We start from the raw sequence: 72,089 nt of genomic DNA, 5'->3' as shown, positions 1-72,089 counted from the left end.
ACTAATGAATTACCAAGAAAGACATAGAAGCTCGTTACAGACTTTCTACTATCTGGAGAACTTCCCCAATCAGCGTCACTAAATGCCTTAAGCTAAAGAAAGGAAGAAAAGGAAAAAGCAAACCCTGACCTGTTCTCCCTTTAAGGTATCTTAGAAGATGATGAACAACATGTAGATGTGGCATTCTTGGCTGAGAAACAAACTGACTCAACTTGTGACAACATAGGTGATGTCGCGCCTGGAAAGAGTCAAACACAACGACCTTCCAACAAGATTTCTATACTGAGAACAGTCCCGAAGTGGTTCTCCATCAGAACTATTAAGAAGCAACTTGAGATCCATTGGAACAGCCACTAGTTTGGAGGCCAGAAAGCTAGTGTCTTCTAATAGCTGTAGTGCATAATGTCTTTGGGATAAAACAATTCCTTTTTGAGCTCGTGCTATTTCCAAGCCCAAAAAATATTTGAGAGGTCCCAAGTCTTTAAGCTTGAAATGTGAGTGAAGGACTAACTTCATGGCTTAAATTAGTTGGGTTGAAGGTCCAGCAAGAATGATATCGTCTACACCAAAATGGCAATGAAATTTGGTCCAGATCCTCTAGTAAATAGATAGTAATCTGATTTGGATTGCCTGAAGCCATTAGAGATGAGAGCTACTGAAAATTTTGAGTACCATTGTCTGGAGGCTTGCCTTAGACCATAAAGAGCATTATGTAGCTTACAAATAGGCTTAGCATAAGTAGGAAAAAGCTCCCCTTGAAATTTATACCCAAGGGGAGGTTCCATATAAACTTCTTCGAACAAATCTCCATTGAGAAATGTATTGTTGACATCAAGTTGATGAAGATACCAATTTTTAGATGAAGCTATAGCCAACAAAGCCTTAACAGTAACCATCTTTGCAACTGGTGAAAAAGTATCAATGAAGTCAATACCTTCTTGTTGGGTATAGCCCTTGGCTACACGCCTGGCCTTATACTTATCCACTGATCCATCAGACTTAAACTTCAGTTTATAGATCCATCTACAACTAATTGCATGTTTTCCTTGAAGAAGAGAAACAACAGACCATGTGTAACGACCTGATATTAAAAATTAAAACAATAGAGTCGCCACCAATTTTATTTACTTTGGAAAAATTGGAAAACCTTTTATTGCAAACTGGTCTTTAAAATTATAGATCAAAGGTTCGAGAGTCTAATTATGCACAGGGAAGGGTGAAAACTTAATCCCACTGCACCCCTGGCACATCCGTTGCAAAACAGTTACCTTAAATTAATTGTGCGAATTATTAATAGCTTTTAAAAATATTTGTTTTACCCGTTAAAAAAAGTATGATTGATTAGGAAGTAGGAAGACTAAATTATTAAAATTTTATTTTAGCTTGACGGAAAGAGTTCCGCTCCGACGTACCCTCCGATGCAGTGAAGAATTCAAAGTTACATCGTTCTTTAAAAATATGTATACTAGTTGGTTTTAATTTTTGAAAATAATTTTAAAGAAATTCATTTTAAAGGCTTCGAATTATCAAGCTGTCGTAGCTAAAATAACCCGAAAAATACTATGAGATTAACAAGCCATCACGGCTAAATTAATCCTTAATTAGGAAAAATAAATAAATTAGTATAAAATAATAATTTAAAACTAGCTTGGGTCATCAAGCTGTCACAACCAAAATGACCCAAAAACTATGAGATTAACGAGCCGTCATGGCCAAATTAATCCTTAATTAAGTTTCTAAATTACATAAAAAAATTCTAATAAAATAAATAAAGAGAATGAAAACATACAAAAGTAATAAACAATTATAAGAAAATTTCTAATAAAACAGATAAGGAGCATAAAAAAAGCATGTAAAAAAATAGACAATTATGAATTAAAAAAAAAAATAAAGAGCATAAAAAATAGACAATTATAAACTAATAAAGCAAATAAAGAGCATGAGAAAGCATACAAAAATAGACAATTATTAACTAAAGGAGATGGTAAGCAGACTTACCTCAAAGACGACAAAACTTGGTGTACGGAGTCAAGTTATGGAGAACTGCCTCAACTCAACAAGCTTGATGCCTCAAAAATGTACTGTGAGGTTAACAAGCTGTCATGACTAAATTAATCCTCATAAATAACTAAGTTAACAAGCCGTCACGGCTAAATTAACAAACCTACCTAATTCTAATCAAAAACAAAAAATTTACTATGCCACTAGCTCGATTTTAATCCCAAGCCCAAGTATCTTTAAAAAATATTACTATGACACAAGCTTTAATATAAAGCCCAAGTGTCTTTTTTTAACTCTTGGAAGAGTCTTTTTAGTGTTTTTTTTATTTGGTTTTCTCCAAGTGTGTGTCTTGGAAGGAAGGGGGATGTGCTCTTTATATAGAGGGAGGGAGGAGGAAGGAATGAGAAGTGGGCAATGTAGGACTTCTTAAGAAATCTATTTTTCTTCAATGTGGATAGTCATTTTTCGACAACAATATCTCACATTAGAGGGCTCAACTTAAAAATCGATTCGAATATGCCGACCAAATTTGAGGATGATCCAACGGTTCAACTAAGATAAATCTCTCTCAGAAAACTGCTACCCAAAACAGTGTGGTGGTCTTAAAAATGAACAGCCCTCTTTCGACATATATATCTCACACCAGAGATATCTGTTCAGAAATTCGTCTGGTCAAATTGTAGTATTACATGAGAGGATCACACTGACAAAATTTGAGGACGATCCAACGGTTCATTTGGGTGAAATAACCCTCACAAAATTGCTGCTCTCTACAGAAACGTCCAAGAAAACTGTTCCGATTTTGAATTTTCTAGGAATGATATAGACATCGAATCAAGAAATCCACCGATCGATATGAAGGACTGAGTCAAGATCTTGCTAACAAAATTTTAGCTCTATTAGATGGTGGACGAAAGAGATATCACGACTGGAACAGGTCCTACTCAAAGCTGTTATTTTTCTGAAATGGACCCCCTTCCCTTTTCCATCTATTTGATTGCTCTCTTCCTTTTTTCCTTATTGAATGACAAAAATATGTGTTCATAACTTTTTTTTTTCTTTTTTTCCTTTTTTTCGTCATTTTTTAAATATTTGGGACAAAATTGGGTGTTCACACCATGTGTTGTTGTTTTCCAAAGCATCTAACTCAGATTTCATAGCCTCACGCCATTGAGGAAATTTTACTGCTTGATGGTAAAAACTGAGGTTCATAGTTCACAGATATGTTGAGAGCTAAACTCTTGTAGGTAGGAGACAATTTGTCATAATAGATCACAGAAGACAATGGATACTAAACTTCATCTTGAGTTTGAAGCTTGAGTTAAAAGATTACAGTGATAATCCTTAAGATAAGTAGGAACCTTAGAAACCCTATTAGACCTTCTTGTTGGGGCTGGTTGAGGTAAATTAGCAATGGCAGTAGATGAACTAACATTGGCAGTAGACTGATCAAGAACATCTGGAATTGGTGTTGCCTGGATAGAAGGTGATGAGTATGTAGGAGAAGAAGAATCATAAGCATGAATGGTGAGGTTTTTGTGAGGCAAAACCAGAGTGGGAAACAGATCAACTTCATAAGGTGAAGTGAGATAATGGTATGGGAAAACATCTTCATGGAACACTGCATATCTGGAGATGAACACTTGCTTGTTGTCCAAGTCAAAAAACTTGTAGGCTTTCATTCCGGGCGGGTGACCCAGAAAATACACCTACGGGCATGAGGCTGGAACTTTGTCCTGTGGCTTGACAAGGTAGAAACAAATGTTAAGCATCCAAAAACTCTAAACAAGGTGTAATCAATATCCCTTTGATATAACAAGGAGTATGGAGATTTGTAGCTCAGAAGTATAGAGGCAGTTCTATTAATAATGAAAACTGCAGTGCAAACACAGTCTAACCAAAAACTGAGTGGAACTCTTGATTCGAAATACAGGGCTCGAGCTACATTTAGGATATGTTGATGCTTGCGTTCCACAACTGAGTTTTGTTGCGGAGTTTCAACACAAGCTAGTTGATGGATGATTCCTTTAGCATAACAAAAATCAGTAAAAGCTAATTCTTTAGCGTTGTCTGATCTAATCATTTTAATATTCTTCCCCGATTGAGTCTGTATCATAGAATAAAACTTGGGAAAAATAGTAATAGCATCATTTTGGCTTTAAGTAGATAAATCCAGGTGAATCTAGTACTATCATCCACCAAAGTCAAAAAATATTTGTGACCAAATAAGATGCAACATGTAAAGGCCCCCAAATATCACAATAAATTACATCAAAGAGTGAATCAGATATATTGTTATGTGACACAAATGGAAGACGCTTCTGTTTGGCAAGAAGACATATAGCACAAGTCATTTTATTGATAGTAGAATCAGAACACTTAAAGACATGTTTCATATATGAAAAACATTTATATGAGAGATGACCTAATCTATTATCATAATAACTTTTCTGCCGATTTACGGTGCAATCATACCGCGGTATTTTACCCGGTAAAAATACTATTCACTGAATTTTCTAAAACTTGCCTATCCACTCAATTTTTCGTTCTGAATCCATTTCCAGGGTTATTTTTATCATCAGAGACCTTCTACTCAATTTTTATCTTCCTAGGGTTGCGTTTGGCTAATTACCATTCTGCTCTTTCTTTGTATTTTGGCCTTATTTTCAAGATTTTCACTAATCCTTCCCTTTAATTCTCATTTAATATTTTAATATTTGATTTAGAATTGCGAGGTGTTATAATCACCCCACATTTTAGAATTTTGTCCGCAAAATTAATTCATACCTTCCCGCTAACTCAGGATACAGCCGGAGAATCTCATCCACCCGTTCCCAAGTAGCCTCCTCAGGTGTACGTCCTTCCCACTAAATCTTTAGCATTGGAATAACTTTTCTTCTAAGCCTCTTTTCACTGCGGTCGAGGACACCAATACGACCTACGAGAGTCTTTAAATTCTTCCGAATTTCAATATCATCCGGCATCACCACATGTGATTCATCCGGAATATAAGCCGCAGCAGCGATACATGAAAAACATCATGCAGAATTGACAACTGTGGGGGCAAGGCAAGCTGATAGGCCACTAATCCTACTCTTTTCATTATCTGATACGGCCCAATAAAACGAGGACTCAGCTTCCTCACGCCCAATGCACGTCCAACACCCGTAACTGGAGATAACGCACAAATACATGATCACCTTCTTCAAATTCCAACGGTCTGTGTCTATTATCATAATAAATTTTCTGCCGATTTACGGAGCAATCATACTGCAGTATTTTACACGTAAAAACACTATTCACTGAATTTTCTGAAACTTGCCTATCCACTCAATTTTTCGTTCTGAATCCATTTCTAGGGTTATTTTTATCATCCGAGACCTTCTACTCAATTTTTAACTTCCTAAGGTTGCGTGTTGGCTAATTATCATTTTACACTTTTTTTTATTTTGGCCTTATTTTCAGGATTTTTACTGATCCTTCCCTTTAATTCTCATTTAATATTTTAATATTTGATTTAGAATTGCGAGGTGTTATAATCACCCCACATTTTAGAATTTTGTCCGCAAAATTAATTCATACCTTCCCGCTAACTCAGGATACAGCCGGAGAATCTCATCCACCCGTTCCCAAGTAGCCTCCTCAGGTGTACGTCCTTTCCACTAAATCTTTAGCATTGGAATAACTTTTCTTCTAAGCCTCTTTTCACTGCGGTCGAGGACACCAATACGACCTACGAGAGTCTTTAAATTCTTCCGAATTTCAATATCATCCGGCATCACCACATGTGATTCATCCGGAATATAAGCCGCAGCTGCGATACATGAAAAACATCATGCAGAATTGACAACTGTGGGGGCAAGGCAAGCTGATAGGCCACTAATCCTACTCTTTTCATTATCTGATACGACCCAATAAAACGAGGACTCAGCTTCCTCACGCCCAATGCACGTCCAACACCCGTAACTGGAGATACCGCACAAATACATGATCACCTTCTTCAAATTCCAACAGTCTGTGTCTATTATCATAATAAATTTTCTGCCGATTTACGGTGCAATCATACTGCGGTATTTTACACGTAAAAACACTATTCACTGAATTTTCTGAAACTTGCCTATCCACTCAATTTTTCGTTCTGAATCCATTTCCAGGGTTATTTTTATCATCCGAGACCTTCTACTCAATTTTTAACTTCCTAAGGTTGCGTGTTGGCTAATTATCATTTTACACTTTTTTTTTATTTTGGCCTTATTTTCAGGACTTTTACTGATCCTTCCCTTTAATTTTCATTTAATATTTTAATATTTGATTTAGAATTGCGAGGTGTTATAATCACCCCACATTTTAGAATTTTGTCCACAAAATTAATTCATACCTTCCCGCTAACTCAGGATACAGCCGGAGAATCTCATCCACCCGTTCCCAAGTAGCCTCCTCAGGTGTACGTCCTTCCCACTAAATCTTTAGCATTGGAATAACTTTTCTTCTAAGCCTCTTTTCACTGCGGTCGAGCACACCAATACGACCTACGAGAGTCTTTAAATTCTTCAGAATTTCAATATCATCCGGCATCACCACATGTGATTCATTCGGAATATAAGCCGCAGCTGCGATACATCAAAAACATCATGCAGAATTGACAACTGTGGGGGCAAGGCAAGCTGATAGGCCACTAATCCTACTCTTTTCATTATCTGGTACGGCCCAATAAAACGAGGACTCAGCTTCCTCACGCCCAATGCACGTCCAACACCCGTAACTGGAGATACCGCACAAATACATGATCACCTTCTTCAAATTCCAACGGTCTGTGTCTATTATCATAATAAATTTTCTGCCGATTTACGGTGCAATCATACTGCGGTATTTTACACGTAAAAACACTATTCACTGAATTTTCTGAAACTTTCCTATCCACTCAATTTTTCGTTCTGAATCCATTTCCAGGGTTATTTTTATCATCAGAGACCTTCTACTCAATTTTTAACTTCCTAAGGTTGCGTGTTGGCTAATTATCATTTTACACTTTTTTTTTTATTTTGGCCTTATTTTCTGGATTTTTACTAATCCTTCCCATTAATTCTCATTTACTATTTTAATATTTGATTTAGAAATGCGAGGTGTTATAATCACCCCACATTTTAGAATTTTGTCCACAAAATTAATTCATACCTTCCCGCTAACTCAGGATACAGCCGGAGAATCTCATCCACCCGTTCCCAAGTAGCCTCCTCAGGTGTACGTCCTTCCCACTAAATCTTTAGCATTGGAATAACTTTTCTTCTAAGCCTCTTTTCACTGCGGTCGAGGACACCAATACGACCTACGAGAGTCTTTAAATTCTTCAGAATTTCAAAATCATCCGGCATCACCACATGTGATTCATCCGGAATATAAGTCGCAGCTGGGATACATGAAAAACATCATGCAGAATTGACAACTGTGGGGGCAAGGCAAGCTGATAGGCCACTAATCCTACTCTTTTCATTATCTGATACGACCCAATAAAACGAGGACTCAGCTTCCTCACGCCCAATGCACGTCCAACACCCGTAACTGGAGATACCGCACAAATACATGATCACCTTCTTCAAATTCCAACGGTCTGTGTCTATTATCATAATAAATTTTCTGCCGATTTACGGTGCAATCATACTGCGGTATTTTACACGTAAAAACACTATTCACTGAATTTTCTGAAACTTGCCTATCCACTCAATTTTTCGTTCTGAATCCATTTCCAGGGTTATTTTTATCATCCGATACCTTCTACTCAATTTTTAACTTCCTAAGGTTGCGTGTTGGCTAATTATCATTTTACACTTTTTTTTTTATTTTGGCCTTATTTTCTGAATTTTTACTAATCCTTCCCTTTAATTCTCATTTAATATTTTAATATTTGATTTAGAATTGCGAGGTGTTATAATCACCCCACATTTTTGAATTTTGTCCGCAAAATTAATTTATACTTTCCTGCTAACTCAGGATACAGCCGGAGAATCTCATCCACCCGTTCCCCTGTAGCATCCTCAGGTGTACGTCCTTCCCACTAAATCTTTAGCATTGGAATAACTTTTCTTCGAAGCCTCTTTTCACTGCGGTCGAGGACTCCAATACGACCTACGAGAGTCTTTAAATTCGTCCGAATTTCAAAATCATCTGGCATCACCACATGTGATTCATCCGGAATATAAGTCGCAGCTGGGATACATGAAAAACATCATGCAGATTTGACAACTGTGGGGGCAAGCAAGCTGATAGGCCACTAATCCTACTCCTTTCATTATCTGATACGACCCAATAAAACGAGGACTCAGCTTCCTCATGCCCAATGCACGTCCAACACCCGTAACTGGAGATACCGCACAAATACATGATCACCTTCTTCAAATTCCAACGGTCTCTGTCTATTATCATAATAAATTTTCTGTCGATTTACGGTGCAATCATACTGCGGTATTTTACACGTAAAAACACTATTCACTAAATTTTCTGAAACTTGCCTATCCACTCAATTTTTCGTTCTGAATCCATTTCCAGGGTTATTTTTATCATCAGAGACCTTCTACTCAATTTTTAACTTCCTAAGGTTGCGTGTTGGCTAATTATCATTTTACACTTTTTTTTTTATTATGGCCTTATTTTCAGGATTTTTACTAATCCTTCCCATTAATTCTCATTTACTATTTTAATATTTGATTTAGAATTGCGAGGTGTTATAATCACCCCACATTTTAGAATTTTGTCCGCAAAATTAATTCATACATTCCCGCTAACTCAGGATACAGCCGGAGAATCTCATCCAGCCGTTCTCAAGTAGCCTCCTCAGGTGTACGTCCTTCCCACTAAATCTTTAGCATTGGAATAACTTTTCTTCTAAGCCTCTTTTCACTGCGGTCGAGGACACCAATACGACCTACGAGAGTCTTTAAATTCTTCCGAATTTCAATATCATCCGGCATCACCATATGTGATTCATCCGGAATATAAGCCGCAGCTGCGATACATGAAAAACATCATGCAGAATTGACAACTGTGGGGGCAAGGCAAGCTGATAGGCCACTAATCCTACTCTTTTCATTATCTGATACGGCCCAATAAAACGAGGACTCAGCTTCCTCACGCCCAATGCACGTCCAACACCCGTAACTGGAGATACCGCACAAATACATGATCACCTTCTTCAAATTCCAACAGTCTGTGTCTATTATCATAATAAATTTTCTGCCGATTTACGGTGCAATCATACTGCGGTATTTTACACGTAAAAACACTATTCGCTGAATTTTATGAAACTTTCCTATCCACTCAATTTTTCGTTCTGAATCCATTTCCAGGGTTATTTTTATCATCAGAGACCTTCTACTCAATTTTTAACTTCCTAAGGTTACGTGTTGGCTAATTATCATTTTACACTTTTTTTTCTTTTGGCCTTATTTTCAGGATTTTTACTAATCCTTCCCTTTAATTCTCATTTAATATTTTAAAATTTGATTTAGAATTGCGAGGTGTTATAATCACCCAACATTTTAGAATTTTGTCCGCAAAATTAATTCATACCTTCCCTCTAACTCAGGATACAGCCGGAGAATCTCATCCACCCGTTCCCAAGTAGCCTCCTCAGGTGTACGTCCTTCCCACTAAATCTTTAGCATTGGAATAACTTTTCTTCTAAGCCTCTTTTCACTGCGGTCGAGGACACCAATACGACCTACGAGAGTCTTTAAATTCTTCTGAATTTCAATATCATCCGGCATCACCACATGTGATTCATCCGGAATATAAGCCGCAGCTGCGATACATGAAAAACATCATGCAGAATTGACAACTGTGGGGGCAAGGCAAGCTGATAGGCCACTAATCCTACTCTTTTCATTATCTGATACGGCCCAATAAAACGAGGACTCAGCTTCCTCACACCCAATGCACGTCCAACACCCGTAACTGGAGATACCGCACAAATACATGATCACCTTCTTCAAATTCCAACGGTCTGTGTCTATTATCATAATAAATTTTCTGCCGATTGACGGTGCAATCATACTGCGGTATTTTACACGTAAAAACACTATTCACTGAATTTTCTGAAACCTTCCTATCCACTCAATTTTTCGTTCTTAATCCATTTCCAGGGTTATTTTTATCATCAGAGACCTTCTACTCAATTTTTAACTTCCTAAGGTTGCGTGTTGGCTAATTATCATTTTATACTTTTTTTTTATTTTGGCCTTATTTTCAGGATTTTTACTAATCCTTCCCTTTAATTCTCATTTAATATTTTAATATTTGATTTAGAATTGCGAGGTGTTATAATCACCCCACATTTTAGAATTTTGTCCGCAAAATTAATTCATACCTTCCTTCTAACTCAGGATACAGCCGGAGAATCTCATCCACCTGTTCCCAAGTAGCCTCCTCAGGTGTACGTCCTTCCCACTAAATCTTTAGCATTGGAATAACTTTTCTTCTAAGCCTCTTTTCACTGCGGTCGAGGACACCAATACGACCTACGAGAGTCTTTAAATTCTTCCGAATTTCAATATCATCCGGCATCACCACATGTGATTCATCCGGAATATAAGTCGCAGCTGCGATACATGAAAAACATCATGCAGAATTGACAACTGTGGGGGCAAGGCAAGCTGATAGGCCACTAATCCTACTCTTTTCATTATCTGATACGGTCTAATAAAACGAGGACTCAGCTTCCTCACGCCCAATGCACGTCCAACACCCATAACTGGAGATACCGCACAAATACATGATTACCTTCTTCAAATTGCAGCGGTCTGTGTCTATTATCATAATAACTTTTCTACCGATTTACGGTGCAATCATACTGCGGTATTTTACCCGGTAAAAACACTATTCATTTGTTTTCTGAAACTTGCCTATCCACTCAATTTTTCACTCTGAAACCATTTCCAGGGTTATTTTTATCATCTGAGACCTTCTACTCAATTTTTATCTTCCTAGTATTGCGTGTTGGCTAATTATCATTTTACACTTTCTTTGTATTTTGGCCATATTTTCAGGATTTTCACTAATCCTTCCCATTAATTCTGATTTAATAATTTAATATTTGATTTAGAATTGCGAGGTGTTATAATCACCCCACATTTTTGAATTTTGTCCGCAAAATTAATTCATACTTGCCTGCTAACTCAGGATACAGCCGGAGAATCTCATCCACCCGATCTCAAGTACCCTCGTCAGGTGTACGTCCTTCCTGCTGAATCCTTAGCATTAGAATAACTTTTCTTCTAAGCCTCTTTTCACTGCGGTTGAGGACACCAATACGACCTACGAGAGTCTTTAAATTCTTCCGAATTTCAAAATCATCCGGGATCACCACATGTGATTCATCCGGAATATAAGCCGCAGCTGGGATACATGAAAAACATCATGCAGATTTGACAACTGTGGGGGCAAGCAAGCTGATAGGCCACTAATCCTACTCCTTTCATTATCTGATACGACCCAATAAAACGAGGACTCAGCTTCCTCACGCCCAATGCACGTCCAACACCCGTAACTCGAGATACCGCACAAATACATGATCACCTTCTTCCAATTCCAGCGGACTGTGTCTATTATCATAATTACTTTTCTACCGATTTACGGTGCAATCATACTGCGGTATTTTACCCGGTAAAAACACTATTCATTGAATTTCCTGAAACTTGCCTATCCACTCAATTTTTCGTTATGAATCCATTTCCAGGGTTATTTTTATCATCTGACACCTTCTACTCAATTTTTATCTTCCTAGAGTTGCGTGTTGGCTAATTACCATTCTGCTCTTTCTTTGTATTTTGGCCTTATTTTCAAGATTTTCACTAATCCTTCCCTTTAATTCTCATTTAATATTTAATATTTGATTTAGAATTGCGAGGTGTTATAACCACCCCACATTTTCGAATTTTGTCCGCAAAATTAATTCATACATGCCCGCTAGCTCAGGATACAGCCGGAGAATCTCATACACTCGTTCCCAAGTAGCCTCCTCAGGTGTACGTTCTTCCCACTGAATCTTTAGCATTGGAATAACTTTTCTTCTAAGCCTCTTTTCACTACGATCGGGGACACCAATACGACCTACGAGAGTCTTTAAGTTCTTCCGAATTTAAATATCATCCGGCATCACCACATGGGATTCATCCGGAATATAAGCCGCAGCTGGGATACATGAAAAACATCATGCAGATTTGACAACTGTGGGGGCAAGGCAAGCTGATAGGCGACTAATCCTACTCTTTTCATTATCTGATACGGCCCAATAAAACGAGGACTCAGCTTCCTCACGCTCAATGCACGTCCAACACCCGTAACTGGAGATACCGCACAAATACATGATCACCTTCTTCAAATTCCAGCGGTCTGTGTCTATTATCATAATAACTTTTCTACCGATTTACGGTGCAATCATACTGCGATATTTTACCCGGTAAAAACACTATTCACTGAATTTTCTGAAACTTGCATATCCACTCAATTTTTCATTCTGAATCAATTTCCAGGGTTATTTTTATCATCTGAGACCTTCTACTCAATTTTTATCTTCCTAGTATTGCGTGTTGGCTAATTATCATTTTACGCTTTCTTTGTATTTTGGCCTTATTTTCAGGATTTTCACTAATCCTTCCCTTTAATTCTCATTTAATAATTTAATATTTGATTTAGAATTGCGAGGTGTTATAATCACCCCACATTTTAGAATTTTGTCCGCAAAATTAATTCATACCTGCCTGCTAACTCAGGATACAGCCGGAGAATCTCATCCACCCGTTCTCAAGTAGCCTCCTCAGGTGTACGTCCTTCCTGCTGAATCTTTAGCATTAGAATAACTCTTCTTCTAAGCCTCTTCTCACTGCGGTCGAGGACACCAATACGACCTACGAGAGTCTTTAAATTCGTCCGAATTTCAAAATCATCCGGCATCACCACATGTGATTCATCCGGAATATAAGTCGCAGCTGGGATACATGAAAAACATCATGCAGATTTGACAACTGTGGGGGCAAGGCAAGCTGATAGGCCACTAATCCTACTCTTTTCATTATCTGATACGACCCAATAAAACGAGGACTCAGCTTCCTCACGCCCAATGCACGTCCAACACCCGTAAGTGGAGATACCGCACAAATACATGATCACCTTCTTCAAATTCCAGCGGTCTGTGTCTATTATCATAATAACTTTTCTGCCGATTTACGGTGCAATAATACTGCGGTGTTTTACCCTGTAACAACATTATTCACTGAATTTTCTGAAACTTGCCTATCCACTCAATTTTTTATTCTGAATCCATTTCCAGGGTTATTTTTATCATCTGAGACCTTCTACTCAATTTTTATCGTCCTTGTATTGCGTGTTGGCTAATTATCATTTTACCCTTTCTTTGTATTTTGGCCTTATTTTCAGGATTTTCACTAATCCTTCCCTATAATTCTCATTTAATATTTTAATATTTGATTTAGAATTGCGAGGTGTTATAATCACCCCACATTTTTGAATTTTGTCCGCAAAATTAATTCATACATGCCCGCTAACTCAGGATACAGCTGGAGAATCTCATCCACCCGTTCCCATGTAGCCTCCTCAGGTGTACGTCCTTCCCACTGAATCTTTAGCATTGTAATAACTTTTCTTCTAAGCCTCTTTTCATTGCGGTCGAGGACACCAATAGGACCTACGAGAGTCTTTAAATTCTTCGGAATTTAATATCATCCGGCATCACCACATGTGATTCATCCGGAATATATGTCGCAGCTGGGATACATGAAAAACATCATGTAGATTTGACAACTGTGGGGGCAAGGCAAGCTGGCAGGCAACTAATCCTACTCTTTTCGTTATCTGATAAGGCCAAATAAAACGAGGACTCAGCTTCCTCACGCCCAATGCACATCCAACACCCGTAACTGGAGATACCGCACAAATACATGATCACCTTCTTCAAATTCCAACGGTCTGTGTTTATTATCATAATAAATTTTCTGCCGATTTACGGTGCAATCATACTGCGGTATTTTGCACGGTAAAAACACTATTCACTGAATTTTCTGAAACTTGCCTATCCACTCAATTTTTCATTCTGAATCCATTTCCAGGGTTATTTTTATCATCAGAGAACTTCTACTCAATTTTTATCTTACTAAGGTTGCGTGTTGGCTAATTATCATTTTACACTTTCTTCTTATTTTGGCCTTATTCTCAGGATTTTCAATAACCCTTCCCTTTAATTCTCATTTAATATTTTAATATTTGATTTACAAATGCGAGGTGTTATAATCACCCCACATTTTAGAATTTTGTCCGCAAAATTAATTCATACCTTCCCGCTAACTCAGGATACAGCCGGAGAATCTCTTCCACTCGTTCCCAAGTAGCCTCCTCAGGTGTACGTCCTTCCCACTGAATCTTTAGCATTGGAATAACTTTTCTTCTAAGCCTCTTTTCACTGCGGTCGAGGACACCAATAGGACCTACGAGAGTCTTTAAATTCTTCCGAATTTCAATATCATCCGGCATCACCACATGTGATTCATCTGGAATATAAGCCGCAGCTGGGATACATGAAAAACATCATGCAGATTTGACAACTGTGGGTGCAAGGCAAGCTGATAGGCCACTAATCCTACTCTTTTCATTATCTGATACGGCCCAATAAAACGAGGACTCAGCTTCCTCACGCCCAATGCACGTCCAACACCCGTAACTGGAGATACTGCACAAATACATGATCACCTTCTTCAAATTCCAGCGGTCTGTGTCTATTATCATAATAACTTTTCTGCCAATTTACGGTGCAATCATACTGCGATATTTTACCCGGTAAAAACTCTATTCACTGAATTTTTTGAAACTTGCTATCCACTCAATTTTTCATTCTGAATCCATTTCCAGGGTTATTTTTATCATCTGAGACCTTCTACTCAATTTTTATCTTCCTAGTATTGCGTGTTGGCTAATTATCATTTTACCCTTTCTTTGTCTTTTGACCTTATTTTCAGGATTTTCACTAATCCTTCCCTTTGATTCTCATTTAATATTTTAATATTTGATTTAGAATTGCGAGGTGTTATAATCACCCCACATTTTAGAATTTTTTCCGCAAAATTAATTCATACCTGCCCGCTAACTCAGGATACAACCGGAGAATCTCAACCACCCGTTCTCAAGTAGCCTCCTGAGGTGTACGTCCTTCCTGCTAAATCTTTAGCATTGGAATAACTTTTCTTCTAAGCCTCTTTTCACTGCGGTCGAGGACATCAATAGGACCTATGGGAGTTTTTAAATTCTTCCGAATTTCAATATCATCCGGTATCACCACATGTGATTCATCCGGAATATAAGCCGCAGCTTGGAAACATGAAAAACGTCATGCAGATTTGACAACTGTGGGGGCAAGCAAGCTGATAGGCCACAAATCCTACTCTTTTCATTATCTGATACGGCCCAATAAAACGAGGACTCAGCTTCCTCACGCCCAATGCACGTCCAACACCCGTAACTGGAGATATCGCACAAATACATGATCACCTTCTTCAAATTCCAGCGGTCTTTGTCTATTATCGTAATAAATTTTCTGCCGATTTACGGTGCAATCATACTGTGGTATTTTACCCGGTAAAAACACTATTCACTGAATTTTCTGAAACTTGCCTATCAGCTCAATTTTTCATTCTGAATCCATTTTCAGGGTTATTTTTATCATCTGAGACCTTCTACTCAATTTTTATCTACCTAGGTTTGCGTGTTGGCTAATTACCATTCTACCCTTTCTTTGTATTTTGGCCTTATTTTCAAGATTTTCACTAATCCTTCCCTTTAATTCTCATTTAATATTTTAATATTTGATTTAGAATTGCGAGGTGTTATAATCACCCCACATTTTAGAATTTTGTCCGCAAAATTAATCATACTTGCTCGCTAACTCAGGATACAGCCGGTGAATCTCATACACCCGTTCCCAAGTAGCCTCATTAGGTGTACGTTCTTCCCACTGAATCTTTAGCATTGGAATAACTTTTCTTCTAAGCCTCTTTTCACTGCGATCGAGGACATCAATAGGACCTATGAGAGTCTTTAAATTCTTCCGAATTTCAATATCATCCGGTATCACCACATATGATTCATCCGGAATATATGCCGCAGCTAGGATACATGAAAAACATCATGCAGATTTGACAACTGTGGGGGCAAGGCAAGCTAATAGGCCACTAATCCTACTCTTTTCATTATCTGATACGGCCCAATAAAACGAGGACTCAGCTTCCTCACGCCCAATGCACGTCCAACACCCGTAACTGGAGATACCGCACAAATACATGATCACTTTCTTCAAATTCCAGCGGTTTGTGTCTATTATCATAATAACTTTTCTGCCGATTCTGTGCCTGTTTAAGTTTCTTTCTCATCATTTCAATCTGTGCTGTAGTTTCTTGCACAAAATCCGGCCCAAATCTCTCTTTATCACATATCTCAGTCCAACAAGTAGAAGTACGACATCTCCGTCCATACAATTCCTCATACGGTTCCATGCCCAGACTGGAGTGAAAACTATTATTATAAGAAAATTCCACCAGTGATAAGTACCTGTCCCAAGCAGTGCCCTGCTCCAATGTGCAAGCTCTCAGCATATCCTCAAGTGTCTGTATGGTCCTCTCAGTCTGACCATCAGTCTGCGGGCGATACGCAGTGCTCAGCCTGAGCTGAGTGCCAAAAGTCTGCTGCAAGGCTCCCCAAAAATGAGAAGTGAATTTCGGGTCCCGATCACTAACAATGCTAACCGGTATCCCGTGGAGCCTTACAATCTCGTTTACATATAACTTTGCTAATTGCTCCGTAGAAAAGTCCACTCGCACTAGCAGAAAATGTGCAGACTTCGTAAGCCTGTCCACTATAACCCAAATTGAATCGTGACGAGCCTGAGTCCGAGGCAAACCAACAACGAAATCCATATAGATGCTCTCCCATTTCCACTCTGGTATATCCAACGGCTGAAGTAAACCAGCAGGTTTCTGATGTTCTATCTTGACTTTCTGACAAATTAAGCACCTTGACACAAACTCAGCAACATCCTTCTTCCTTTAGGGTTTAAGTGAAGTGGACCATGCATAATGTATTAATTAACTATAAAAACCCTAAAATGGACCTAATAAGGGTTTAGAAGCACTAATTATGTAATTAGGAAACCTAATGAACTAAGACCTTATGTGACTATGTGGGAAAGCATAAGTGACCTAATAATAGAAAAATCCTAAAATTAAAGTGACTTAGAATTTTTAACCAAAGATAATTAGGAATTGCTAATTAAACACACTTTGGTTAAATGACCAGTTTTTAGGCTGACTTTGGGAGAGCATATCTTCATACACTGAAGTCCAATAGGGATGTTCCATACATCGTTTTGAAGCTTGAGATGTCAGATATGTTGTGTCAAAATTTGGTACAATTTGTAGAGGTATAGCATTCTGTAGGTCCGATTAAGTAGAGACTGCCCAGGGAGGCCATGTGCATGGGCTATACGTGGTTGCATCTTCCACGAACTGTAGAAAAATCCTAAAATTAAAGTGACTTAGAATTTCTAACCAAAGATAATTAGGAATTGCTAATTAAACACACTTTGGTTAAATGACCAGTTTTTAGGCTAACTTTGGGAGAGCATATCTTCCTACACTGAAGTCCAATAGGGATGTTCCATACATCATTTTGAAGCTTGAGATGTTAGATATGTTGTGTCAAAATTTGGTACAATTTGTAGAGGTATAGCATTCTGTAGGTCCGATTAAGTAGAGACTGCCCAAGGAGGCCATGTGCAGGGGCTGTACGTGGCTGCATCTTCCATGAACTGTTTCTCCCTCATTTGTTATCAAATTAGGCTCATGATATATCAAATTAAATCTGAATGTGTCTAGTTTTCTGTATAAAAATTTGAGAGCAATTGATTTAGTATATTTTCCAGAATCGCATAAATGGTGAGGGATGTTTGGGGCTTTGTTTAGAGTTGGCAGACAATTTTGTTTGTCCAACTTCAAACGATGATAACCGGTGCTAGAGAACTCCAAATGAGGCATGTGATACTTTTTTGGAAATGTAATTGAGTCTAGATTAATATACTAAAAGATGAGAATATTATAACAAGTGAGTTGCGTATAGTGACTAGAAAATAGAAGCATGTACAGTTATAGAAAAACCGTAAAAGTGAAACTTAGGCTAAGTGGGTTTATGGGAACCCTTAGTAACTTATAATAATTAATTTTCAAGGTTATGAATGACATATATTGATGATAAATGTCTTGATTAGTTGTAAGTTAAGTAAAAAATGCCTTAATCTAAGAGAGTTTATTAATGGACTAAGTGTCTAATGACTTATTGTGGACTTAGTGAGCGATTCCTTATGCACTAAAAATATGTAATTAAGTAATAAATAGTCTAGACTTGTAATGGGCATATTATTGGCATATAAGTATGAAAAGTGGAATCATTAAATGATTAAGTCTTGGATATGACTTGATTAATTAATATGTAATTAATGATGTGAATGGTTCCTTCTCTAGGTGTGCCTAGAGAACCTTGCACTTGAGGATTGTGGTGGAGGATACGTATTATATTGGAGTATGGGCTTGTGCTAATCTCATTGAGGTAAGCTCCTAGTTTTGGTTGTTCCTCTCTCTTATGGCCCCACCATGATGGTGGGCATTATGATTGAATTGTATGAAAGTATGTGATATATGGTATATGTGCATTCATATAAATATTATATGATTATTGATATTATGATGATGCACTGATGATGTATGGTATGAGATTCCTGGCTAGTGAATATGTATGTAGGCTGCCTATGGCTTGACCCTAGGAGTTATTTCATACTACAGATGTGTTGACTGTCTATGGCTTGACCTTGGAAGTCACACTAGGCATATTGGACATGTCAGTTAGCTATTCTTGGGGAGAGCCCTTGAATAGTTAATCAGAGGATGATGTATGATGCTATATTTATGTTGTATGTTTTTTATATATGCTTTATATCTAACTTGTCATGGAGGAAGTGGGCTCAGGGGATTAGAGGATCTTCTAAGAACCTTGAGCTTACTGAGATGTTGTTATCTCACCCCTTTTCGGAGACATCATTTCAGGTACCCAGGTTAGCAGTGTGCAGTCTAAGGGCAAGGGCCCATCTACGGATTAATGGATTGTGGCTGCTGTTTATTTTTATGTTGTTATGTTGTTATGTGGCATGTGTAGTGTTTTGACATGCCTAGTCAGCTTATTTTGAGACTATGTTGCTGTATGTAATAATGCTCAGGATTAATTACTGTTTGAACTTTTGGATTATTGATGTATGTATTATGAGTTATGTTAGATGCATGTGATAAGTACACAAAGACATGAAGTATGAATTTATTAATTTGGGCACAAAGCCATTATGTATGTACTGACCCAATTAGGGGATTGCAGTCTGTGTGAGATTGCAAGCTATCTATTATTTAACTGTGTTTATCAGGTGTGATTGTGTGAGATTCTTATCTCCCAGTTGTCCGTTAAATAGTTGTTATGCTGTCCGTGAGACTCTGGCAAGAATGACACTTATTGTCATATCCGATTTGTCAATGGCCACTAATACTGGCTAATGAGATTAATTAGTAATTATATGTTTTAGATTTACGCTTTCGTAATATCTCATGTGAACGTTTTTAGAAATATTTTCAGAATATGTTTTGGAAAAAGTTTATTCGTATTTTTACAAGACGTATCTTTAATAAATCTTCCGTTGTGTACGCTATAATATCATGATGGTAACAACCAGAGTACTACGGGGTGTTACAATGTCCAAACATTAAAACTCTCATTTCTTTTTGCATTTAATTATATGAACTATGTTTTTGACTATTTTTATCATTATTGAACTCATTATATGAACTATGGTAGAAAATTTTGAAAAAAATACATCATCGATCTGCGTGAAATATCACCCCTATGTCATCAATCCACATGAAAAATTTTGACGAAATTCATTTTTTGTCGAAAATTAAAAAAAAAAAAAACACACCTTCAGAACGCCAAAATACTTTTATATATCAATCACCCTAATTTCATTCCTAATCTTAATCCCTAACATTTTTCAGAGTTTCAAATTCCTAATGGCACCCAGGTCAGTAGCAATCTACATCTACAAGAAGAGAGCGGTGCCACCGCCAGCTACAAGAAGAGAGTGGAGACTTGCAAGATCTACATCTTCAAGGTATCTCGATCAAGGCCATGACTTGGAAGACTTGCACAGGAATCTTCTGGACTCTGATATTCTTGGCTAATTGCTATTGTTGTTTGTGGGTGTCACAATAACTAGTTTGCTTATGTATGTGGATGTCAAAATGGAAATATTAGAATTTTGATTTTTTTACCAAATTTTAATAGTGAATTGAAATTTTTTGATGAAATTCATGAAATATATATTATATTAATGATTTATTTTTTCGCGGAAAAGCAAGATTTTTGACGGATAAAAAATTCTGTCACCTTTCGACGAACCGTATTTCGACGAAAAAATTCCATCAAAAATTAATTTTGATGGAATTTTCATTGTTCGCAACGAAAAAATTTTGTCGAAAATATGATCTTTTTTAATAGTGATCCTAAATTCATGTTTGCCACCAAATTGCAATATAACGGTGAAAAAGTGAAAATTAAAAATAATAAAATCATTGCTAATGTTTTTTTAGAAAAATATTGAAAAAACTATTCAAGAAAATTGATCTTTGAAAATAAAAATAAATTTGAAAGTCGATTATAAGTAGGGAATGTGTTAGAGTCAATATTGTCCTTTTTCAAAAATGATTACCTTAAATTAATTGTGTAAAATAATTATAAAATTTTAAAATATTTGTTTTGCTCCCAATGAAATAAATTAAATTAAATTGATTATTTACAAGGGAAACTATTTTGTGAAAATTTAATTTTGTCTTGATGGGAAAGATCTTGTGCAATAGATAATTCAAAAGTACTCCATTCTTTGAAAAATGTTTGTGGATGATGTGATTTGACTTTTAGAAAGACTTTTGAGGTTTTTCAAAATTCATTTGAATAGATTTGAGTCTCTTGGATCATTAGGCTGTCATAGCCAAAATGATTTAAATAAGAGTATAAGGTTAACAAGTCATTAGAACTTAGTTTATCCTTTAAAACAAAACTAACTTTTCAACGCCATTTAAAAAAACAAAGAAAGACAATGATCAACTTTTAAAGAAGAGTTTGAATTATTAAGCTGTCACTACTAAAATGACCCTAAGAAAATCAATTGATCATCAAACCACCGTGATTCAATCAACCCTTAAGAATAAAATAATTTTAAAATTAATAAAAAAATCAAATTTAGATAAATTTGGTCCATCAAGCTATCATAGTTAAAATGACTATAAAACCTATGAGATTAACAAGTTGCCACGACTAAATTATCCTCTATTACTAAAAATAAATTAATTTTAAAATTAATATATAAATTTAAATAAGTTTGGATCATGAAGGTATTATAGCTAAAATGATCCTAAATAAAAATTATGATATTAACGAGTCATCATGGCTAAATTATTCCCTTTTAAATTTGTAAACACATAGAATTATATAAAGAAAAAATAAAGAGTATAAATGCATGCATAAAAAAATAATTATTAACTAAAAATAAAATTTAAGTAAATTTACCTCAAATGTGATAAAACTTACTGTATGGAGTCAAGTTGTGGAGAGCCATCCTAATTCACCTAAAAATATTACTGAAACACAAGCTTTATAATTAGTATTAGTTTAAGTGTCATTTTTAACTATTGAAAGAGTACTTTTTTTTTTATGTAAAAACACATTAGGAGGAGAAAAGGAAGGGCAAGACATCTCTAATGTGGGACTTCAAAAGGAAGAGGTATGACTTGACTGTTACCCATGTGAGACTTCAATGTCCAAATTGATATATTTCTTTCATCCAATTATTTTCCTTAATTTTCTTGCTATCAACTAAAAGACATATGACAAAAATAAGTATTCATAGCCTATATAAAAAAATTACTCAAAACATGTATAAACACTATTTTTTTTATCTTACTCAATGTTTTCTCAAACATATTTGCGAGCTTGAATGTGTGCGTGCTTGTGGGTTGTTTAAATATTATATTATTTTTTTAATGTGTATTTTTTCTTTTCTAAAATACAACTTCATGTTTTAAATATGTACTTTCAATTATTTTAATTAATCCCTTTGTACTTTGAGATGATAATAAATTAACATGTATCAAAATTTGACTAAGGATGTTAACCCCACATTCATAATTTTATTCTTACCAAATTTGCATTCCACATTCTTCTGCAAAGTTTCTTCTCCTTCTGTATCCATATGGGTGATTATGGACAGGTTGACAAAGTCCACACACTTTTTACCAATAAGGGTCGATTTCTCTATTGAGAAGTTAGCTTAGCTATATGTTAGAGAGATAATGAAACTTCATAGGGGATGCTTGAGAACATTGTTAGTGATTGGGACCCGAAGTTCACCTCTCGTTTCTAAGGTACATTGCAGAGAACTTTTGGCACTCAGTTAAGACTGAGTATTGCTTATCATCCGCAGACAGATGGTCAGACTGAAAGGACTATTTAGATGTTGGAGGCTGTCCTGAGAGCTTAAACTCTAGAGTAGAATACTGCACGGGATATATATCTTTCACTGGTGGAGTTCTCTTATAATAGTTTACATGCTAGTTTGGGTATAGCTCCCTACAAGGCTTTGTACGGTCAGAGGTGTAGGACACCTACCTATTGGTCTGATGTTGGAGACAAAGAGCGGTTCAGACCATATTTTGTGCAGGAGACTACAGAACAAATTAAAATGATCAGAAATCGACTGAAAAAGGCACAGAGTTGCCCCAAAAGAGATATTACGATCACAAGCATCGACCTCTTGAGTTTAATGGGGGGGATATATTTTTGTGAGACTATCGCGTGTGATTGGTGTTGGGCGAGCTCTTGGAGTAAGGAGGTTGAGTCTCAGATTCATTGGGCCCTATCAGATTATATATAGGGTAGGACCAGTTTTCTACCATCTTGCCTTACCTCCTCAATTAGTGAATCTGCATGATGTGTTCCATATTTCTCAGCTTCGGAGACATGTGACTGATGCTTATCATGTTGTCCAACTGGATGATATTCAAATCAGAGAAAATTTGAAGAATCTGATTAGACCCTGTAAGATTCTTGACAAAGATGAGAAGAAGCTGAGGAATAAATCTATTCTGATGGTCAAGGTTCAGTGTGAAGGAAAGATGAATGATGAGTCCACTTGGGAGAGGAAAGACGAGTTTCTCTGGCTGTATCATGAGTTCAGGGACAAGTATGTTCCTAATTTTGCGGATAAAATTGCTAAATGGTAGGGTGACTATATAATAACCCTCACTTAAGTTATGAATTTGTGCATGTGATTAATAATTTAATCATGTATAATGAATATTAATTAGCGATGAGGTCTAATTAATTAAAATTAAAGTCACTTTTGGGGCAAAAATTCAATTAGTGAGAATTTTGGGTAAAAAATATACCCGAAATTAATAAATAATATAGTGTGACATTATTAGGTGATATTATATAAGTTTAAAATCACATTAGAGGTACTAAATGAGGTTTTGTGATTTAAATTTAAGAAATGATACAAGGGGTATTATGTGAGATGTTACTTTATTAAAGTTTAAAGTGTAAACTTTGAGATATTTACTCCAAAGTCTTCGTCTTCTTCGTTGGCCAGCTCTAAAGACCGAAACCCCATTGGTGATAGCTTGAAAACTCAACTCCCTTGATACTCCATGAAAGCACTTAAGGTTGGAAGCAATATTGCTTAGAATTTCCAAGGGAACAAAATCTATAATCCACGATTCCTTAGAAAGCCTTGTGTTGAGAGATTTCCTCTCATGAAAATGGCGCCTCATCCTTGTTTGAGAGGCTAGGAGTGTTGCATTGCTTCATTTGATGATTGGAAAACATTCCTTGGATTATTTGGAGTTGATTCATGGTAAGATATTCTAGTTTTCTTCAAGTTTTATGGAAGTTACATTTGTAGGTTGTTTTCAAGGAAAAGTGGGTTGTTGGGACTGTTTTGAGTTTGATTTAGGCTTAACTCATGTTGGAAAAAATATTTATATGGTGATTTTAATGATGAAAATGTGTTGAGAAAATTGCTTAGGTCATCTTCATTAATTTCGAAAATTCATGCCTCAAAATGATAAATTTCTTGCATTCCAAGTAATGTAGGTTAGTTGGTTTTTATTGATTGTATTCATGGTGTTTCTAGGAGTGAAACAAGCGAACAAGATGTAAAAGAACAAGCATTGGTCGAATCCATGGACTTGAGTTGGATACTAGAATTATTTGAAGAATAGGCGAGTTCCTAACATTGTGACTTTGTGGTGGAATTACCTTCTGTAGATAGGAAAGTAGGCATATCCACTTGTTTGCAACTTGATTGTGTTGGGTAGTAAATTCCTAGTTCACATTATTGATAGATGTGTAATATAGCAAAATACTTGGTAGTGGTGTGGATTCCTTCAAGTACATTTAGTGTGAAATTACTTGGTTGTGGAGGAAAGCAAATTGGTCAAGAGCTTTACAGGTAAGCTTTTGGACCTTAGAATTTATCCCTTTATTGTTCCACCAAGCCCTAAAAGGGTAGTGGTTTATGTGGGTTATGTAATTGCAATGAGTGGTGATTTAATACTTTGATATATGTATGAGTATGCTTTGGTGTGCCATAAGATGACGTTTTCTTATGTTTTGTGTGTTGCAAGATGTTGCGTAATGCATACATTTTAGTGTCTCTGGCCATAGGAATATTGATATCCGAGAATTTTGTTAACGACGTGTGTTCCAGAGGGATGCCTCTACGATATTTCACACACTGCATGGATATATATATATATATATATATATATATATATATATATATATATATATATATTATATTTGTATTATTTCTGTTATTTATTACTTTTACACCTGTAGTAAACTTTGGGATAGAGAAATCATCCAATGACCTCTAGTTTACTGAGATGTTTATCTCATCCCACGTTTTGGGGACCCCCTTTCAGGTACTGGCACTGATGGTGCGAGGGCATCTATTGGCAGAAGGCCATTGGAGATTGTCTATTACCGCATATTGCTGCTGTCGATATTTTATTGTTTATGTTGTGAGATTACATTTTGATACATGATGATTTATATGTATTTATGGAACTTACGCTATGATCATGGTTGTTTTGTATACTTCATGTTGTTGAATATTGCAAGAGCTTTGAGCATATGTATTTTGTAATATCTAAGTTTGATTCGATGTAATTGATGACCATTGGTATTGGTGTATTCTGTAATCATTTGTATGCTTGGAATATTGATGTAATAATGGATTATATCATTAGATGTAAATTTGATGGAAGGGCTCTTAATCCTATTTTGTACATGGGAAACATGGAAGGAAATGATATGGTGATGTATGCTAAGTAAGGAAGTGGAAAACTTGGCAATCAAACCACAAATGGATAGATAACTTGAGATATAAAGAAATGGATAATTGTATAATTAATGAAACTTGTAAATGGATATAAGTGCATCTAGGTTTGTTGGAGCTTTCGTTGTCATTTCATATCAATTAGGTACCAAGATTGGATTAGATAACCTTGGGTTGGAAATGCAAAATGATGCTGCCCATTTTTCTATAGGGTCTAGGATTACTTCCATCTTAAGATAATCATAACTCACTCAATTCTCTGCCAAATGGGTCGTGTGAGGTATCAAAATAAAGCTTAGTATGTCTACTCTTATGTCCTAAAATATGAGAATTTTTTGGTTTAGCATTCATCCCTAGTTATCGAGAGGGTGTACCTGCTCAAATTCACAGCAATATGCCAGTTTTTGGTCAGTTCTTAGAATGATCTTATCTCCTTCGTTTCTTATCTCCTTCTTAGTTTAAATTTGAGTATGTTGCCCTATTTTTCGGTAGTCTGATTTTAAGCAGTTGGCTTACGTCTAACTATCTTGAGTTATAAAGATCCAAATGAGGCTTATAATATGCCATTGAAAAACTCAAGATGTCTAGTTTAACATACTAAAAGATATGAATTTATGGCCATATAGATCATTCTCAGTTTAATAAAAGATAAAGACGGTTGGTGTTGAACATGGAAAAATTGTTAATTTACCCTTCTTGGTTTGTGGGGACCATACTCAGCATTTATGTAAAAGCAATGTATGATATGTTTAAGCCAAGTTTGATTATTTCACATGTCGTTGAGTTATAATTTCAGTTTTGAATTGTTTTAAATACGGAAAGAATTTCTAAGCAAAAATATTTTTAAAAATAAAAGAAAAAGTTTAACAGTAATTAATTCAACTGCAGTGATTGTAACTGCGCTTAATATCGTATGTAATGACAACAAATCGGTCATGAACGGGATGTTACATTTTGCGTAATTACATATACATGTACTATTTTTTAAGTGATATGTTATTCTACCTATCTTTTTTTCTGTCTATCTTTTCCTACTACTCTCTAATATCGTTAGATCAGAATCTAAAGAGGAGAGAGAAAGATAAATGTTAATTAAGATTCTAATCTAATGGTCTTTTAAAGTAATAGACAAATGTAGGCAAAAAAAACGATAAGTAGAATAACATATCCCATTTTTTAATATACGATTATAAATAGGTTTTAGAAGAAAAACATATATTTCGATATCCCTTTCAAAGACATGACAGCAATTCAACTATGAATTTGGAGAAAAGACTATCATTATGTATATTACACAAGCAAAATACGGTGCATCATATTCTATATGAAACATTGGTTTGTCGAAGCATATCGTTTTTGTGTACGAGTTTTAGTGTCCAAACTTCCTCACCTCCTTTCTTTATTGATTGATGGAATAATTGAATACGTTAGAAAATTGAATCAAAGCCTACTTTTAGTTTATATGAAAAAGAAAAAACTATTAGAAATTTTTATGTGGACAATATTAATCAATATGTTTTATGTTTTTAAAATTAATTAGGTTAATAAATATTCTAATTTATTTTATGATAAGTCCATTGTGATCATATTGAGTTAGATTTTTGGCATTTATTGGTACTAGGCCTGGTTGGGTAGCAAAATATAAGCATTGATGTCTAATTGGATTTCTATGATGAATATACCCATCAGATCCACTATTGGTTAGGGTTATGTTAGGTCCTCTCTCTAGCCTAACAGTAGGGTTATACCTTGATAGTTGTCATGCTTCCATCACAAGAAATGCTGCCTCGTATGGTATAGGTCATAGATAGAAAGATCTTAACAGGAACAACTATCACTCAAGTTTGTTCAGTAGATCATATGGCCCAATCAATTTAGTTATTCCCCTGGTGTTTATATTAATCATATATGAATCGATAATATGGATGAATTGTTATTGAAATTTTCTTACACAAACAAACACCTCTCTAATTTATTTTTAGTCCGATTGCTTTTGTATTTAGCTCCCGTAATTATTTTTAAATTTTCTTTTTCGGTCCTCATGCATAACACAAGCACAATTAGTGGTAAGTGATAACTATAAGAGAAGAGAAAATATATTCTAAAATATCAATATCCTAACCCAAAAATTGGAAAATAAAAAAAGAAAAGAAAACCTAAACCAGTTCACGAATTGGATACTATAGATAAAGATAAGGGGTAACCAAATTTACCTTGATGACAATCAGTGGCGGATGCAGAAATTTTAATGACGAGGGGAGAAAATAAAAAATATTATATTATAAACAAAAATATTTAAAATATAATACAGACCTAATATAAAAAATTTTAAAAGAAATCTATTACAAAGATTAAGATCACTTCATTTGACTCTTATTTTACGTATTTTCTTATTGTTAAACTCATATATAATTGAATCCGTGTTAAAACTCAAAACAATTTCTTTTTTAATGTATGTAATCAAAGAATCATCAACAAATTGGTCTCTATTTTATTTCGAAGCTTGTTCTTGATTTTATTTTACGCATGCGGATCCTAACTTTTTTCTTTCTTTTTAAATGTCAGAATCCACATGTGTAAATATGTTTACTACAAAAAAATTCATATGCTATTGCTGCAGAAAGACGAACCCATAAATAAATCATGTTATCCATTATCAATAAATTAGTTACCTACAAAGTTATATATGTCCTTTCATTCTTTTTATATCTAAAATTGTTGGAAATTTAAAGAGATTAAGAATAATTTAGAAGAACACACTACAATTTTTTAATCTAATCACGTGTTTGGTAGAAGGTGAAAAAAAATTTTCCTAAGAAAATGGGGTTGGAAAATTATTTGCCTATATTTGATAGGAGGTGAAGTAAAAATATGGCTAGGAAAATTTTTTCCCATCATTTCCTTTTCTATGTCAAATAGTTGGGGAAGATTACCACTGAAGAGTGAAGAGGTACTTGAAGAGTGTTTCAAGATTGAGTCCCACGCCCCCCTCAATGAAAATGCTTGTGTTTTCTTCAGTTATCTTCTCTTGCAATTGCAAGCTGAACAATTTTCAGAAGTTTGATTTGAGCCGTTGAGGTTCTGTGCTTCCTCTTCACGCTCACGCATGTCAGTATTTTACCCACTCACACATATTTTGTAATATTATTAAAATACCATTTATATATATAATTTTTTCCTATCAAATTTTAGGGGAGGGCGGGGGCCCACCCTAGCCCCCCTCTAGGTCCGCCTCTGATGACAATAGTTGAGGGATTTCTAATGAGAGTGGCCAACTTGAGCACTGGGATAAGGGAGACCACAAGAAAATGTAGAAGAGAAAGAGAAGAAACTCTCCATAAGAGCTATGATGCACTGATGCCGACACGGGACACGAGACATGGGACACAACACGACACGACACACCAATACGTTAATTCTAAAAAATGTCATATTTTGACACGTTTTGATATTAAATAAAATTTTTAATACATATAATATAATTTATATTTAATACATATAAGAGTCCATAATAAGTTATATAACCAATCAAATATTTAAATTTCATAACATAAATATAAACAAAAATAATTTTTCATACTATGTTAATTTTTCATGTCAAATTTCATAACAGAAAAAAATTAATTTATAAATTATTTTTTTATATTTAGTTAATAAAATAAAATTAAGTCTAAAAAAAAATGTGCCGGAACGTTGGCCGCGAGTCGAAAAAAATTGACTGTGTGTCGAAAAATGTGCGGAATGTGTCGGAGAGTTGATCGTGTGTCCCAAAATGTTGACCGCGTGTCGGACGCGTATCGGAGCGTATCCGTGTTGAACACGTGTCTGACATGCAAAAATTTTAAAAAAGGCGTGTCCGTGCTTCTGAGCATAAGAGTGTGAAACACAAATTTGGAAAGGAAAATAAAATTATAGATTTCGGATAATATGTTATTCAAAATTTTAACAGATATATTAATTTTTTATCATTACAAAATATAAAATAATTAATTGAAATAATTAAATGTATAAGGTGATAATTTAAAATATGACCGGAGTTCAAACGGTAAGTTATATTTTTGTTTTTGAGAAAGAGAGCGAGCGCTGAAATCTTATGTCTCCATCTAGAATAGCAATTAGAAAGCATCAATATTTTGAGAACATTTATTATTTAGTGGCTTTTTTCGCTGTATTTATTGTTCAGTGGCTTTTTTTTCTCTGCTATAGATTTTTGACTTTCTCAATAGATTTGAAATTTTAAACGGTTAACAGATATAAAACAAAATTAATCCGTATTGATAGAACACGCTACGCAAACTTGATTTCTAATGATGAAATCTCAACATCAATTTCCAAAACTGGCCCTCGATCGATCTAGAATAGGACTAAGAAGGCATCAATCTTTTGAGCAAACATTTATTGTTCAGTAGCTTTCTTTTCTTTTTTTGGTCAAGATAGTAGCTTTCTTTTTTCTTTCCGCTAAAAGATGCGTGATTAATAAAATTTAAACAAATATATATATATATATATATATATATATATATATATAGGGTTAGGATCATTTTACACCAGAGTAAGTTACATTCTTAATATTGTCCACTGATCCCATTTATATCTAAGGGCTCAAATTGTTTAGTAATGTAAGCCATTGGATACAAGTGAATCAATGGTCAAGATTGAGTGTAAGACTTCTAACTCTTACACCAGTGTAAGAATATCCTACCCCATATATATATATATATATATATATATATATATATATATATATGAGTTTGATGTTTGTCATGTAAAATAACATAAGTTATGTCATTTTAAGAGAGAAATAGACACAAAAAGTAAAAATCATGGGAGAGAAAGTGAGTGATTTTTTATTTTAATTTAAATTTTTAATATTTTTGTATCTATCTCTCTCTTAAAATGACATAATTTTATGTCATTTAAAATGACAAACACTTTTCCTTTTATATATATATATATATATATATATATATATATATATAGTTGTGGCGATTTAAAGGGAAAAAAACAAGGATACCAAAAAAAAAAAAAAAGGTAAAAAAAAACAGCTTACCAAAAAAAAAAAAAAGGAAAAAAACAGATATTAAATGAATGCAATGAACTTCTGGCGCTAGAACTGAGCGCATGTGACCATAATCAGAATTGATTTTGAATACATAATATGTTGGTTATCGTACTAATTGAGAATTCGTTTCTAACATATTCTAAAACTTCGTGCATGTTGATGTTGTTACATTTTTATTGGCTTTTTTACCCTTATAACCTTTAATTAATAATTAATTACCAATTTGACCTTCATTTGAAACTAATTCGAAAATTTAACCCCTTCAGAAAACATAACACCAATCTGCCCCTGTTACATGTTAATGAAAACGCAAAAAATTGAAGCACCTTCTGATTACAGAAAACAAAATGAAATTAGTAAAAAATTAATACAACATTACCATGTAATTGTATCCTCTAGTTTCTCTAATCTTCCTCAACATCATTTGGATTCAGCTTCCAGTATAAGAGTCCCAATTCTGCAAAACTCACCATTTTTCTGCAACGTCACAACTAAGTAAAACTATAGATAGATAGAGAGAGAGAGTAATGACCTGCTAATTGGTTGATGGAAACAAATTCATTAGGGCTGCCATGGCGAGGAAGCCTTGGATCTTCGTTGCTATCGTCCATGAACCATGTCTGTCACAGTTTTTTTCATTTATATAAAAACGCTACTCTGGATGTTTACCCGGGTACAACCCTTCTTACCCGGGTAACGAATTCAACCATTTTTTTCAGATTCAAGAACTCTACCCGGGTACACCCCTCTCTACCCGGGTAGATAAAAAATTTCAAAAAATACCAGGGTAGGGAGGGGTGTACCCGGGTAGGCTTCGTGGTCAACGGTCAAACAGGGGCAGATTGGTGTTATGTTTGTTGGGGAGGGTAAATTTTTGAAATAGTTTTGAACGAAGGGCAATTTGATAATTAATTATTAATTAAAGGTCATAAGGGTCAAAAAGCCCATTTTTATTGGATGAAAACATAAAGCTAAATTAAATAGTATTAGTACGACGCGACAAGATTCGTTTACAATTTTTTTTTGCAATTACACTAATGTAAGACCGGTCGGACACTGTGTGATTAATATAGGACCGAACCTACATAATATAGTTTGTAAGAGTTTGTAAATAAAAAAGTTTGTAAATATAACCTGCCTAGACATGCGATGCAAAGTTGAATTCTCATAATGAAATCTCAACTTCAATTTCACAAACTAGCACTCATTCTAGAAAGGACTTATAGATCTAAATCTTGAAAAGTTCATAAGATTTTATCAAAAAGATTTTTTTATTTCCTTTGTCATTTGCTTACTTTCCAAAGGAACAAAATGTTCAGGGAAAAATGTTTTTCAAAAGAAACGTCTGACTTTTAGCTTTGTATGTTCTTTTATTTTAGGGTTTTATACTAGGGAAATCAGTTTCTCATGTTGGGGATTGTTTTCTCATGTTGTGAGACATCAAAATTTGTGCTATTTTCTTTTTATTTTTTATTTTTTATTTTTTTAACAACTGGTGGGACCTATCACTTGTTGTGTCTAAAGCATAAGAAATATTATCTCATAAAAAAACCCTTTATACAATGGCACCCCAAAACTTCGGTGTGGCGTGTGGGGCTAAAATTCAAAGTGAAACACAAAAGATGTGGGGTGGACTGAAATTGTCCTATTATAAAGTTTTGTCAATTTATATCGTAACTCTTAAGATAAAATTCCTATTATAATGGGATGTTTGTTACAAGTGTTTTTTGGTTGAAATGTTGGGAAAGTGGGATGGAGATTTTTTATTATTATTATGTATGAGTAAAAGTAAAAAAAAATTCAGAATAATCTTTTCCCCACCATTCTCATTTTTTAACTACACATGAAAAAAATAATAATCTCGTCTCACTTAAGGTATTATTTTTTTTCCCACCAACTGAAAAATGCATTTTTACATTTTGAGACAAAAATGCCCTTATACAATATATCAGAAGATGTGTAAAAATTAGGGATGTGAATGAGTTAGGCCGACCTACAGGGGCATATGGCTAGCCTATATTAGGCCAGATTTGACCTATTACAAATAGTAAAATAGAACAGATCTCGACTTTTATAAAAACCTATTTAGCAAATAAGTCATAGGCTTTTTTGTACATGTCGGACCTATAAGTCTACAGATCGGCCTATATCATATTATTTATTTTAAAATAAATAAATATAATTATTCTTTTAATAATTTTAAATAATAGAATAATATTATTTTAGTTATTTTTTAATTGTTGAATGTTTAATAGGTTTAAACAGGCTAACGGGCCTAGACCAAGGCTTTTATTCTTTAAATATAGGTCAGACCAGACTTGTAATTTGCGGCCTACACAAGCTAACAAGCCAGGCTACACTCAATGTTTTTTGCACAGGCCGAACCTATTTACACCCTTAGTAAAAATGGATAATTTGTTATTTCGGTTCAGATTTACATCAATATTTTATAATCAACCAACACAGTATCAATAAAATTAATCCAATTTTCCCGAAAAAAAATTTGGTATACAAAACCCTTTTTTGTAACTTACTAGAAAAAAATTTCTCATCATATTCCTAAAAATATTTTTTTCCCTTAAAAAAAAATATTTACTCTACCTAACGTCCCTTAATATAGGTCTGTTAGCCTTGGTCTGACCTATATTTAAAGAATAAAAGCTTTGGTCTAGGCCTGTTAGCCTGTTTAAACTTATTAAACAGGCTAGACTTAATGTTTTTTGCATAGGTTGGGCCTATGCAAAAAATAGATAATTTGTTATTTCGGTTCAGATTCGTATCAATATTTTACAATCAACCAACATAACATCAGTAAAATAAATCCATTTTTTTTGAAAAATTTTTGGTATACGAAATCCCTTTTCATAACTTACCAGAAAAAAATTTCTCATCATATTTCTAAAAATCTTTTTTTCATGTAAAAATATATTTACTCTATCAAACGTCCCTTAATAATGCATCCATACGATAAATATTGTGTTTTTATTTATTATAATAGGAAAAAGATCTGTTTACAAACTTTTTTTTTACAAACTTACAAACTACACTATGTCTGATGGTAATACTCTACTCAAGAGTATATTACCGGTCAGACATAGTGTAATTTGTAAATAAAAAATTTGTAAATATATTCTTCTCTATTATAATAAGTTGGTTTAATAAAAAATAATAATAAATATCCCTTGGCATATGCATTAATATAATTATACACTCCGCCACTTATATGTAAGTCGATCACACCAGCAAATTTTTAAAAAATGTATAGATTTTTAGTATTGATTAAATTTTTAATAATTATATAATTTTGATACTGACTGAATTCTTTGTTATAAATCTTTTAACATTGACCGAATTTTTCTTGTGACTCTGTCATTATATACACACCCGACCAAAACTCAAAAAATATTCAAAAATTAATTTTTGCGTGTACAGGAACAAACCGCACACGTTACGCAACACAGACAGGGTAGACACACATACACGAATCCCGAAGACTACAACACCACCCACTCACGAAGCGCTGTCATATTTTTCCACTGTTATATTATTTATAAAAAAATAATATGTCATTTTAAATGACACACCTTACGTCCTTTCATTTTTACAACAAGGTGGAATTCACATTTTTAAAACTTTTTCTCTCCACTCTCTCACCCATGATTTATTTATTTCTGTCATAAAAAATGACAGAACTTTGTATTCTTTAAAATAATATACATTTTTTTATTTATTTATATACTTAGAAAATTAATATTATATAAGTGAGAAGAGATATTCTCAATATCAAAATTTTCTACTATCAACTTACTACCTATCTAATCACCATTGGATTAGCATTTTCTCTCTCTTCAAAAACTTTTTAACATTCTCTCTTTGATTTAATGATGATTAGATAAATAGTAAGTTAGTAGTAAAAAATTTTGATAGTGAGAATATCCTTCCTATACCCTATGCCCTATGCATATATATATTTCACTTCCAACTTCAGATTTTCATTCTGTCAATGATTCTGTCCTAATTACATTCACACAATAATCATTTCCAATTTGTCTTTATTATTATTACTATTATTGCGACTGCTTCAAACGCTTTCTAGAATCGAATCTCCCGCAGCCGCGCTACTCACCTACCATGGCCGCCGCCGGAGTGTCTCTCTTTCCCGGCACTTCCTCCCCGCTATTCCGCCGCGAGCCGCCGTCGTCGGTCGGGAAGTTGAAGTCCTGCCGGATCCCGAGCATGGCTCCGCGCTTCGCCACGTCCGTCGACCGGGTTCCGGCGACGGCAATCTCGGCGGAGAAAGAAAGTCCGGCAGCGGAGGTGAAGCAAGAGAAAGGAAGTGGTGCGGTGGAGAAAGAGAAGCGGTGGGAGGAAGAGAAGGAGGAGAAGCAGCGGAGGAGCGGTTGGAAGGATTACTTAGAGCAATCGAAGGAGTTGATTGAACCGGACGGTGGACCGCCACGGTGGTTTTCGCCGTTGGAATGCGGTTCGCGGTTGGACAATTCTCCTCTGCTACTCTTCTTACCGGGTCAGTCATTTTCTTTCTCAATTGTTTTATTTATGGGTCAGTACCACCGGTTATATTTTATATAAATTTAAAAAATTATTTTTTTCATTTTACATGTCCCAAATTTTTTTATTTATGAAAAGTATGACTGATCATATTTTGTGTAAATAATCTAAAAAAACATAAGTTTATGTTGTTTAAAATCATACTTCCTTTTCTTTTTAGTTATTTATGGGTTTAACGTTGAGGATATAAATTTATGTTTTATATACACATAAAAATATGTTTAGGCTATCAATTTATAATTTGTATTTTTTTTTTCTTTTCACATAAATTCAGATAGGCATCATATATTTTTATAGAAATAAATTTATTATATAAAAATATAATATGAAAAAATATTATACTCTTTATGTCTAATTTATTTACATATTGTGATTTATTTGTTTATTTACTTTATTATATTATTCTCTTTTAGGAGTGCTCCAATTTTATGTTTATTTTTTGGGATTTACGTTCATCATTTAACATGGCCACAAAAAGTTTCCTACCCACTCAATATTTTGTGGGACTCGTATGTTTTTTGAAAAATAATAATTACGGCACGCAAAATAAATCTCTATAACATAACACAATCATCTTTCTTACAACATAACTCTAATAAAATCCGTCACATTTTAGCATTTTTGGCTATGCCATCACGTGAATTTGTCAATCTTATTACATAGATATTCAATTTTCCGAAACTAAAGTATTTCCCTTTGTAAACCTGAATTTACCCTAGTACGGTTATTGTAATGATTAAATCTAATTCAATCAGTTGAATTAATATGTTAAACTGATTTATCATTAATTGCTTTAACTTAATATTTGTTTAACATTTCATGAATGTTTTTATATATTTCGTATTGCATATACCTTATTGTTTATGATGCTGACTACATGAGTTTAACGTTCTTGAATTGAAAGTTCTGCTGGATTAAATTTTAACGGTATTAAAATAAATTAATTTTTTGAGATTCACTCTTCACGTAAATTTGAATGGTAAAAGTATACCAATTTGGAATATCAGGATATTTTTCTTTGAATTTTTTATTTACGACAAAATTTTATGTTTTGTGTAACAGTAGAATTGGATTTTTTTTAGATGTTTTAGTACCTTCATAAATGTTTTACACTTACAAAAATTGAGTTTGAATAGCTTCATTATAAAATATTGGGGTAAAATTTGTTTTGCAAAAATTATTACATGACATTTTTTAAGTTTTTTATTTTTTAATTCTTTTAAAATATAACTTTATTTTATTCCTCTTCATTTCTCTCTTACATATATTTCTTTACTTATCATATTTTTCATCCTTTTAAATTTTAATTTATTATTATTGTTATTGAAAAATTTTATACAAATAACTATAAAAGTGAATTGATTTATAATAAACAAAAAAATACGTATACTTGATATATAAAAATATATATACTTTATTAGATATAATAATTTTTAATAGAAAAGAAATATATATATATAAAATACCTTTTAAGCATATTTGTTTATTTATTTATAAATCTTACTGTTTTTCATTTCATACTTGTCAGTACTAATAAAAAAATATTTTTATATCATTCATTTAATTTAATTAATTAATTTTTATACATTTGACTGATAAAATATAACATATTAAATAATGATATTAATATCAAGATATTTTTATGTAACTTTGAAGTTTTTAATAAAGGTTTAGTTATTTTATTAGAATAATAATTTTTCTAATCAAACAAGGAAAAAGTATTTGTCACAATTTCCTGTCATTTTAACTAAAATTATTGTATTTTAGTAGTTTTTTACCTTCTCTCATATCCACAATACTTTCTTTTTATTTGTTCTCCTAATTTTGTGGAGGAAAAGGAATATGAAAAACATCAAGTATGTATTAAAACGTTATCGTTTCATATAAAATGATACAAAATTATGTCATTTAAAATGATAAATATTTTTTCATTTTCTAATGAAATAATTATAAAATAATAAAGTCTACGTAATATATATATATATATATATATATATATATATATATATATATATATTCTAGGTAATAGAAGTTCGTTAAATTAACAATGGTGGATGCTTAAGTTTCTAATGGTAACATTGAGTTTCAAATTTACAACCTCATATAAATTACTCAAATCCCTCGCCACTAAATTAATGCTACATTTATATGTTTTTACTTAAAATTATAGATAAGTCAAATGGATTGTAAAATAAAATTATATTGATTAAACTTAAAAAAAAAATTACATAGTAAAATTATTATAAAATTATAAGAATTTGGATTCAATAATCATCTTTAAATCATAATAAATTTTTGTCGAATTTTATCAAATTTTTACTATGGAGCATTACTTTTGAAAAAATAGATATCATAATAAAGCTCCGATAAGCTTAACAGCAAATTATACTCATTTAGTGGGTACAAAACCTATCACTATACTAGATTCCCAATGTTTGCAAACAAAACATATAAAAAAGCTTTAAATTTATATAGTAATATGATGCTTATTAATTATAAATATGGTACTTTTAGTAAAAAAAAGTTATGATGCATTTTTGTAGCATTTTTATTTTTTTGTTACAGACATCAAGCTACTTGTGTGGTTATAGGTAGATAAATATTCTATACACAATAAAGAAAACCCAACATTTAAAATCATTAGATCGCACATGAATTTATATAAGAAAAAAATTTTAATATGAGAGACACAAATAAAAAAGTAAAAACACACACACAGATATAGATATTACTTACCTAAATTTGTACGAATAATTAATTGCTAGGATCTTTACACATTTTTTCTGTTTAAGATAAGAACTATAGAGTAGGTTAAAAAATATTTTATTAATTATACTTTTTTATTTTTATATTAAATTAAATTTTTAAAGTAGCAGTTTAAATATTGTTTTAGTTATAAATAAAATTTATTTTAAATTGTTTCAGGTCAAAGTATAATTTATTAATTATTACAATAGAAAAAGCGGCACTGGGCTAGTAGCACATAGATGTTAAACTAGTTTAAGCTTAAAAGCCACTTTCTATTAAAATGAATTTCTAAGATGGCGTACTGAATACAGAGAAGCTAAAACACCAAAATTATCCAGCATTAGTAATATTCATTTTCAGCTGGAGTGGCGGCTATTCCATTTGTTCATATACGGTCAGGGGCTGATTGGTAGGAGTATTTGATATGAAATGATAGGAAGTGGAGTGGAGAATATTTATTTATCATGTTTGGTATGAGTATTGTGAATAAAATGCCACCGAATTTTTTTATCCGGTATTTTTTTTTTGAACTACACAGGCAAATTTTTGTCCCACTTAATCTTTGGTATTTATTTTTTCCTTGATCTTGGATTCTCAAAAAGTACATTTGATTCACTTTTTTCCAAAAAAAGCAACATTTGATGATGGCATATTCAAAAAATTAAGGGTATTTTGATAATTTCATTCACATTCTCATCAATATTTTACCATCAACTAAACATAGCATCAGTAAAATTAACCCAACTTTTCTTGCAAAATTTTGGCCAACCAAACACTTTTTTGTAACTTACTCTGGATAAAAAAATTCCTACCAAATCTCTAACAATATTTTTTTCTCGGTTAAAAAAAATATATCTCGTAGCTGCCTGGTCAATGTAATGTGAGTGCGACTTCAAAATGGGACAATTTTTTATTTTATTTTTACCTTCTTCCCATAATTTAGTGACTTTTTTGTCTAAAAAAAGTAGCATCATGTCTAACTTTCGTTTAAGCCCAAACCCCCTATTGGAGCACGAAGAAGTAAAAGGAAATAGTATGAAAAAATAAAATCAAAATCAAAAGCATTCGTAGAAATCAAACCATTCTTGCTACGTGCCACTATCTCCTCCTGCCAATTAAATTGTTAACGGGTACATGGCATTAGGTCTTTTTGCAATCTCCTGCCAATACATTTTTATTCTTGACACTCATTTTCAATTTGGTTTTTGTATTAAAAAATTTAACTTAGTCTTTATATTTACAGTCATTTTCAATGTCAGCCGTCACCAACAGTTCCTGTTATAACGCATGAGATTGACATGGAATTATTGTCATGTATAAGGGCCAAATTAAAAATGACTGTAAGGTTCCTATACATGACACATTCTTAATTTGCTCCCTACAGTTTACTGTATTATTAACTCCAAATAGCTTACCAAAAAAAAAACTCCAAATAATAGCAAGAAATGTAAGAACCAAAAATTGAAAATTATTATAGGTGTAAAGAACCAATTCAACCCAAAAGCTTAAACTGTTTGATGAGGTTATATTAATGGTTTTATATATCTCAACACGCACCCTCACACAAGAGCCCACTGAGCTTGAAGGGTGGACAATACACAGGCCTACCTAACAAAGAAATTCCACTTGAAAGAAAGTGGGGGGCGGCGAGGATCGAACACGAGACACGAAGCTATAATACCATGTAAAGAACCAATTCATCCCAAAAGTTTAAACTGGTGGGTGAGGGCTTTTTAATGATTTTATATATCTCACGCCTCCTCACACGAGAGCCCACTGGGCATGAAGAGTGGACAATGCACAGGTCCACCTACCTATGCGAAGAAAGAAAATTGGGGGCGGTGAGGTTCAAATTCGGTACACCGAGGCTCTGATACCATGCAATTCAACCCAAAACTTAAGTTGTTGGGTGAGACTATATTAATGATTTTATATATCTCAACAATATGCATATGGATCAAATTAAAAACAGATGTCATGTATAGAGACAAAAATATATTTTAGCCTTATTAGTATTATTGTAAAGTATGTAAATTTTATAATTTTTTTAGTTTTGAAATACTGTTTGAAATCCCAGTTAAACGTTATGAAAGAAAAATGGCTTTAGCCCAAAATAAATGTTGAAAAAGTTGTCCAAGTCTTTATATATGTATTTTTGGCTCCTTAGTTAAGCTCCAGTCGAAATATCTTGTCATGTTAATTATCTCTGAAGATTAAAAAAAAATTGAGTATCTATTCTTTGTGTCCTTGTACCAAGCAACAAGGTTACACATAAATTTATTTGTATAAATTACTTGCATTATAATTTTACAGGGATTGATGGCGTGGGTCTTGGACTTATTTTACATCATCAGAAACTGGGAAGGTTTGTGTGCATATAATGATAAGGCCTAAGTGCACTCACAAATTGTCATTTTAGAAATCCACCTTTTAGTTGATAAGATGAATTTGAAGCCAATGGGTTTCTTCTAGCTAGTTTTTACTCTTATATTGTCAACTGATATGTAAGAAATACTCTTTTTGTTCTTTTTTCTTGAATGAAGGATTTTTGATATATGGTGCTTGCATATTCCAGTTGCTGATCGAACACCATTTATAGGTCATTCTCTTTCCCAGTACCTCATCATACTATTTTGTGCTTACATTGAACTACTAACCGTTAGTTTCTGTTGTTTTTGCTCTATAAATGGTTAAGAGCATGTTTATTGTGTTGAAAATGGGATCACATGTTTCCCTTCCTTATATTTTCATAAAAATGATGTTGTCTTTGAGTGGTGTACTCCAGCATAATTTATTGTTCTGTATATTTCTATGTTGCAGACCTTCTGAAAATAGTTGAGAGAACAGTTAGGTCAGAAAATCAACGATCACCAAATAGACCCATATATCTTGTTGGAGAATCTTTAGGAGGATGCCTTGCGCTGGCCGTTGCAGCCCGTAACCCTGATATTGATCTTGTACTAATTTTGGCAAACCCAGGTAACTGTTAGTATTGTAGACAAGATTTAAACTCTTTGATTTTATTGTTCAGAAATAGTTAAATTAAGACAATTTAAACATGACTGAAAATGAGTTGAACTTCAGAAAATCTCCAGTAGCCATGATGAATTACTAATTCACTGCTGAATGTATATGCTGATCTTCAAAATTTGGCAATTACTGTTCTGGTAAAGGAGAGCTCCGAGTCTTAGAGTTGTTCACATGTGATGTGAGTGAGTGAATGCAAGACAATGTTGAAGAAAAGAGTCACACATTGAGTAGAAATTAAAATAATGTATATATTTGGCTTAGCCTTGATTTGGAGATTAGGTTTTGGATCATGTTGGTTCTTACCCAGGGCTATCATCTTTCTCATGTTTACCAACAATGAAGAATAGGTTTTAGATTACAGATATGTGATACGAAACAGACAAGAACAAAAAGGAATTGAGAACAAGAGATAGAAAATTATGTATTAATTGTGGCTGATTCAAATGAATACAACATGTTTCAATACAACTCAAACAGAGAAGGAAAATTACACAGAAAAAGAAAATATGCAGAAACCAAGAAAAATGTCTCAGAGCAATTGGAGAGGCCTTGATCTCTCCCAAGTCCAAACTTAGTTCCAGCCTATATTTCATTCGCCCCCATTTCTCTATTTATTCCAATTTTATGCAGGAGGTTGTTGTTCCACGTTGCTAACAAAGTTCTCCTTCACACCTTGCATAATATTCTTTTCTAACAACCTTGCTGGCTTAGCATTATAGAATGACCCTCTGCACCTTTTCCTATAGTACACCTTATTGCTGGTGTCCTATCAATATGTTAATGGCTAGTCTTATAATTAATGAAACCAAGCTTTTGCCTTGAAACTCATCTTAGTTGTTCCTTATGAATATGGTGGGGGTTAGTGTTTTCAAAATGATGTCATTCATTGGCAATGGTGTGTTGAACATGTGTTCCTTAGCTTGAGCTTTGAGTGAAAGTTCCTATGCAATATTCAAGTTGATTTGCTGTAACAGCACATCAGTTAAAGACGTTCAAAGTACCTGATATTCACCTTCACCACCCAATTTGGCAGCTACTTCGTTCAGCAGGTCACAGTTGCAACTTCTTACACCATTATTGGAAGCTTTACCTGGCCCACTCCCTCGTGGCCTGCCTATCATTCTCAGTTTGACAGCAGGTTTGTTTATCTTGATCTGCAAGGTTATGCTTTTTTTTTTTTTTATTAACTATTTTCTCAAGATTCATGTCAGATGTGTTTGGATCTAACTTCCATCTTAAGAGCTTTTTATATCTTGAATTACTTTTGCATCATTATGCAAGCCAAAAAAAATTGCAAATATAAAAAAAAAGTATTAGATCCTTTATTTAATACTGAAAAATGGTAATCGATTTAGAAAAGGGAGTACTCTTGAAACACACAGCCTGATGCTGGGGACTTGAGGAAAGGCTCCAATTGTTAGGTTGTTTGTATTACCAGACAGTTGTCTCAGTAGTGAGTAACTTTAGCTTAGACAATTGTAGGTTTCTGGTTGTTTTCAATGCTTCAAATTATAGGCATGATTCCTTTCTTATAATCTTTACTTCTCTTTGAATCCGTTAATGAGAAAAGTTAATGGATTTTATGTCTTACATATCATTAATATCATTTCCATGCATATCTGCTTTCATGGCATTTATGCTGCATGGTTAAGTCTTGTGAGATTGTTGTGGATCTAATATTCTTTCTTTACCACATAAATGTTTCATGCCTTTATGTTCCCACTTTTGTTGCTTCTGCTAATTTTTAATTGAAGATTCATGAATCATAGTTTTTTAGTGAATTAAATCGGCATGTACTTAACTTCAATGTCATTCGGGAGTTATGTTAAATTTTTTACTTCAATATCCTTAAGCACTTTATACACTGACTTTAACTAGCTTGGGACAAAGGTGTTATTGATATTGGTGTTGATCCTTAAGCACCGTATAATTTTTAGGTAAAGATCATTTATCATAGATCAAGCACCTATATTCTGTCTTTATCATTTACCAAAGAAATGGTGCCTCTCTCCATTTATGCCTTCAACTTTTTTTGCAACATTAGGTGACCCTCTGAGGATGGTGTTGGATAATGTGGTGAAAGGACTTCCTCTACAAAATACAGCTAGAGAGCTAATGGAGGATTTTACTACTTTCTCATCATCTCTGCCTGTAAGGTTCAATTATTGTTTTTGTTCAAAAAATAAAGACATTCCTATTGGAACAGCAGTGTTTGACTTTTTCTTTATGCTTTGAATATGTGAAGCATTTTGTATTTGTATTGATGACATTGTTTGAGGCATATTCCAGAAGAAATCTAAATCGGAAATTGGATTGCTTATTTTCTTCTTTCTTGTAACGAAAACTTGGTAAAAGTGGAATATGCTGGACTTTTGAAGAAAATGGATGGGCATAACTGTGTTTTCTTTACCTAGGCTTGTTGGTGCTCAAATTGACATTTCCCTTCATTTACTTTCTATTTTGATTGAGTTCCCAGGTTCTTGCTGATATATTACCAAAAGAAACACTTCTCTGGAAACTAAAGATGCTTAAGTCAGCTTCTGCCTATGCCCATTCACGCCTTTATGCTATCAAAGCTCAGACTTTGATACTTTGCAGGTTCATGCTCTTCAATATTGCAATCTTTTATATCATAACATGGAATCATATGTACTTTGATATGTTGAGATATATAGTCCCACATTGGTTGTATGTGCAACTAATGTGGAGTTTATAAGGCCTTGGGCACTCTCACCCTTTGAGCTAGCTTTTATTTTAATTCCACTTTAAAGTGGGGAGCGGTGACCTTATAGTTACTCAAGCTCTGATACCATGTAAAGAACCTTGAGATACACCACCCCAAAAGCTAGCTCAAAGGGTGGGAGTGCCCAAGGCCTTATAAACTCCACATTAGTTGCACATACAACCAATGTGGGACTATATATCTCAACATGATAAATTTTAGTTTCCTGCACATTTAGCAGAAATGCTATTATAAAAAGAAAAGAAGAGAAAAGAAAGAGTGCTAACAACCAATTTCTTGAAAAGTTTTTACCTCTAAACCATTATCTTCATGATGGAAACAACTAGATCAACTAGCTTTTGTGAAACTGCTAAACTTCTAGTTAATCTTCAATGTGGGGAATCTGTTAACTGAAGAATTTAAAGACCTATAAACCAGTTACTGGTAAATTGCTATGGGTTAATCTGGCCAAGAAATACAATCTTAAATGTTAGAAGAAATTGATTGTCAGATATCAAAATGATCTTTTATATATGAAAACAAGACTACATTATAATGAACCTAGTAGGATTTTCCATTCTCGACTGTCAAGAAATCAATTCAACCCAAAGTTTAAGTTGTTAGGTGAAGGCAGATGACTAATTTTATATTTTATATTATATTCATTGGATTTGAAGGGTGACTAATGTTGCCTTGCTAACAGTTATGCAAGTGTGCGCGCAAGTATACGCGACAACAAGTAATATAGGGCTTTTATGGTTCCCAGTTATCGTTCCCACAAAGATCTTTGGCGATTTAGACTTGGAATAAATTTGTAATTGCTAATCAGAACCAACAATAAAATAAAATCAAATTAAGTGCTACTGCTATTCTAACTCAAGTGTACTGAAAATATTTTTCTTTTTGTGAAGATTTTCTTTTTAAAATAGTGATTTTAGTTGTTGAAAGAATCTTTAACTACTGACTGGAAAATTAATTAACTAAAAGACTTGTAAATTTTTTTATAATTTTCTCTTAAGTTTTAAAACAGAAAATTAAATTCTGAATTGAGCAAAAATACCAAGTGACAAAAATTGATTTTAAAAACAGAGTTTGGAAGCAAGTTGGGTATCAATTTCCCCTTCCCTCATTTGCCATTAGGTTGCTTTGACAGAAAATAGATGTTGCTTCCAGCGTAACGAAAATACTAAAATAACCATTGTTTCCCAACAACAGTTTTCTTCCAATAACAACAGATGACATATCCCTATGTCACTGTTATCACAAGACCTTGAAGTACCATTTCCTTAAGTTACATGGGGGTGACTTCATCCCTGATGCCATACCCATTGAGAGAGATCTCTCTCAACTTTTCATGTGCTTACAGTGGGGTCTAATGTGGATTATTTCCCAATAATTCCACACCACTAGGAGTAGCCTATGTGTGGCCATCACATAATAAACTCAGCATAACAAACACACAGTAAACAAACTGGAAATCAACTCTTTAAACTTTAAAACATCAACTAATAACAAATGAGTTCCAGGTACTCTTTCAACCCAACTCTAAGAAATTTAGCTCATCACCAAGGGTTGATGAACATACAAACAGCAAGGGTCCATAACAAGACAGAAAATAAAAACGTACAACTAGGAAAATTAAACGGCAGAAGCTATCTTCAGCAAGATAGCTCTGAAACAGTGCTTACAAAATTACTAAATTCAAAAACCCTAAAAACAGAACAGTAAAATAAAAATATCCAAAGAGAAAGAAAACTCAGAGAGGAAGAAGGAGAGCCTACGGTGCTTTTTCCCTTCCTTTTATAACTGATCTTCCTTCATGCAAAGCAGGTCACACATCAACCCGTACGTATGCTCCACGCTCCTCTCGATCGTGCGTCTCCTTTGCACGAGTAGCGAACGCACTCCAAAGGAATCTCCAGCCAGCACTACTAACAAGCTCCAGCTCACCAAATCGATTGAGGGACGTGTTTGGATTTTTCTGTATCGCACAAAAATTCGGTTAGGGTTGGTGTTTTGGTTGGTTTAATCACAACATGAACCGTGAGTGAGGCTAAGGTTTGGTGGTTTCGACCGAAATCCAAGGACGGTCTGGAGTGGTGAAAGGATTCAGATGGATCGGTTGAGATGAGGGTCTGGATGGAGGTGGTTTCAGGGGCTAGGGTTTGCAAGTATCGGTTTTTCTGATTTTTGTTTTCACGTTTATGAGTCACTCTTTTTCCACCTCTTTTCTTTCTTTCTTTTCTGATTTGGGCTTCTCCCATTTTGCTTTGTCTCCTCTGGCCCATTTCTTTCTCTTTTCCTTTGCTTCTTCTTTTCTTCAAGTTGGGCTTCTGATCAGCAAGGTAAAAAACTCCAGCCCAAGCTTTTTCTTTCTTTGCTTTGCTTGTGGAAATAACAATTGGGCCTGAAAAATACAACTATCAGCCCATTAGCAATTAAAATCAGAATCATTCATTTTTTATGCAATTTGGGGTTTATATTACACACAAGATATCCTTTTCATTTCCATTTTAACATCAAACCATATGTTCTAAGTCACAAATCATGGACTTATCAACTAATGTATAGGTCCACTTATTTGTGCTAAAAAATTTCATAATATTCATTAGAAGAATGAGGGTCAGCAAGGATCGAACTCTGGACCTAGTCACAGAGACTCTTATACCATATCAAGCAACCAATTCAATTCAAAAGTTTAAACTGGTAGTTAAAGGCAGATGAATGGTTTATATTTTATAGTATATTTCTAACACTTACTGCAATTCCTTTTATCTAATTTCTGCATTAACCTTGTTGGAAATATCAAATAGGGTGATAATACTGTGAGGGATGAAGTCCTACATTGTTAAATTATTGTTATGTAATTGTTATAGCCAACCTATATAATGCCTCTGTCCTCATGTTCAGACACATGAATTTCATCATGTCTCTCGTTCCTTCATTATTCAACAAACTCAAATTGAATAATGAATCCCTGTTGAGGATAATAAATTAATCCCACCTAATATCACATATACACAGAACATTTCCCTTTTCAAGTGTACGATTCTTTCTGGATAGTGAAACTGAGTTTAATCATTTGTCCTTTTAGTGGAAACGATCAGTTACTACCTAATCAACAGGAAGGTGAAAGACTACTTCAGTTACTGCCTAAATGTGAGCTTCGTAAATTTGATGGCCGTGGTCATTTCCTACTCCTGGTACAATTTTCTCCATTTCTACTTTTCTGCATACATGCTTGTCTTTGTGTTTGCATTCAGGCATGCATCATGGGTCTATTCATCTGATTAGAGAAAAAAATTTAAATATCAGTTGGAAGTCTTAGCATACCCTAATCTGGTACATTTGTTCACTATTAGCAGGAAGGAAGCATTGATCTGGTGACAATTATCAAAAGCACTTCTTACTACCGCCGGGGAAAGTATCATGACTATGCATCAGATTTTATCCTGCCAACACCTGATGAAGCCAAAAAAGTAATAGAATCATACAGGTACAAATAACAGGATAAATATGACATATAAGCCATCAATACAAATAACAAAAGAATTCGTAGTATATAAACGTAGGAGACCGCAAGGAGGGCTCATCCTACAAGTTGATGTCTTGCTGACTACATATATCTGTCAATTTATCTTTGTTCATTCTAGTTAATTAAATTGTAGTATAATCAAACTAATTATAACATTGCCACCTTTCACTTATTATGCTTCCAGTTTGATTAACGTTGTCACAAGTCCTGTAATGTTCTCGACTTTGGAGGATGGAACGATTGTAAAGGGCCTTGCTGGAATTCCGTCAGAGGGGCCTGTTTTGTTTGTTGGGTACCACATGCTGCTGGGGTTGGAATTAGTTCCCTTGGTTACTCGAATTTATATGGAAAGAAATATCCTTGTTCGAGGGATGGCACATCCAATGATGTTTATGAGAAGAAAAAATGGAAAACTGCCAGATATATCTTCTTATGACACATTCAGACTTATGGGTGCTGTTCCTGTAGCAGCAACTAACCTCTTTAAGCTTTTCTCTTCCAAGTCTCATGTCCTATTATATCCTGGAGGGATGCGCGAGGCCCTTCATAGAAAGGTAACTCCCTTTAAGTAAACTCTTTTAATTACCAGTGAGTTTCATCTATCACATGGCATCATGGATTTGCTCATTTGACCTTTTAATTACCAGTGAGTTTCATCTATCACATGGCATCATGGATTTGCTCATTTGACCCCTTCTAAGGTCTATGACTTGTATATACCGTCTTGGACCAAAACGTAGACAGCTCAGCTGGGTTAGAAATTTTGGAAAGAGCATGTGAATCTAATATGAATTGAATGAGTTATCACTATTCTGTATTTTAAATTTCACTGAAGGGAAAAAAGAGAAAAAAGAAGTTGAATGAAGTGTTATAGGTCATAGATGTGCTGGAGAACAAGATAATTACTTTACCGTATAACCGTAAAATTACTCGAATTAGTTGACTGAGAAGGTATTTAGTACATTGGAATTGAAATTTTATATCAAATACTTGCCTTCAATATTACAATGTAAGTTCATTCACCATCTTGTCTACTATCTGGTCCATCTGGTTGTGACAAATGAAGAGGTTTGTTGTAAATATAACAGGAAGAATGATCTAATTATTTTAGATTGGTTATCTGTTATTATTAAGATAGATTTGTTTCCTATTTGTTTCCTTAGATTTAGCTCTATTTTAGGTAAATAATTATTGATATAGGTCTGTATAATGTAAATAAATTCTATACGTTGATCATCAGAAAATAATATTCAGAATATCTACCAAGTTCTTAAGTAGGTCTGAGGTGGAACACAGTGCATACATATAAAACACCGGGGTATCTTGCTGGTTTTAAAAAAATAAGGCCTTAATTACTCAACATAAAAAAAAAAAGCAAATTATTGACATCGTTGAGATATATAAAATCATTAAAAAAGCCCTCACCCACCAGCTTAAACTTTTGGGTTGAAGTGGTTCTTTACATGGTATTAGAGCCTCGTGTCTCGGGTTCGAACCTCACCGTCCCCCACTTTCTTTGTAGTGGAATTTCTTTCTTCGCACAGGTAGGTGGGCTTGTGCATTGTCCACTCTTTAAGCTCAGTGGACTCTTGTGTGAGGGAGTGTGTTGAGATATATAAAACCATTAAAAAAGCCCTCACCCACCAGCTTAAGCTTTTGGGTTGAAGTGGTTCTTTACATGGTATCAGAGCCTCGTGTCTCGAGTTCGAACCTCACCGTCCCCCACTTTCTTTGCAGTGGAATTTCTTTCTTCGCACAGGGCGTGTTGAGATATATAAAATCAGCTTAAACTTTTGGATTGAAGTGGTTCTTTACAGACATATTGAATCACTTTCACATTTAATGTGGGAATTTTTATGCTTGGTTATTTTTGAGGAATACTGTATCTGTGTCTCTGTATTTATGCTCTAAAATATATGAGGCTCGTATAAAATCTCCAACATTTTAATAATTCTCAGGGTGAAGAATACAAGTTATTCTGGCCTGAACAATCTGAGTTTGTCAGGATGGCAGCCAGATTTGGAGCCAAAATTGTACCTTTTGCCGCTGTTGGAGAAGATGATCTTGGTCAAGTAAGTTTTGATCTTTTACCGAGCCAATCCTTTTCCTTTACAACGTTATTCTGGCTTGAAAATGCATGTCTTGAAGGCTTTTCCTTTACAATGTTATTCTTAATGCATAATATGTCTATCTATGAATTTCATTTTCCCATGATCTGTGGATGCCTTGAACCCGGATTTAATACCGAAACTTATCATACTACATTTGTGTTTTCAGGTAGTTATTGATTATGATGACTTGGTGAAGATTCCTTACTTTAGGTCTGAAATAGAAAGCCTCACAAAAGAGTCTATGCAGTTGAGGTATCTGAATTTGTTTTTAGTTGATTCATACCAAATTATGAAACATAAGGTTTTATTTATACATCTATATTGTCCTTCCTTTTCATCTTCTATTTACGCTATATATACATATGCATTATTGTATATCCCTTATATATATTGTGAAATCTAGGACTGATACTGGTGGTGAGGTGGCAAATCAACAAGTGTATATGCCGGGAATTTTGCCTAAAGTTCCTGGCCGGTTCTACTATTATTTTGGAAAACCATTTGAAACGGAAGGTATGCACAATGCATATTTCACAGCTCAGAATGTCCGTGAAATGTGGTGGTAAAAGTTATTTAGCCAACTTAAATTTATTGAGATATTGTTTGACAGGAAGGAAACAGGAACTGAGAGACAGGGAGAAATCTCAAGAACTGTATTTACAAGTGAAATCTGAGGTAGAGAGATGTATTGCATATTTAAAGGAGAAAAGAGAAAGTGACCCCTATAGAAGTATAGTATCTCGGCTATTATACCAGGCTACACATGGTTCTGCGTCTGAAGTTCCAACATTTGAAATTTGATTGTTCTGAACAATAATTGGTAATTTTCTAATTGATTCAGTGAGCCTATGTATTCCCTAGGTTAGAGGCAAATATATGTAGTTTGTCAATAGTTTCAGGCATTGTTTTCTGGCCAGAAGGCATGATTTCTCAGAGTTGTAACATTGTGCAATTATTCCAACTTGAAATCAATAAGCTGCAAATGCAAATAATAAATGATTGGGGAAGGAACGCAACTACTCTTGTTTTATCTAAATTTGTCATTTGTGATTCTTGGATAATGGTATCTTGAAGCATGTAGTCATGTAGAGTGGCTGGGAGGTATCTTTCCTTACTATAATGAAACTACAACATTGATCCCAACTCAGATAAAATTCTAGGGGTGGGTGTATCATCTTCCACTCGGCGCAACTGAAAATTTCAAAAAACTTGGCATATAACATCTGCTATTAAAAATATTTGTGAAAACAGTTATGGAGGCATAATATTTTCTTGTATACTTTCATATTGAGTCTATGAAAATGTCAGTTGTACATTTAAAATAGAAAAAAAAAAAAAAAAAAAAAAACTTGAGATGAAAAAGTTTCTCAGAACGATGTGACATACTTGTTGGTTTTTGGATGGATGGTTCCTATCCTATTATTTATTCCATCTAACAACTCTTAAATTCTGTTACAGTTCTTTGTTATTAATTCTGGCTATATATGCATTACCTGTATAAATATTGACAAATAAATTGGTGCCAAATTCACATGCTTACCAGTCTTGGGATAAAGAATACAATGTTCGTCTACTAAAAAAAAAAAAAAAGAGAAAGAATACAATATTTGCATATGACATATTAAAACTTTTAAGATATTAGTTAGTATAAATACTAAGACTGGTAACTTACTTAGGTTTTGTTCAAGCGGTATAAGTGTGTAACATTTGTACAAAGATCATAACTTCAATATTTACTTTATAGATTTAGAAAATAAAAAATAAAAAGTTAAAAAGGTGAAGTTTGAGCTCGAACTGATTAGAAAACACCAAGCTAAAGCCTATTTCCTTTGATAGACCTAGCTGATACACTTGAGGGATGATTGACCATATATATAGATATATATACTAGGGCCATTTTTTAATATAAAATGTTGTGTAACATTTGTACAAAGATCATAACTTCAATATTTACTTTATAGATTTAGAAAATAAAAAGAAAAAAGGTGATGTTTGAGCTCGAACTGATTAGAAAACACCAAGCTAAAGCCTATTTCCTTTGATAGACCTAGCTGATACACTTGAGGGATGATTGACTATAAATATAGATATATATACTAGGTCCATTTTTCAATGTAAAATGTTTGATAAATTGTGAAATTTTAAAAAATTGATTCTTATTAAAGAAAAAAAAATATTTGAGGTAATGAAATTGGTTGTTAAAAAGTTTTCTCCTTTTCACTTTGCTTTCTCTCTCATACAATTAGGGGATGTAAATAGGATAGGTCAGGCTATGCTTTGACTTAAATAGGCTAGGCCTGTATAAAAAATATTGAGTCTGGCGTGACCTGTTAGCCCGTATAGATTTCAAATTACAAGTCTGGTCTGGCCTATATTTAAAAAATAAAAGTCTTAGCCTAGACCTGTTAGCATGTTTAAGACTGTTAAACATTCAACAATTAAAATAATAATTAAAATAATATTATTTTATTATTCAAAATTATTAAAATAATACTTTTTATTTATTTTATTTAAAATAAATAATAAAATATAAGCTGGCCTATATGCTCATAGGCCCGACATGTACAAAAAAGTCTATGGCCTGTTTTCTAAATAGGATTTTTTAAAAGTCTAGACCTATTCTATTTTACTATTTATAATAGGTCAAGTCTGACCTAATATAGGCTAGTCCGTAGGCCCCTGTAAGCCGCCCTAGCCTATTTACACCTCTACATACAATATATACTTTTATAGGAAAGTTACATCAATCCATAAAGAAATTTTTTTCTTTAAAAAATAACTCAAGTACAAATCATTTGTTATTACTTTTAAAGATTTATAAATTATGATGACAAAAAAAAAAGATTTATAAATTATACCACTTTTAATCCGATATGGCTTTAATGTTTCTAAAGTGAATGTAGATAAGTTATCCATATTCGCTCCCAAAACGGCGTCATTTTGGGTTAAAAAAATTAAGAAATTATAATGAAAAAGACTATTATAATCCTGAAATAAATTATAATTACAAAAATACTTTGATTTTCGCCTCAAAACAACGTCGTTTTGGACTAAATGTAGATAAATTATCTACTGTAAGAAAAGCGAACCCATGATTTTTTTATTTAAAAGATATGCTTTTAAATTATTTAAGTGTATTGTCCCAAACACGGTTAGCTTTTATTAAACCAAAGTGATCTGATTTAGAGTTATTGATATTAGAATAATTATATAATATATAAAGAGAGAGTTCAGTAATAACATACTACAATTTCATGTTACCGCATGCCATGTTAAAATGAAAGCAGGTGTATGATGGTTTTAGGAAAAGAATATGAATTTGTAGGTGATTATATATTATGGAATAAATTCAAATTTGAGTTTGAATTTGCAGTTATGGTGAAAGTTTATACCAAGTTATCCTTTTGAATTTTACGATTCTTCGAATTAAACATGTATAATTATAATTATTTTTTTAAGGAAAAGATATTTATGCATTTATTGTATATATATTTGAATTAATGTATATTGTTTTGAGAAAATTTTTTGTCAAAGTATTTCAAAAATAATATTTAATAGAAATATTAAACATTCTTGTTATAAAGTATAAAAAAACTCATATTTCAAAATTTGATAATTGATCAGATGTTGAACTTGAACACGAATGTCTAGCTGAGTTAATAATTATATTTACAGAGTAATCTCTGATTCCCTAAGTCGGGTAGCCATCTTAGGGTTGACCCTAGAAACCCTTGGTCCTGGAACTCTATACCTGGAATAATAATTATATGATTTTATTTTATTTATTAATGAGAATATTAGCATATACCATTTATCTTTAATTTACAATTTAAATGAAAAATCCGTTATATTTAATTGATGATGATGATGATGATGGCATGACTCGATTGATTCGGTCTTATGAAAAGCTATAGTGTGCCGTTTTGATTTGAAATGCTTTCAGAACATCGTCATCTACGTATAGCTTCATAATTTGTGTACAATTAAAGAACTACATTGAAAATGGGTTTTAACAACAACAACAATATATTATTATTATTGCATAAAGAAAACACGAAGGTCTTATCACACGCTCTTTTTGAGTAGGAATCCACTACATGATTTGAAACCAGTGGGCTTCATCTTCTCATGTCATGTATTTAATTTACTTCCTCTTTGAGCAAATCAGCAAAAGATAAAATTTGGTGACGAATTTTTTTTTTTTCGCCAAAAGGGAAACTACGAGAAAGAGAAGAAGGTAACAACACCACACACTTGAGTGGTGAATATCCATTCTCTCCTTAACTGAGTCCATCCCTTCAATAAATCAATCAGAAAAAAGAAAAAGAAAAAAAAGATGATGGACGTGCAACATTTGTATTATGATGACTCAATAGATTGATGGTTCATGAAACTAGAACAATAGCCATTCTCCATCACAACAACCGAAGCCAATAAATACATTGTACTATAACACCATTTTTATGATTCCAAATCAAATGGACATGTTAATGTAACGATGCAATATTACATTTTATTTCTTCCAATAACACACGGAAATGCCCAACTTAATCTGACATTGTGTCAGTAATAAACTCTGTCTCTATATTGGCCACTTTACAAAATGGCCTTGTTTTTTTCGCACTTTATAGTATGAATACTAGAGATGAAATATTGTTTTTTAAGTACATGGTTAAATACATATATGTATACATAATGCTTGTGTGTAAATGAGTCTAATAGAGAGAGGATAAACATGAATAGCAGAAGAAGCAAAAACAAGACAAAATGGCATTAACCTGAGAGTTAAGAAACAGAAGAAAATTACAATAAGAAAAGGATATTAAAGTGAAAATAACTGAAACATTAGTAGCTAGCTTGAGATTTGAACTGAACCCCCAACACTAGTAGCTAATTAAGTTAAACCATAAAATTCCTTTCTTAACAGAAAAAAGAGAGAGACAACCTTCCACTTCCAACTAATCACAATACCAACATTTTCAAAATTTAACCCAAAGTACCATAACAAAGAGCCACTCCCTCATCAACAAAGTCATCTTAACAAAAAAAAAAAACAAAACAAAAAGGAAAATGTTTCTAACCAAAAACTAAAGATAATGCAAACCTAAAATAAAATTAACTAAAAAAGAAGCTTCACAAGCGAAGGGTGAGGTCAAGGTTGGCATTGTCAGGAGCATCAGCAACAGCAGAAGAAGCAGCAGCATTATTATGGGAGAAAATTTGTTGAGGGATGGAAGCGAAAGAAGAAGCACCACCACCACCACCACCACCACCACCAAGAAAAGGAAGATAAGGAGGGACAGTGGTGGTGGTGGTGGTTGGAACATGGTGATGGGTCTGAAACTGCAAGGGATCAACTTCAAGCCAATAAGAACGGTTGTGGAAGAAACGAACATTTGGAGAAGAAGAAGAAGCTGAAGGGTCAAGTTCAGGCATGGTGATCATGGTCATGGGTTCAGTGATCTTAAGAGAAGACTCCAATGGTGGTGGTGGAAGTGGTGGCACATTCATGTTCATGTTGTTGTTACCATTGTGAGCGTTAATGTTTCTTCTAGCAGCTGCTCTTTCTTGCTTGTGAGCATTCTGGTGGCCACCAAGAGCTTGTGAAGTGTAGAACTTGCGGTGACAAAAGTGGCATTGGAAGGTGCGGATTGAAGATGATGATTGTGGCTGCAACCTCTTTGCAGCACTTGTTTTTGAAGCTGCAGGGTGCTGCTTCAGGAAGTCGTAGATGGCTGTAGGGTCTGCCATTTCAGAGAGAGAGAAAGGAAAAGGTAGAGAGCAATGTAGCACTGAACAGTGAGTGAGTGAGTGAGTGAGTGAGCACACAGAGCTTGATCTTATATAAATAAACGTGAGGGAGTTTTCTTCAAGTTTTGGTTTGTATGTGAAGCAAATATGATTGGTTTCCTTATTAAATTACCCTTTTGCCTACCCTCAATGGATAATATCATTTGCCCCCTCCTTCTCAGATGACTCACCTCGAAGTTAAATCCTGTAAAAGAAAATTTAAAAAATAAATAAATAATAATTCTGGGTATTAAGTTTATCATATAATTACATGTCCTACTCCTACCTAGCTGCCTAAAGCTTACAATTGTGATTATAATTTATAGTGCTTACTTGTTATTAAGTTTAGATTTTCATTGGTGATTTGTAAATTTTATGACACATATAGAGAGCTTAAGTGGGTTTAAATTTGAATTCAGTTCAATTAAACTAGCACAAGAATAGGTACTTGAGTGTTGTTAAGTTGTAGTTAGTTAGTAACTTGAAAAAGTTAAAAAAAAAAAAAAGATTTTTATTCTTGTTACTATTTTATTTGGTTAGGTGTCTTGGATATGAGGGCAGGGTGGGAATAAAAGGAAGAAAATGTAGTAAGAGGAATCAAGGGACGTGACGTGAGTGATTTGCAGAATTGGACAAGAAGTGGGAGCACTTAGTAGTAGTACTAGTACACTACCTCCTCTCTGTGAGAGAGAGAGGTGAGGGCATGAGAGTGCAGTTACCAGCAGTGTAGTGTATGAGGGAGCGAGCGAGTGAGAGTTTGTCTCTGATTCGTCTGACACCACACACACACCACCAACTCATTACTCATTCTCTCTCTCTCTTTTCTTTTCTTTTTTTCTCATTGTTCGACAACACACCAATACGGTTAGGCCATGAGGTACATTGCTACAACTAGGCGACACGTATGAGAGCATATAAATATCAAATATAATGAATAGTGAAGGCTCGTGCAACCAAAGGAATAAGAACCAATAAAAAAAAAAAATTCATTTTTTTTTTATATCTATATAGAGTACGTATATGAAAGGAATATGGTTTTATGATGACAATGACATTTGATTAGATGATGAGAGTGAGTGAGGTTGCATTGTGGTGGCAGTAGCTGGCTGAGCACACTCTTCAGTAGTGTTGTTTAAATAAAGTGGCTCAGTAGTGAATGCTGTCTCGGTTTTGATGTCACATTCTTTCCCTGGCTTTCCCTAATGGGCTTGTTCTATGATGATGTTTAGCCTCCAAATTGGCCCCTCTCTCTCTCTCTCTCTCTCTCTCTGTGTGTGTGTATGTGTGTGAGATGTCCCATGATGTTAAACATGTTGCTTGGCATTAGAACATAACGGCATCATGCAGTCTTTTATGGTCATTTAAATATCTGGCCTTTGATATTTTCTTTTATAGGAGGGAAGACGGATAAGACTCACAGAAATGTATGTTATCTCATTCATTTCTTACTAATTTTGCATGCGTCTTGTGATTTTAATTCGTTAAGGGGTATTTGGTTGAGGAGAAATTTTTTAAATACTAGAGAAATATAATTGATATAGAAATGGTTGAAAAGTGAGTTTGGTAGGAAAATGTAAAAAAATTTGTTTGATTGAGTAAAATATTACTAGAAAAAAGTTGTAAGTTGTACTGTGCATATGTTATTTTTTGTCATTTACCCAGTTTTCTTCCAAATACCATGTTAGAAGTGGATGAGTTGAATAGTGTTTTTCATCTATTTTTACACACAATTATGAAATGATAGGGAACCAAGTTAGCTAGGAAAATTTTGTAATTTTTTTTACCAAACATGGATAACACAAAAATCCAATCTCATATGCTTAGGTATCCTCACAAAAAGCTCCAACCAAACGCCACCTAAATGTCTTGCAAGTTTGCAACGTGTAATTTGTCTACCTTTTAAACAAATTTCTTTTGAATTGTAATGGGAAATGTCAATATATAACAATCACCCGACCTTAAAATAAATCTTGAAACTGCAATATTGTAATATTAAAACTACTTACGAATTAAAAAGACTATATTTTTGTTTTTGGTGATTGAAAAGACTATATTATTCCTACATTACTTTCTTATAAAATAAAAATAAAAAAATAATAAAAAAATACCCATTTAAAGACACTCTCTTTAACTTTTATTTTGATATAACAATTTTGATGTATAAAATATTATTTTTACATGTAACAAAAGTCTAAAATATTATTTATTATGGGCTCCCTTTATTAATTTTGATAACCCCCTCTCTCCTTTTCCTTTTCTCTATTTTTTAAAGAAAAGAAGGATTTGAGATAATTTTTAAAATAGGAGTGGCCGGGTGGGCACCAGTCCGGGGTAAACTCACAAAGTTAAAAACTTGGGTTAGGTGATAAAGTATTTGGGTTAAACCGGATAGATTTAATTACAACCCGATGGGTTTGGGTTAGATATCAAGTCTATAAATTTTAAGCCCATTCAACTCAACATAATCAAATCTCTATTTTCTGGTTTCTTTTTCTTTCTTTTTTTTAATAAATGTTTTTAAAATGTTTAATTATATATATGTTTTGAATCCACTTAATGGGTCCCACATACTCTAGAAGATAAGAGTTTAGGTCAATTATAATTCGAAATATGAATCATGAATTATGAGTCGTATCTAATTGGGAATTTGAATCTTACTCAAACTCTCCCACATACTCTAGAAGATAAGAGTTCAGGTCAATCCTAATTTGAAATACAAATTATGGATGATGAATCATATCTAATTGGAAATTTGAATCTTACTCAAACTCTCCAGCAGTTTCAGATAATCCCTCTCTATAAATACAAAGGTCAAACCCTTAGTAATGCAGCTGGATTTTATACACTTTATCTTTGATCATATGATTTGAGCGTCGAAGTCTCATGACTATCAATACCTAAAGTGAACAAATCACTGCATCAACTTGTCCAGGTATGTTCTATATGAACAATACACAACCACATGACTCAACCCGAAGTAACACAGATTTGATCGAAATGGTACGATCCAGGTTGATTAAAATTTATTTTTCAAACATTCACGCACAACCTAATTTTCACGAGATATATATATATATATATATATATATATATATATATATATATATATATATATATATATATATATAGGGTCAGGATCATCTTACACCAGTGTAAGTTACACTCTCAATCTTATTTGTTGATTCCATTTTTATCTAATGGTTCAAATTTTTTAGTAATGTGAGCCATTGGATGCAAGTAGTTCAATGATTAAGATTGAGTGTAAGACTTCTAATTCTTACACCGGTGTAAGAATATCCTGCCCCATATATATATATATATATATATATATATATATATATATATATATATATATATATATATATATATATATATATATATATATATGAGTCAGGATCATTTTACACCAGTGTAAGTTACACTCTTAATCTTGTCCATTGATTCCATTTATATCTAAGGACTCTAATTTTTTTAGTAATGTGAGCCATTGGATGTGGATCAATGGTCAAGATTGAGTGTAAGACTTCTTACTCTTACACCGGTGTAAGAATATCATACTCCTATATATATATATATTTTTCAAGTTCTCATACAACTGGTACAGTCCAATGTCTTAAAAAAACAAGAAGTAGTATAATCGTCTTTGACAATCCTAGGTGTCATGTTTATTACAAGAATTTTCGTTTTCTTTATTATGCATTGTTGATTTTATTCGTTCATGGATAAGTAAATGTTGTCATTACTTTACTCTTCATAGTGGACTAAAATTGTTACACAAATATTTATTGTCAAAATTAGAATCAAATAACATATGTTACATTATTATCATTAAGATTTAAGAAGCTATACCTATTGATGAAAAAATTTATAAGAAAAATAAAATAAAGAATTTTTATTTCTTTTAAAACTCATCTATATTTAAATGTTCTCAAAACTAGAACATAATAGATTATTTATATCGCTTAATACTGCTTACAAGAGACTGTAAAGGTAATATAATAATAATGATATATACTATAACTAAAATTTATCTCAATTTTGCTTAAGGAAATATCCTCTTTGGAATGATGGATTCTTCAGTGGATACCGAAGTGCTGATTCATTGTAAAGGATGGCCTCCGCCTCAAGCCTATGAGCTTTATAAGAACTTTATAGTATGATTCATCAAAACGACAAATTCCATAACTGAGTACGAAAGTTAATGTTATGTCACAATTTTCATCACTTGTCAAATGAGTCCTAAAGATTTTTTATTTTTTTTTATCTGAAGATATTTATTCACATTCTTTGATTGTAAAACTAATCTTCAATTAGAGGGCTAATTAATATAGTGTTTTGATTCCATCATTTTACAGGAAGAATGAGAAAGATTCCTGCAAACACAAAAACAGTGACCCCACAATTTTATAAAAAGAAAAAATAAGTACAGCACTGAAATCGTAGTAAGGTCAAGAAATTGGTTTTCTGTTCATACAACATAATCTTTATATTTCCCATTAATATACCATTTCTTACAAATAATTTCTTAAAAGCTCCCATTCACACTTTCTTCAACTTGTCTTACTATAGTACAAGATAGTTTTCTTTCATTTATACTCCATTTTGATGGCCATATCACATGCATTTCTTAAAATTATCTCCAACGTCCTTAAAACTATATCGTTTTAAGATTTAAAGAGAAAAAACAAAAAAATATTATAGAAAAATTCATAAAAATTTTTTTCTTAAAATACCCTTTATTTTTGTTTACAAATCTCAAAACAATGTTATTTTGAAATTACAAAAAGATACATTTATCTCCAATAATAGGAGAAACATTAATTTTTCCCATCTTAAAATGCTGGTTTGGTTCTAGAAAATAATTAAAAAGGGTGGGGTAATCAAGTTACACGAAACATTTCTACATCCATTTGTAACAGCTTACTTTAAGTCAGCAATTGAAAATAGTTAACCCATTTAATTATTGAAATTGTTTTTATTTACAGGAGGAACAGGGTTAGTTCCATTTTTCCAGAGGACATGACTAAAGTGAAGACCAGTACGTGACTATGTACAAGAGTGTCAGCAAAAGCAAATCATGCTTTTTGATGAGGTAAACTATAATTTTCAGTTGATATCAAAGTATCTTGGATCTTCAGGAAAATGGTATTCCACATTCAACTGCCAAATAGACCAACAATAAACCTTGTCAGAGACCCAAGTAGCCCAACAAATGCACACAACTAGATTCAATTGCAAACAACACACAAACCAAGAGATCAATTATCTTATTCTGCCTGCACCTGCAGGAATCAGAGCCAACATGTAACATTCTGTTCAATCTTACAGAGAAAAATTATATTTATCCAACATTGTTAAAGACTGTTTCATCTGGCCAAAATTAGGTTGATTCTACAGAAACTCTTAACAAATTTCAAATCCATGAATGGTTTAAAATTCTCCATAAATCATGGGACAAGAACATGACCAAAAATGTCACCAAAAGAGAACAATCAACCAAAAATAAGAATAATAACACATCAAAATGAACCAGAAAAAGTAAATAATTTTCCACATACACAATCAACTTAGGCCAACCCTCCTCTTTTACCCTGGATAGTGATAGTGTCATATATATACGTATATATATGTTTCTATTTTATCTTTTTTTCCTTAATCTTTTCATAGTTTTCATTTTGGTTGATTTGTCACTGACCACAACTACATTGGGATAAAGATGTTGTTGATATTGATATGCAACCAGATGCCATATTGCTTTTGACAGTTTTACCATGGCACAGAAAAAATATGCAACAATATAAGTACATACCTTGCCCTCATCATCATCTGAATGACGTTGAGGGAACACAACCCTCATATCATTACATAAGTAGAATCTCCGTTCCCCTTCCATGTCCAATCCAGCTTTTTCTGGAAGAGAATTATGTCTGCATTTCTGAACTGATCTATTGGTCTTCTTAGGAAGAGGACAAATAAAGCGGAGGTGAAGAGCATAACGAAGTGGACCAGCACTATTAGAATTCTCATTGATCTTTGAACAAGAATTTAATGATTTCCCTGATTCATCACATGTTTTATCCCAGCACTCATTTCTTCCATTCCTCCCACATTTATCAGCTAAACATCCATCATGATCAAGCTTTACTGAGGAAGGCAATCCCAGCATTTTCATGTTTGGAGATTGCTTGCAAGAATCCTCTTTGTTCATTAAATTCACCAAGCTAGAGTCCTTTCTGTTTCTTTGATTTGTAGATTTTGTTTTATTTACAGCATCAACTGTATCTGTGTGCATTACTTCTCCACTATTCAAACCTGTTGGCCCATGTTTCAATTGAGGGGAACTGGAGCTGGAAGATTCAAGGGTGACTTTCTGGCGCAAGAATGTCTACTCATATATATAACAAGAAATCAGAAATTGATAAACAACTAAGCAAATACACCATAAAACACAAACATAAATTAGGAAACATTCATAAACGTAAGTTTATCAGAGAAAAAGGACAGAGATGAACGAACTCAGTTCATGACTTATCTAATCCACTAGGATAACCACAGTGCAATCTGTGTGTCAAATGTGGAATCCATCATAGGCAATACTAAAATTCTTGAGAACATCATTGAAGGTCTATAAGCCTTCATTTTATTGTGGCTTAATGTCCAGCCTAAACTTAGTGATTTGAAATAAGCAAAACTGAAGCCATTTTTATTTTACACGACATAATTGAAAGAAAGATTAAATGTTCATGTTGGTCTTCCAAAGATATATGTGTCATCAGGTTGGTCCTCCACTTATAAATCAAATCAGTCCTTCAATATCAATTTTAAAGGGACAAAACAGAAGGCATTTAATTATCATTGAAGGACCAATTTGATGCTTCTAATAAATAGAGGATCAATGTGATGTTGCATATACCTTTGAAAGACAAATATGGAAGTTCACTTTTAAAAGAAATCTAACGTGTTCTTTAATTTAATTCACTAGTATTTTAAAACATGTGACATAAATATCTACTTAAAAAAGAAGCCATTTTATGAACCGCAGACAAGTATCAAGTATCAACATCCCCAGCCAAAAAGTAAAAATTGCATCCTCATAATAACTTCCTACATTTATTTATGCATTAAAAATCAAAGCCTCTAGAATCCGAATGTGGCAGGACATGCTACCCCTAAATTAAAAACATTTCTTCAGCACCCATCAAACCCACACTAATTATTTTCCTTTTAGAGGAAATGGAGCTTTACATCTACCCTCCCAACAACAAAGGAACTGGCAGCTGAACATTGCTTACCGTTTGCAGCCTCATTATATTTCTTTTTCGGTGTGAATAAGTCTTATTATTTTATGTTATGTTACTCTTGTCTTAGTAATACTTTGCTTTTTAAGACTTAGTTTCCATTTGGCTGTGTGTTCTCCTCTGTTTCAATGCTTCATTTGAGTACTTCAATGATGCTGAGACTTTGTAATGAATCTAGTGATTGATTTACAATTGAATCTTATAACTTGGTTCTAGTATTTTTAATTTTAAATATGGTCAGCCACTTTCATGAGGCAGCCACCCTGCTTAGCCATATCAAAGTGAGGCAACTTTTGGGGTTGCCACCTCTACCCGCCTCTCATCTGGTAACAACAAGGGTCCAAAGGGAGTTCAAAGCTAAAATCAGTCATGTCAGAACAATTACGCCATTAGGGAAACAAAATTCCAGATCAATTGAGTCAGAGATTCATCCAGACTGATAAATCTTACTTTGGTACCAGCTGGCATGTCACTCAAATCATAGTTGCAAAAGAAAGTGTGAAGGGGAGTCTTTTCTGGATTGCTTAGCACCTGCAGAGAGAAATCTGATGTAAGAATAATGCACTTTGACACAAAAGATGCCAATCTGCACAAATATCTTGAATGTGAAAACTCACAAATTGAACATGTAAACAATACTCCAAAATGAGAAGAGAAGAACATGAATAATTATGGAACTACTGATGTGTTTGGTAGAAGGCATTAGGAGAGTAAAGAATGGGGAAGTATCGGTGAGTTTGTACTGAAGCCTAGTCCAAATGCATCAATCCTTTCCCTTCTCTTCCACCCGAAACATTCACACCAAACATAGCACAAATGAAGATATATATATATATATATATATATATATATATATATATATATATATGAGGAAATGAAAGAAAGAAGTACATTCTCATCAACTGAGTTGATGAAAGGTTCATTCTCTTGGCACCACAAGTCAAAATAATTCTTGCAACAAAAAAACTTATAAAGATAGCAACCACACAATTCTTGACACATACTTTGTTCTTTATTAACAGTACGTTTGTTACTACCCTTAAATATCCCAGCAGATATAAGATGAAGGCCCTAACAGGTTCATCTGAAGGCACTTAGATACAAGGGTTAAAAGTCAAAACTGTGAAACAAGTATATCAGTACCAGTTGTATCCGTCCTTTCATTGGTATTCGCAAACGGCTTTTGACATTTTGCAAATCATCATTTCTAAGCCCTCGTTTCAGCAGATGACCTCTAAACTTGTTTGATGAAGAATTTCCTGCAAGGTCTATTGATGCATAATACAATAGATAGCAATCTCCATCCACGCTAGTAACAGAAAATGGAAGCTTCTGCGATTTAGGAGAAAAGTTTCCTCCAGTAATACTTAGCACAGCAAGAAAACCATCGATTTTCTACAGACAAAAATAGCATCGAGCAACCATGGATCAGTTGTCTAAAACTTTTCAGTCTACTACAGTTTAGAATCATGCACAAGATCAGTTACAGTACAGTAATTAGCACATATACAAACCTTACTATGGGTTCCAGATAAGAACCGGCCAGATAAAAGAGACTCCTCAAATGAACCAACCAAAGACCTCCTGACTGAAAGCCCACTTAAACTTCTAGTGAACCTCATGGAGTGAGATATGGGAGCTGATTCTTGAGATAGTTGCCAACTCATGTCAACAATATCATCCAGAGAAGATGGACAAAATTCTTTGCATAAGAATTCAATGTCTTCAAGAGATTTACGTGCAATTCCTGAATCATCATCTTTATGATTTAACATAAGGCATGAGTTAGAATTATCAAGTGATTGTTCTATACTCCTTAAAGTTATATTGCTATTATTTATCTCTTCAACGACACTCCTACATCCTCCAGTAGTTTTTATTCTTTCAGAAAATTTAGGACCAAGAGGTGACATGGAAAGAGGAGAGCTCATGATTTTAGGAGATACACATATCGTGCCACTTTGAGGTCTGCCCTGACTTGATTCTCTAAAGTGATCAATTCCAGCAGAGGGTGAACTACCCTGGGATAGTATCCCTTTATTTTCCTGCAAAGGACCATCAATTAGAAAAATGGACTCTGTACTGTGTGGCGTGTTTTTTTGCTCAAAGCAACTTGACAATGACCAAGAAGGCATTGTATAACTGCTTTTACTTCCAATGTTTGCCTTCTTATTATCTTGTGCAATGACTTTTCTGACATTATCATTCTTAACAAGGGAGCCAGTCTCAATGTTTCTGCAGCCAATGTCAAGAGGATCACCTTTGAAATGACTTGGGGAGAGCATACTGCTCAGTGGGGATAAAAGTCGCTTCCTAACCAACGAACTGGCAGATTCAGTGTCATTGGCTAGGACATTAGTAAAAGCAGAAGAATGAAGATTTGCAGCAGGAACTTCAGTCAACCCATCAGTTAATGAGCTTGTTCGGCCCGATTCAAAACCCACAACCCTAGAAACAGGAACATGAACACTTCTTCCACTTTTTGAAGCAAAAAGGGCACCTCTATCTGTTGAACCAATCTTCAAACTGTGGACATTGGAAGTGACTTCCATGGCTCCTCTATAAAATGTATTATCACAAACATTCGAAATTTCTAAGGAGGCATTCTTTGGGAAATCATCAAATGAGGATCCCAGAGTACATGCAGCCAACCCACTAGTGCTTACACTGTTCATGCTGCTTATAGCAGAGGGGCTTGCTTCAGAAAACTGCCGCGAGCTATTCACAACACCCACAAGTGCAACCTTTTCAGCGGTTTCACTTGGGGGTATATGTGGCAAGCCCATCACTAGTATTTAAGTCAGTAATATGGATCTTGATCTTCCTACAGAGATGAAAAGCTTGCTTTAAATTATCTATTTGATCCCTCAGCAAGGACTTTGATGTTCATTTCACCATTTTCCCTTTTACCAAAAGATCATGATAAGCCGTACATCATCAACTAACAAGTGCAACCTAGCTTCCACCCCTACCAATTTCACTATTCAACCTTTTATACTACCTATTAGCAACTACAATTGGAATACCATCTTCCTGATCAAGTAATTCTAAACCTATAAGAATTTCATATAATGCTATGTATCTATCAGAGGCATCCACATTTGAGACATTACAAACACCATTTCCTTTGCAGGGAATACAGAGAAAGTGAAGGACGTGATGATATATATCCAAGAACTACAACAGGAACAGATCTCTCGACCTCCATACTGGCAACAGATGAAGCCCCAACAATTCATGGCAAGTAACAAAATCAGTAACTATGCCTGAAACAACATTTGAATAAATACATCAGTTTCCAGAGTTCATAAAGCCACAAGAAGAAGAATATAAAAACACATATAAATAGCTAACAATTTTCTCAAGTTCATCACTTCACTGATTGCATTTGGAATCCCTATTTTCAATTAACAGAAGAATCGTACAATAATAATAATAACAACAATAAAAGCTAACTTAATACACATCAAACCTAGGAGATGATGGAACCCAATTCTGATCAATCAACAATAGGATGCAAAAGGAAATGAGGGGCAATGAAAGCAGCAAGCATCATGTAAATACCTCAAAAGATAAAAATGAAAAATAAAAGTTGAAAAAAACCATCCATCTGAGAGAAAATTTCCAAGCTGGAGTAAGATTAATCAATGCCAATAAACAGAAGGTTTTCTTTTGAAGCGATCAACATGAAGAGAAAAAGAAAAACGTTGATTAAAAGCAAATGGAAACGCTGACTTGCCCGACACACATCCACCGCAAACCCCCCAAAGCTTTTGAGTTGTCATCTACCACAAGCAATGGTGTTATTTTTATTTATTTATTTTTTTAATCCGTTCTTAAGCAAAATTATAAAAAAAAAAAAAAAAAAAAAAACTGACAACCCAGAAACACAAGAAAAAAAAATCATTTTTGCGATAACCCCATAAACCCCAGAAGAACAAAAATCAACAAAATGAAAGAAAAATCAAACTAAGTCCAACAAGATTCAAGATGATCAAGGTAGTAAAAAGCAAACTCAGAAAACGCACCAATGAAGGCTGGAAACACAAGAATCCAAGAGATAAATCATTCCAATAACCTTCTACAATTCTACCTTCAGATCAAATAACAATAATCGCCCAAGAAAAAAAAAATGGAAGACAAAATAAAATTAAGTAAAAGGGTGTTCTAAAAATTATTTCTTTTTTATTGGGTTCTTGGGATTGCAGAAGGTGAAAATGGAAGGAGAAGGAAAGGGTGTGTTAGGTGTTGGTGTTGGATTTGGGGTGTGAAGTTGAAGGAAGACCCGTGTGTTTGTGTGTGTGTGTGTGTGTACAAGACCACAACAGCATCAACCTGTCTCCCATTTTTATGTTTATAATACCAAAATATAAGCATAGCCTCATCATCTCCACCGCAGAGTCACTTTGCTTTGCCATCATAATTTTGATGTAATTATATAATTACAAACCAAATAAAACACCATAATATGAATCATAATTAAACTCAATGGAAAAATGTTTTTATTTTTAAAAGATATATAGTTCTGTCATTTTAGGTAAGTAAAAGACGTAATTTAATATATACTTTTTATTTAAAATTTAAATTTAAAAAAAATCACTCATTTTCTTTTCAATGATTTTTATTATTTGTGTTTTTTTTTCACTTAAAATAACATAATTCTATGTCTTTTAAAAAAATAAATAATAAATCTTTTAATTAATTAATATAAATACATTTTATCTCTTTATCACACAATATATGAGTCATGACTACTATAGACTTGTTTTATCCTTATTCTTTTTCTTTAAAATAATATAATTCTATATCGTTTAAAAAAGAAAATATTAAATTCTTTAAAGGAAAGGTGTTTATCATTTTAAAGGATAGAAAATTATGTCATTTTAAGAGAGATACAGACACAGAAAATTTAAATTTTAAATTAAAAAAACCATCCACTTGCTCTCTCTCATGATTTCTGTTTTTCTGTGTCTATCTCTCTCTTAAAATGACATAATTTATGTCATTTAAAATGACAAACACCAAATCCATTCTTTAATTAATTACTATAAATACATTTTATCTCTCTATCACACAATGTATGAGTCATGACTATGGAATTGTTTTATCCTTATCTTTTTTCTTTAACCCACTGGGCTGCATAACTGGTCGTAAAGGTAGTTGTAGTTTTTTTTTTTTTAATTTGAAGTTCCCTTTATAGTGATTTCATTGTTAATGTTGAGTTTTGTATTTATTACAAAGTATTCATAATTCAAAGTGTTTAATTCTCGAGAAAGGACATTCTTACTACTAAAATCTTTTACTATTAACTTATTACTTATTTAATTATCATTGAATCAAGGAGAGAGAATGCTAAAAAGTTTTTGAAAAAAAAGAAAATGTTCATCCAATGATAATTAGATAGGTAGTGAGTTGGTAGTAGAAAATTTTAATAGTAAGAATATCCCTCCTCTTAATTTATAGCAAAATTATTTCAGTGATTATGACAAAAATAATTTACCTACCGCAAATATATATTTTTCAGAATATGACGTTAGATCCTGATATATTTTTTTTTAAAAAAAAGCTAATAAGTCTCATTTAATTTCTCTGTATCATATATTTGCTTTTTGCGCTGATGCAGAAAATCGAACCCTTAATTTAATTCTTTCTGACTATGACCTTTTTGTTACTAGTGCGAATATATCAGCATCAGGCACTCTTTATTAAAAGATTAAAAAAAATTCAAAAAAAGAAAAAGAAAAAAAGAAAGATTAAAAAAAGAATGAAGGGTCCAACCAAAATAGCCATTGGGACAATATCTCGGCCTTGTGAACTGAATTGGACATTCATGCCTCAACTTGTTTGAGTTGTACTTTTCTTCTGCCTGCTTTTCTTATTTGTCTTTCGAGTTTCAATTATGTGATTGCTCTTGCAAACAGTTTTTCATTATTTTTATAAACGGCCGTTTTTTTTTTTAATATAGAAAAATATAGTTAAACATTAAAAAATATATCTATGATGTAGATATGATGTTATTTCAATAATGGGATTGATATTTTTTTTATCTTATACGTGTATAAAAGTGATAGAATTTATATTTTCTGTCTCTTTTTTCTCTTCATATAACTCCATGTAGGACACACACATATATATATATGGGGCAGGAATCTTTGACACCAGTGTCAAATTTAAAATTTGACACCTCATCTGAGAGCCGTTAGATGAAAAAAGATCAACGACTTTGATTTGTAAGCATGTGACACAATTAATCTTTTTTAATCTAACGGCTCTTATTTGAAGTGTCAAATTTCAAATTTGACATTGGTGTCAAAGGATCCTACCTCTAGCGTCTACCAATTTCGCCATACCCCCTTTTTCTTTGAGATTGGGACCACTTATACTGAATGCGGTTAATATCAATCTCGAAGCCTTTTCTGATTTTTTTGATAGTCGCCAATTAAAAGGAAATATTTTTTCAATTTTTGTTATAGCTATACAATATGAGAAACATTAATCCCTTCAATAATATTAGAAGAGATAGAAAAAGAGGATAACTGTATAAAGTCTTTGGATTATATGCAGATTTATTTATGGTAAAGTTTTGAAATAACATTAATAAATTTAATTTTGCATAAATAATTGTGATTTTTTTTAAGATAAAAAGTGCACTTTATATAATGTCATTTGCAATGGGTGCCTGGTTAATTGAATATTTCCAAGATTCTTACGAATATAGTAATATTCTTCCGTTTAATGTAAGGTTAGAAAAAATTTAGAACACATGTTTCTACGATGTGTGAGTTTATTTGTTACATTTTTCTTAAAGGCATTTGAATTAAGGGGATATGGATTCCTGGACTTGGAGTTATCGTTACGTAAGTTACTTGGTTTACTTGATTAAATTATTAACAATCATATTTTCACATTATTATTACATTATTTTTATGTTAATGTAAGTGTCCAAAATACCTTGTGTTGAGTAAGGAAATGGATCCTCTCAAAAAAAAATATGATATGGTAATGTGAGAATATCACAATCATACAAAGGTAAATCAACGGTTATGATTTTGTAATTACTTATTTTAACATTTTTTTTCTCTTCTCCTTTATTATCATTGATCCACCTTTATATGGTTATGATTCTTCACATGACATGATCATGTGAATTTTCACATAAGAGGATCCAGATCTGTGGAGTAAAATATTTATTTTGAAGCTTTATAAGAGAATATCTGAAAAATAAGTTAATCCATAAATTAATTTAAATATATCACATTTTTAACGCGGTTAAAAATTAAAAAATTCGTATAATCACTTATAATAATTATATAAAACTGCATCCGAAAAGGCATAAGACAAACTTCTTTTCATTATACAAAAGAAGTTCTTTTCATTAATTTATCTCGTGGACGGGGTAAATTGAGGATTGTAATGTTGAATTGTTAAAATCATAATAAAAAATATAGCAAATGGCCCTTTTAATATTTGTAACAATTGAATTTACTTCCTTTTTTGGGATGAACACCAATGCCTAGAGTATAGGATAGTAATTGTGTCTACGAAGCAAGTGGGAGATATAACTTGTACTGATGGATCAAGCACCTCTTAACCAAGGTCCGGTGGATAAACAACAAAGGAGTGCATGTGTGTGTATTTTGGGGGGTGATGAAAGCTCTGGGGCTTGAATATGTTGTGGAATGTAATCAATCTGAAGTCCTTTTCCCGGGGGGTATTGTTCAAGTATTTATATTGGCCCTTGGGGAGCAATTATCGTGATGGTTGTGCCCCATAAAGCAATTTTCCCGGACGTGATCATTGGTGCGAGAGAATGGAGGTAAGATTGTGGGTGTAGACCCCTGACCCGAGCTCACGTGTTTTAGCCCAAGCTAGAGCAATCTACTCTGGATGCATGCCCAAGACTTAGGTTGATGGGCTGAAGCCCTAACCGGAATAGTCATCACTAGGTGGGAAGCTTATCTTGGGTCTGGGCCCAATAACGGAATATGAGATCATACCTAAAACATAAGTGTCCCCCCCCCATCTTGGAGTAGTGTAAGTCGATACTCCAAGGTGTGAATGTCAGCACTTATCTGACTTCTAAGCTTCATGCCCAAACCTCTCTTCTTCACCAGCCACTTCATATTAAATTCTAGTTGTGTTGTTACACCAGATGTTGCAACCTTATTCGATGCAGTCATGACGTGCGGCGGATTGGTTATAGCCCCCCTGTGATATTCCAACCACCCCATGAATTAGTTATTCCTAAACGAGTCATAAAGGGTATAACGAACATACCCTGTCTCCAGACGAAACCATTTGAGAGATTTCAAAATTCAAAAAGCCACCAGCCATATCCCTTTGTGTTTTCTCTTCCCTTTTCATTATCTTTATATTCTATTCTCTACCTCTTTCTCCTTTCGAGTATACTCGTTGCTCTTCCGTATTGAGGGATTATTCTCCAAATTCCACGGTTCTTCGAGACGCTTAGGAAAATCATCCATCTAGCTCATTCATCCTTCGTTGAATCTTTTTTCATCATCTCTCTAGGTAACTTCTTTTCTATATATCCTTCTTTCGCCTTTTTAGTTTGCTACCATTCTTTCTGTACATTGCATTTTTTTTTTGAAACTGATCCTAATTACCTCTTTGAGACGAATCAGAACCCCCCGGTATCCCCACGGGTTCGACTCTTTGAGCCGCCTATGAGACTAATCCAGAGTTCGGGCGCGAGTCCAAGGATTACGGTACTTATGCCCCTTCCCAGATGGTGTTGGTGAGATTCGAACTACATTGCATTTTTTTATTTGTTAGACTAGTGTGACAGATAGTCACAATAGGGTGAGAGGAATTTTAGGCGAGTCTGATTTTATTCGTCGATTGGCTTTCTTTAAATGAATGAGAAGGGAGTATAGTTTGGAAGATAAGGGCTTAGGCCATCGATTGAGAGCCCCATGTTTCCCATTTCAGGTTTTGAGCGGATTAGGGTTCCTTTATACCTTATGCCTATAGAATAATATACTTTAGGAAGTTCAGCATCTATTTGAACGCCTTTTGACCAAGAGTCGAATAGTACCATTTATAATAGGAAAATCATGAGAAATCGACCTTACTGTAGCCTTCCTTCTTCCCTATTTGATTCTCCAACTAACCTTGCCGGCCTAGAATAGGTGGACAAGAAGGCTTTAGGTCTTCGTTTGTCGTATGAAAATAATCCAGAGTTTCTTCAAAATATGCTCAGTGAGCTCACTCTTTTAGATGTTGACGCTACTTACTCATTCATTCTTTGTATATAAATGCTTTTTTTGATTTGGGTGTTCGGTTGTCGTTTCACGACTTCCAAGTAGACGTCCTATGACATCTCAATGTGGCACCTTCTCAACTTCATTCAAATGGATGATGTTTTCTACCGGTTTTGAATTGATATACCGAGCTTGCGGATTCGTCTACTCTTGTAAAGTTTTCTTTTGTTTATTCGTTGTGTTCTATAATGCTACGAATAAAGGTAGCAATCGTCGTGGTTGGGTTTCTATAAAAGCTCGTATGAGTTTAAGGTGGTATATCGCATTTGAAGACAATTTGAAGAATTTTAAGCATGATTATTTCAAGATTTTCGCCTTTATTTCTTCTGGCTCTTCTTCTTCGACATCTACAACCCCTCATCCATTTTTTTTGAATGAAAATCACTCTCCCTGGTTCCCTCTT

General features: G+C 33.7%; 3 protein-coding genes across 4 annotated transcripts; 1 reads left to right on the top strand and 2 right to left on the bottom strand.

Moving 5' to 3' along the window:
- Positions 1–34,453: 34,453 nt before the first annotated feature.
- On the top strand, positions 34,454–50,318 carry LOC133297296 (phytyl ester synthase 2, chloroplastic-like). 2 transcript variants are annotated; one of them, XM_061496407.1, is made up of 14 exons: positions 34,454–35,127; positions 40,233–40,284; positions 40,463–40,518; positions 40,740–40,898; positions 41,983–42,087; positions 42,994–43,100; positions 43,426–43,547; positions 46,766–46,874; positions 47,037–47,167; positions 47,391–47,760; positions 49,165–49,278; positions 49,484–49,569; positions 49,721–49,830; positions 49,928–50,318. In XM_061496407.1, exons 1-14 carry the CDS (start codon positions 34,734–34,736, stop codon positions 50,116–50,118), a joined length of 2,106 nt encoding a protein of 701 aa, XP_061352391.1. In that variant the 5' UTR covers positions 34,454–34,733; the 3' UTR covers positions 50,119–50,318. The 2 variants fall into 2 exon arrangements, with proteins under 2 accessions (XP_061352391.1, XP_061352390.1); XM_061496406.1 differs by having other exon boundaries at positions 47,034–47,167.
- A 4,132-nt stretch (positions 50,319–54,450) lies between these two features.
- Positions 54,451–55,068, bottom strand: LOC133297306 (zinc finger protein KNUCKLES). Its single transcript, XM_061496418.1, has one exon. It carries the CDS (start codon positions 55,066–55,068, stop codon positions 54,451–54,453), a length of 618 nt encoding a protein of 205 aa, XP_061352402.1.
- Positions 55,069–59,952: 4,884 nt separating this feature from the next.
- On the bottom strand, positions 59,953–66,719 carry LOC133297298 (uncharacterized). Its single transcript, XM_061496409.1, has 6 exons — positions 66,434–66,719; positions 63,920–65,671; positions 63,549–63,800; positions 62,856–62,936; positions 60,917–61,492; positions 59,953–60,267 (listed from the first exon to the last, which is right to left on the bottom strand). The coding sequence occupies exons 2-6, from the start codon at positions 65,189–65,191 to the stop codon at positions 60,214–60,216; spliced, it is 2,235 nt and encodes a 744-aa protein (XP_061352393.1). The 5' UTR covers positions 65,192–65,671; positions 66,434–66,719; the 3' UTR covers positions 59,953–60,213.
- Between the last annotated feature and the right edge of the window lie 5,370 nt (positions 66,720–72,089).

The sequence above is a fragment of the Gastrolobium bilobum genome, unplaced genomic scaffold (assembly GCF_033153095.1).
Source record: "Gastrolobium bilobum isolate Gb01-03AN ecotype WA unplaced genomic scaffold, APGP_CSIRO_Gbil_v1 utg8393, whole genome shotgun sequence".
Classification (NCBI taxonomy): Eukaryota; Viridiplantae; Streptophyta; class Magnoliopsida; order Fabales; family Fabaceae; genus Gastrolobium; species Gastrolobium bilobum.
Note: the sequence above shows the minus strand (reverse complement) of the source record. Positions and strands in the feature narration are given on the sequence as shown.

Bases quoted from the DNA above. Each gene is read 5' to 3' on its own strand.
- LOC133297306 (XM_061496418.1), bottom strand. From the start codon at position 55,068: ATGGCAGACCCTACAGCCATCTACGACTTCCTGAAGCAGCACCCTGCA.
- LOC133297298 (XM_061496409.1), bottom strand. From the start codon at position 65,191: ATGGGCTTGCCACATATACCCCCAAGTGAAACCGCTGAAAAGGTTGCA. The intron at 61,493-62,855 runs GTAAGATTTATC...ATATATGAGTAG, and splicing joins ACATGCCAGCTGGTACCAAA to ACATTCTTGCGCCAGAAAGT. The intron at 60,268-60,916 runs GTATGTACTTAT...TCTATTTGGCAG, and splicing joins CAGATGATGATGAGGGCAAG to TTGAATGTGGAATACCATTT.
- LOC133297296 (XM_061496406.1), top strand. From the start codon at position 34,734: ATGGCCGCCGCCGGAGTGTCTCTCTTTCCCGGCACTTCCTCCCCGCTA. The intron at 35,128-40,232 runs GTCAGTCATTTT...ATAATTTTACAG, and splicing joins TCTGCTACTCTTCTTACCGG to GGATTGATGGCGTGGGTCTT. The intron at 43,548-46,765 runs GTTCATGCTCTT...TTGTCCTTTTAG, and splicing joins CAGACTTTGATACTTTGCAG to TGGAAACGATCAGTTACTAC.